The following is a 72,089-nucleotide window of genomic DNA, read 5'->3' as shown; positions in this document are numbered from 1 at the left end:
CTGTAGCCGAGAACAGATCGGTCCTTGATTAGAAACTCAAAAGGGGAAGAGTGATACGTGTTTCCACCTTGGGAAGTACCTCAGCAAGCCCAAGGCATTTATACAAGAATTGTGCAACAAAGTATTGTTAGGTATTTGCAATATTCTCACCTTCCCAGCTCATCACCGTCTGGCATGTATACACCTTGGACACCACTTTTTTTGATGACGGGGCCAGCTAATCAGATGTTTATAGCCCCCCTAAGGTTTGACACATTCACCCCCACCTCCCACCAGCTCGCCTCTGTTGGGAACGTGTGGGTGTCCCCACTCTGCCGGGATATTGTCAAGGTTAGATCACATAATGCCAGCATGCCTAAATCATTGCTCTATGTCTTATTCAGCAACCCTTGATATCTTGATGCAATTGTATTGTTGCTCCAATTGTTGTATTATTGCATGTGCTGTTCAGAAAATAACACAAACAAGGGATAAAAGGAACTAAATAGAGGGTGTCTTGAATTTTCTCCTAGAAGAGAATCACTTTAAAAAGAGGGAAGGTTGTTCTTAAGTCTCTGTTCTCAGCGAACAAATGAAATGATAGAAACTGAAATGGGCAACAGGGGATGGATCAAGTGGTGATTGCCTGTTCTGTTCATTCCCTCTGGGGCACTTGGCATTGGGCACTGTTGGAAGAAAGGATACTGGGCTAGATGGACCTTTGGTCTGACCCAATACAGCCGTTCTTATGTTCTTATAATGGGATTTTGAAGAAATGTTAGCAACAGTTTGTATAATTGCCAAAAAAACCACACCCCACTCTATTTGATTACTGTGCACCATTTCAACCCTGTGGACCACATCCCCCCCAGTGCTTAATTGTTAATGAAAGAGGTGCTGAGGCTCAAGCAAATTTTTTTTTTTACTTTCATAACTGACACGGGAAGCCCAGAGGTGCCAGGGCTATGAACTGCCAAGCCTAGAGCTGTCGGGGCTGATCCCCACTCTGATGCAGGAACAAGGAGGAAGAAGCTTGTGCCTCCTCTATCCAGGAGGCTGCCCTAACTTACACTCCTGCTTCAATTAGCTCTACTGGGTTTTGTAGGAGGACAGGTCTGCTGCCCTGGCCCCAACTCCTCCTTCCCGGATGTGCCTAGAAGGGGTGGTGAAGAGCTGGCAGAGGCCATTCTGCATCTGAGTGGCATTAGGGGTGTCGCGCTTGTCTGTGGCCCCTTTGTGCCGCCCAAGCTAGTGTAAAGGGGCCCCAAGGCAATACTAAATCAAGCCCTCTGGACTAAAGTGGGGCACAGGCCTTGTGGAGATGCTCTGCAAAGTGGTGAATTCACTATCTGTGAAAATTATTCCGTTACCCCAAGTGCCTCTGGGCCCCACATGCATTTCCCCAAACCCAGCGTCATCATTTTTTAAACTGCGACTATCCTGTTTGTAAACAATACCAGCCTGATCATCCTGGAAACTGATGGACTGAGCATATCCACAAGGCAGGTACAGACTGGGCAACAGCCATCCTCATCCTCCCTGACTGAACTAACCTCGTTATCTCTAGACTGCTTCTTTCTTGCATATATATACCTGCCCCTGGAAAATTCCACTACATGCATCCAACGAAATGGGTATTCACCCATGAAAGCTCATGCTCCAAAACGTCCCTTAGTCTATAAGGTGCCACAGGACTCTTTGCTGCTTTTACAGATCCAGACTAATGCAGTTACCCCTCTGATACTTTACTCCTGAAGCAACCAGTCTCCCTGGATAAGTCTTTCACAGTGCTAATCATAATAGATGCAGATCCTGAGTGCGGGGAAGAGAAAGGAACAAATGCATAAGTTTTACTAGCCTATGTCACCATACAGAGGCTTCCTATGAACCTCCTTCCTGCTAGCAATGCATGAAGGTTGCATGTTGGGGATAGAATTTATTTGAGGACTTGCATCTATTTATCAGTTATGTCAATCTGCAGCCAGACTTGAAAAAGATCAATAATGCTCTTTGAAAGCATAACAGCTGCTGCTCCACACACACTCTGGTGCATTATCAGTCAGGCCTACTTCATGTGAACACAACCAACAGAAAATGTTATAGCAGTCATCTTATTATATAACTCAAGGAATTCAGAGCCCAGACGCCTCTTTGACAAGCAGGAATCCAAGGCTGTATCATGTCAATCCAAAAGTAATTTCTTCTAGATTTGTATAAATCCTCCGATTTTACCTGTGATTTGGGCACATGGTATAAGCCAGGGGTTGGCAACCTTTCAGAAGTGGTGTGCCGAGTCTTCATTTATTCACTCTAATTTAAGGTTTCGCGTGCCAGTAATACATTTTAACATTTTTAGAAGGTCTCTTTCTGTAAGTCTATAATATATAACTAAACTATTGTTGTATGTAAAGTAAATAAGGTTTTAAAAATGTTTAAGAAGCTTCATCTAAAATTAAATTAAAGTGCAGAGCCCCCTAGACCAGTGGCCAGGACCCAGGCACTGTGAGTGCCACTGGCACGCGTGCCATAGGTTGCCTACCCCTGGTATAAGCAATCCCTGTGTAGTAACATAGAGACCGGCAAATGTATCATTTCTGTAGCTTTGCTAACTGTTAATACTGGACAAGCATAAACTCATTTAGGTCTTGTTTACACTGGAGAAAATTCATGATATTAGAAAACATGTTAACAAACATGTTCAACAGGATTTTGCCCATAGAGTAGACAAGAACAGTTGTGTTTTAAAATGTTAGCTGGTCATGGTTAACCCTAGGCTTTCCCTAGTAGCAGGATCTTAGAAGAACATGTTCATTTCTGAAATAGAACTTACTAATTTACAGTCAGCATACTAGTTCCATGCACTTGGAATTCTGCTAGCTGTGAATACCACACACACAAACAAATTCTTGTCTGGAGTAGGTGGCTGATCTCTAACTGATGAAGCTGGAGAAGGCCCAGTTCTCTATATGCTGTAGTAAAGCTCATTCTTTTATAGATCTGAACAAACATTTGTCTAGGTGTTAGTCCCCAGGATTTAAGATGGTCCCTTAACAATTTTTTCACTTGTATGGCAGCTTTCGGTTGAGGATCTCAAAGCATTTTCCAAAGCTATCTATGTATTATTGTCCTCATTTTGCATATAGGGAAACTGAGGCACAAAGGGTTTAAGTGACTTGCCCAAAATTGCACAAAAAAGTCATTGGTAGAGCTAGGACTAGAAGCCATGTGTCCTGACTCCTAGCTGCTTGTTCTAGCCACTAGACATCACTGCCTGGTGTCCTGACATTACAGGGTCTGTAACTCCTTGATGATGGAATTTGATTAGTTCAGAATCAAATGGTGGGGCCCAAACAATGTGCAAATATTTTTGTAAAGCTGTTGCTTCTTTGGAGGAGGCAGGAAAGTGTTTTTCAAAAGAAATAGCATGAGAACTACAATGAAATGCTTCCAATTAGCCCATTGGGAAATGCCATTTATCAGTCGCTTACTGGCCAGATTAAAGGCTCCAAACTGCGACTCATTAGCAAGGAATAAGATGATTGAGAAACCCATGAGTTCATATTGATAAACCCATAAGTTTCATTTGTAACCTGAAATGCAAACCCATCCAATGCCCAGTGCACACACTCCTATGCTCTATGATGTGAGGAAGGAGGGTATGGAATCTTGAAAAGATCAGGAAATTTACAGGAGAATATCCTGGGGGCAGGGACTGACTGATGCTGTGCTCCACATTCAACTAGGAAGCACAGCAAACTTGGCCAGATCATTGCCAGATGATTGACCTACCTCAGAGCTAGTTTGCCTTTGGGGGATGGAGCTGTAGTCTTACACCATCTCCCCCAGCCATAAGCAAGATTCAAAGAAACATGCTGTAGCAGTTGAAAGAGGGAGTCCATCTCCAATCAGTCACGTGTTTGTCTATATTAGGCATTCTTAAGGCCCCAATCAACTTGCTTTCTAAGCACCCATGTGAATTAGATAAAGCGCTCGCTCTCTCACCGTGCAGTGCAGAATGAGAACAGACCGAATCATGCTAAAGCCACGGACGAACCTGCAAGACAGAGCCATGTTGAAGGACAATGGTGGTGTGTCCAGGTTGTTTTTGTTTTTTTGTGGTGTAGCTAGGGCCTTTGGAGCATGGCTGGAATATGGTGCTGCTAATGTCTAAGCAGCATGTAAAGTGGTGGAATGCTCACAGCATTTGAGAGGAAATGGTCAGGTGACAAATACTAAAGCAGCCAGAGGTGACGGGGCAGTTAGGCAAAGAGAGAAATGATCATTATGCTAAACAGGGAGACCCAGAATGTGACCGGACACGATGTGATCCTGTCTATGCTACACAGAATATCAGGGTTGGAAGGGACCTCAGGAGGTCATCTAGTCCTAGTCAATACATCTTAGGTTGTGCTAAACAGGAGTGTGTGCTTATTAAGCTGTCTCTTACAACACAGTGGTGCCATTGGTGTGGATGAGGTATAACTGCCCTGTAGTAGTGGTCTATAGTCAGATTCTGCTCTCTGCTCCATCAATGGAACGGTGACAGAATAATTATCTTGAGATAGCTGAATTTGGCCCCCTAAGTCTTTAGAATAGTAGTTATTTTACTTGTAGGCATTTCTATTATGCTTACCTTCCTGTAGCCAGAGTGTGTGAGTGCCTAACACAAGAATGGATGGGGAAGTTGAGGCGCAGAGTGATCAGGTAATTTACACAAGGTCACATAGGAAGACTATGGTAGAGCCAGAATCGAACCTAGGTCTTCTGCATCTCAGGTCAGTGCTTTAACACAAGACCATTTTTCCTCTCATATTTGAAAAATGTCGATCCCTCCTCTCCATCTCTCCAGTACAATCATTTACCTTTTTCTGAACTGTTTGTTATCACTGCTGGAAATGTCATGAGAGCAGGGCTGGGCTATTGCAAAGCTCATTCCTGGGCGAATGGATAAAATATAAGCACAGTTATCCTCTTCCTGCAGTTACATTTCAGCGTGGTCACCATGGGCATTAAAGGGGGCAAAGGGGGCTGTTTTTCAAATGAGCGACTCTTTGCCCAGCGCTCTGCCTCTCTTTCTACCATGTTGGTCCAAAGGGTAGCTAGGCTCTGTGGCAACATAGTTCTACATAAGATGCTGGTCATACCGTTAAAATGGCATTGTGGCATTCTGTTCATCTTCAGATCCAATGTTCTTAGTGTAAGAGTAAAGAAATTTTCTCCCTCGCCCCCCACTGTAATCTCTGTAAACTCCTGCTGGATCTGAGAGCCAAGCTGGGTTATTTCTGCCTCCTGCACCATCACCAGTAAATGAGTCCTTCTCGGGCTCAGAGATGTTATAAGCTGGGTTTACTGGACAGTTCTCTTGATGCATGCGCCAATTCCCTAATCAGCTGTGAGTCTGAGTATACACAAGGAAGGTGCTATTTTCACACAGCCATTTTTCAGACCACTGCCACACTCACCAAAGTCAAGACAGGGCTGCTGAACTCTGTATCGCACTACAGGGCTCAGCTCTTTGATGGGATAGGAGTAACAGAAGCATCCTGGATGTTGTGGATGCACCTGCAGAGCTTAAAACCCAAGCTCTGTTCTGCTCTAGGTGGATGTTAAAACCCCGATAACACTGTCAATGAGAGCAGACAAAGGGCTTGTCTACACACAAAAGATATTCTGCTTTAAGTATGCTGGTATAGTTAAAGAGGTACAACCCCTCTAGTGTGGATGCAATTATACTGGGAAAAGGTGCTTTTGTATTGGCCAGTGGTTCTCACAGTGGTACTGCTGACCCTTTTCACACAGCAAGCATTGGAGTGTGACCCCCCACTTTATAAATTAAAAACACTTTTTTTTGTATTTAACATTATTGTAAATGCTGGAGGGGGAGGCGGGGTTTGGGGATGGAGGCTTACAGCTCATTACCCTCCATGTAGTAACTCGCAACCCCCAGTTTGAGAACCCATAGCTATTCCCATATGGGAAGGGCAATAAGCAGTATGAGTAGGTACATTCATACCAATATAACTGCATCTACACTACATGTCACTATTTGGGTAAAAAAAGTACACCGCTGACCAAAATAGTTATATTGGCACAAAAAACTGCATAGACTAGGCTGAATATTGCAATAGCATGGATTTGCACCAATATCTTTGGTCAGCATTCTCCCTTCCTGCACTATGGTGCAGCAGACAGTTGTGTTCCTCCCCAGAGGTGGCTGCATTTCAATGGTGTTCTATGTATATAATTTAGGAGTTGCTTTAGGATCCTTGGGCTAAAGGTACTGCTATCAAAGAGCAATTACACCCCTTGCACAGCAGATAAGGTTTTGTTCCCAAGAAAACAACAGACTGCTGCTAGTGAAAAGTGTGTCTTATGTGGTGGGGTCTTGTTATCGTAGCCCTGTAAATGAGATTTAGAGTAAATTTTTCAAAATCCCCTAAACGATTTAGTAGCCTAAGTTCCAGTGCCTTTCCATGAGATTTAGGTTCTGAAGTGCCTAAGTCACTTTTGAAAATAGGATTTAGGCTCCTTAGTTACCCATTGGCCTTATCTACATTGGAGTTTTAGCCACCGGTGCGGCTGTAACAATGTATGATTTACACCAGTGGCTAAAACCCCTGCATAGATAAGGTCTAAACTGAAGGCAATGAAAGTGCAACTGACCCTCATAGAACTCACCCTGACACTCTTGTTCACACTGAGATGTATTTATTCTACCAGTAGTTCCAATAGTAAGCTCTTTCATGAGAGTTTGGCAGAATCAGGACACACACGCACACTGAAGAATAAGGGTGTGGTGTGTCAACTCTGAGTTTGTAGCCACATGCTCTCAGGGGAACTGGTGCATTGCTGGGGTCCAGTGGTCCATACATAATAGGGTGGGAGGGGAAGCTGGGCTGCTATAGAACTGTAGGACATGGGGGGTGTTTTTGTTTGTTTGTTTTTAGGACACTGGGGATAAGTTTTGTGCATTCAATAACCTCCCAGCCAGAGACTGTTCTCATCCTCCCATCTTCTGTAGATCGTTCTGAGGCTGGCATCCTCTGATAAACATGGGCTTCATCCTGCAAAGCGATGAGCTTTCTCCAGTCTAGTCCCACACCTGGCAGGAATAGGGCCCAGTACTATGATGTTCCTCCATTTACCTCAGTCTCAAGCATTGAGGCACCAGAATGGCTTCCACACTCCTCAAAATGTGACGAGTAAATCATTGCCTGTGGGGGCTGGTTGTCCTGAGAAGAGAAGACAACTCTATTGACATTCTGCAGCAGTGATAAGGGGAAGGTGTCTGTCTGGTACAATGGCCACAGTATGCCAGAAGCCTTGGCTTCTGATCCCATGTCTGTGACCCTCCACACTGATCAGGGAACCTATTTGACCTTTTCCATGCTCTTATGCAGGCTTTGTATGTAAACTGGGGATTCAGAAGGATGGTCAGATTAATTGTCCCTCCACTATTCAGGTATGTCTACACCAAGGGTCGGCAACTTTTCAGAGGTGGTGTGCCGAGTCTTCATTTATTCACTGTAATTTAAGGTTTCGTGTGCCAGTAATACATTTTAACATTTTTAGAAGGTCTCTTTCTATAAGTCTATATTATATAACTAAACTATTGTTGTATGTAAAGTAAATAAGGTTTTTTAAAATGTTTAAGAAGCTTCATTTAAAAATAAATTAAAATGCAGAGCCCCTTGGACCAGTGGCCGGGACCTGGGCAGTGTGAGTGCCACTGAAAATCAGCTTGCGTGCCGCCTTTGGCACACATGCCATGGGTTGCCTACCCCTGGTCTACACTGTAGTTGGAAACGTACCTCCCAGCCCGAGCAGACAGACTTCTGCTAACAGGGTTCAACTATCATGCTAAAAATAGCATTGTGGACATTATGGCATGGGCAGTGGCTTGGTCTAGTGGCATGAGGCCAAGTGCACCCAATCCCCTGGATCCTAGCTCAGGTGGCTAGCCCGAGCCGCCACCGGTGCAGCAACAGCCACACTGCTATTTTTAGCATCCTACCAGTGCTGCTTTGTGGCTTCACCTCTTCCTGTTTTGTTCTATTCTGTACAGGTTCTCAAACTATCCTAATCACTGTAGTACTTGAGCACCTTCCAATAGCACGTGAAATAACATGGCAAAGGCCATGTCTATCCTAGGAGTACGGTACCAGTATACGACAAGGGCAAGGTGCCCCTAGGGTGGATGCAGCTATAACAGCAAAGCTGCATTTTGTACCTATAGTGAAACCACCCCCTGTGAGCAAAACCAGACAGTTTTGCCAGTATAGCTGCATCTATACTAGGGTCCTCTGCTGGCACAGCTATGTCAGCCAGGGATCACAGCTCATCACATCCATGACCAACATAGTTATGGCAGCAGAAGTCTGTAGTGTAGACCTGGCCTAACATTTGTCAGATGTGGTTCATTCACAACAAAATGAAATTCAACAAAGACAAATGTGAGGAGCTACACTTAGGGAAGAAAAATTGGCGGCAGCAGCACTGCTGAGAAGGATCTGGGAGTTGTGGTGGATCACAACCTCAACATGAGTCAGAAATGTGATGCTGTTGCAAAAAAAGCAAATGCAATTTTAGGTTGCATTAACCGAAGCATAGCATGCAAATCACGGGAGGGGATAGTACCACTCTACTCAGCGCTGGTTAGGCCTCAGCTGGAGAACTGTGTCCAATTTTGGTCACCAGTGTATAGAAGAGATGTGGAGAAACTGGTAAGGATCCAGAGATGAGTGTCAAAGATGATCAAAGGGATGGAACACAAGCTATGCGAGTAAAGGCAGAAGGAACTGGGTATGTTTAGTTTGGAAAAGAGGAGATTGCGGGGGGGGGGGGGGAATATGATAGCAGTCTTCAAATACTTGAAAGGCTGCCATAAAAAAGATGGAGAAAAGTTGTTTTCTCTTGCCACAAAGGGCAAAGCAAGCTGCAGTGGGTTCAAACTACAGCCTAGAAGATTTAGATTAAATCTCTGGGAAAATTTCCTAACTGTAGGAGCAGTAGGACAATGGAACAGGCTACCTAGGGAGATTGTGGAAGCTCCTTTTCTGGAGGTTTTCAAAAGCAGGCTGGATAGCCATTGGTCTTGGATGGTTTAGCAACAGCAAATCCTGCATCTCGGCAAGGGGTTAGACTAGACGACTCTTGCCGTCCCGTCAGACCCTTTGATTCTATGATGCTTTCTAGCTTACAGTCCCCAGGGAGACAATTGTGTGCACAGTGTAGGGTTTTGTTTTAATAGCGTTTTTTAAAAATCTGTGCAGGAGCTGCTAGTTCAGACTGCAGATGTGCTCTGCTGCTCAACGGTAGATGTGTTGCAATGCCATGCTGGGAGGGGTAGCCGAGTTCTCTTAAAGAGGGACATCTGCTGGCCAGTGAAGGGTGGTGTTAATGGAGTAGCGTGCACACACATACAGAAGTGACCACACATCTTTCAAGGGAGGCTCTCAAATCGCTTTGCAAACATTATTTCACTAAATCTCGGAACACCTGTGTGAGATAGGGTGTCATTATCTCCATTTCACAGATGGAGAAACTAGAGAGTACTTGGTGGTTAACTAACTTGCCAAGGCCACTCAATGAGTCAGGAACAGAACTCAGGTGATCTGACTCTTGATTCCCTGCTCTCATCATGCAGCATGTTGTCTCTTTCCACCTTATTGTCAGTTCTCTTTGATGGGCGGGGAGTTATGATCCTTTAAGAAGGAAAAAGTGAGTCTTGTCAAGTGCTTAGTGCCCTTCATTTTTTATTTTTATTTTATTTAATGTTTCCCAGGAATTTATTGGTGTTTATTACTGCAACAACAAAAATAGATGAAAGTTGGTGGGGAAAAACATTCATAATTTTTCTGGGTAAATATCGGGGTTTATTTTGGTGGATGGAAAGACAGGGGGGGAAGTATTAAATAGATTGAATTCCATTCATCAAAGCATTAATGTAGTTTGCTACAGAACTAAAACAGGACTCAAAACACAATGACACCTCTGTGTTTAAAGAAAACAATATATCTCTAATCCCCACATACAACTTTCCATTTGAATAAACAGTTTACTATTGCAGACTTAGAACTATTAGCCTATAAATACTTACATTTAATTATTGGGCCACACCATTTGCACTGCATACACTCAACTCCATCCTTTTCTCCTGTTGTGGTTTTTTTTAAAACTTTTTTGAATATTTCCATGTGTTCTGAAATGTATTCTGATACAGATTTTCATTTTCTTCCCATTTTAGTGTGTCAGATCTTTAAACAGTTATCCACTACACATTTCAAGTTGTGAGGTGGTGGGTGTGAGATTCATCAGTACGTTCAGATATGCACACACTTCAGAGCTTGCGTGCGTGTCTGTTCATTTTTTGTGTGTATCTTCTAGACTAATCCATAGCCTTACTTCAACAGGCAGCTTTTCATATACACACAGACTAATGTATTATCAGAATACATATATCTCATGCAATGTATTGTATTTTCCTAATAAAACAAGTTATTTTTAATATATATTTGAATGATACAAAAGAAGGGTGAAAACTGAAAAAAAAACAAATAATACTTTTTGTAAAACCTGGGATTTTTTCAGTAAAAATTGGTTTAAACTGAAAATGAAAGGACTTACTAATGCTGTAATTGGGGAGGAGGAAGAGGAGGTAAAAAAAGAAATGTTGGTGTCAATTGCCTGATCAGTGTGATGGAACTATCTGGTACTTGACTCATTCAAGTTCTCCTACTGCATTTCCAAAATTTTACTGCTAGCTCCAAGATCTTCTTGTCATGTCCTCATGCTGCTTTCCAGCATGTTTGTGCATATTTAATTGCCCGGTCATTGCATTCCAGCAAGTCACTCAAGCAGCTGGCACTGCAGGAGATTCTCCATCTTTTGAGGCACTTTGCCACAGTCCCAGATATTGGGGCCAATGAAGTAGCCCGCTTGATCATTGCGTCTCTAGACTGTCCAACTCCAGTGTGGAGTCAATTAAAGCAATGCCTTATAGTCCAGGGCTAGTCTGCACCGGTTGGTGGATGCTTGACTGGGAACTGGATCACACAGGCTACAGGGCCTTGTTTGTCATAACTGATCCCTTGTCTGTTTGTGAGACAAATCGAAGGGTTTAACGGTGACAGGAGAACTTTGTCATGACTTCAGTCAACTCAGCATCAATGTTATATCATATAGCGGATGTCTTGGATCTGTGCATTGCCTTATGCGCTCAACTCTATTAGCAACTTCCCAGCATATATCAGGAGGAGCAAGGATAGAGGCTGTTGATGTGGATAGACTTAAGGTGTCCTGTAATATAGCAGCAGGCAGTGGTAAGTACAGAGTCTAGCTTCTTTGTGTGAGGGGATCCTGCCCACACTACACAGGTGTATTCAGCAGAGGAGCAGCAAAGTGCTAATGCTGTTGATTGCAGAGAGAGTGGGCAACCAGTTTACTGAGAGTGTTGTTTTGCATTCTAACCTTAGCTTTCTCAATGTGGGCTCTAAAGGAGAACATGTGGTTGAGAGTAACACCAAGATATTCGGGATTTATGGAGCGAATAAGTTCTGTCCCAGCCCAGCTGATACTGAGTTTGTATTTGGCCTTTGTTTTGGGGCTGGAATGCACTGACTTGTGTATTTGCTGGGTTTGCACGTTGTTGCTTGGCTGCGTAATACCTTTCTAGGATGTTATGTGCATTCACCAGAGTATACTCTCTCTCACATCAAACTCCTTGCGTTGTGTGGTGATGCAGAGATAATGCACCTTGTGCCAGTGTAGCTTGGCTGGTTGTTGGTGTCTATGTTAAATAATGTAGGTGCTAAGACACTATCTTGGGGGAGGCCATCCTTCTGTCATTGTCATCTGCTGTTTTCCACAGAAGTTCATGAAGAATTTTCTATTCTCTAGTGTGGTTTGCATTAGGTTTATGAACTGGTGGTTCTTTGTCACAGTTAGTACCTTGGCAAGAAACTGACAATGATGGACTGAATCATAGGTGGCTGAGAGATCAACAAACACTGCTCCCAATCAACCCAGCTTCAATATGTTGTGTCAAGTTCAGAAGCTGTCCAGTCCATCACTGACCTGGGTGAATGCCAGCCTGTTCACTGATAAGCAGTGGTTCAATAACTTGTGTAAGGTAACATGACCATAACCACTCAGACAATTTTAAAATACGACACAGCAGTGAGATGGGTCAAAAGTTTTTTTGGGCTGGGTGGTTCCATACCAGGCTACAAAAGAGCTGCTAGCTTGGTTTGCCACCAGATTTTCGGTATCTTGAGCTGGATGAGAGAGAGATTGAACATATTTAGGAGCCACTTCCATGTGTGAGGGGTCCACATTTTTGATTTGTTTGGTTTGGATGTCATTTAAGCCTACTTCTTTTCCCATTTTCAGGGAACTGATGCCAGCGTCCAGTTCCTCCATGGTGAAGGGTGCTGTAAGATCTACATTGCTGGATGTATCCGGGGACATTTGCCTAAGTGATGACTAGTTGGTGGTAGTCTGCTTAACCTGCCTATTGAGTAGCATTTGGTGGGCAATCCAACCAGTCGAGATGTTGAAATATCCACCTATCTTTGTATTGTCAGAGAGTCTGTGTGGCTTTTTTGCTGTGTGTGTGGAGTAATGCCGAGAAGCACTTTTATTTCCTGCTGGTGAGAACATGGTCATCTATGGCTGACAAACTACTGTGAGGAGAGCAAAATGTTTAGTAGCTTGACTATGTAAATACAGTAATTGAAGGATAACTAGTTGGGTGAAGCCACTTCTCAGGTTTTGTCTGCACCAATGTTTCTCAACCCGTGATTTGTTTTATAATTATATGGTCAAAATGCGAAAGTAAGCCGTTTGTCAGTAAGGGGGTGCTATGACACCTCTATGTTTTTAAGTTTGATTTTGTAAGCAAGTTGTTTTTAAATGAGGTGCAACCTGGGGGTACACAAAGCAAATCAGCCTCCTGAAAAGGATACAGTAGTCTGGAAAGGTTGAGAACCACTGGTCTGTACTACAGAGCCTTGGCTGGAATAGCTATGTTGGCAGAGCCCCTTAATGGAGATGCAATGTATGTCAACAGAACCACTTTTCTGTCAGCAGAGTTGTCTGCTCTGGGGGTTTTGCCGGCATAGCTATGTCAGCTGTGTCTGTGTGTGTGCGTGTGTCTGTGTGTGTGTGTGTGTGTGTGTATGTGCTTTTTTCACATCCTTCACTGACGTAGCTATGTCGGCAAAACGTTATAGTGTAGAACAGGCCTCAGTTTACAGAGAAGAAACAAAACTAGTGTTGAATGGATGGGAGCCAGGATTGGTTGTACTATCCATCTCCATTGAAAACAACGAGGAGTCCACATGCCCTTGCAGTCATTTTACTGGAAAGGTAAGAGCTGTTAGGTCCCCAGCCAAAGGAGAAGGGGAAGGTTCACTGCAGTAGCTAAGAAATGTTTGCTAATTTTTACTTGCCTGAAAGAGGGGGGTGGGGTGTATAGTATCAAGCACTATAGCCCAACCTCTACCAAGAGAGGGGGTGGGCAGAGGTGAAAGTAAGCCAGTACAGTATGGTACAGCATATCAGCAAGAGCTGGTACACAGCTGACCATACTGGCAGAGGGCAGCCTCGCCAGGCCAGCAATTTAAAAGGGCCCTGGGCACCAGGCAGGAGCAGCTGGAGCCCTGGGCCCTTTAAATTGCCGCCAGAGCCCCACTGCTGGAGCCAGGACTGGTGCTAGGGGTTTGAGCGCCCTAGACGGACAGCAATTTCACCGCCCCGTGCGCTGGTCCCGCGGCTCTGGTGGAGCTGCCGCAGTGGTGCGTGCGGAGGGTCCGGTGCTCCGCGGCTCCAGTGGAGCTGCCGCAGTTGTGCCTGCAGGAGGTCCATCGGAGCCGCGCGAGGAGCTGACCATCTGCCCACAGGCATGACTGTGGCAGCTCCACCGGAGTCGCAGACCAGCGGACCCTCCGCAAGCACCACTGCGGCAGCTCCACCGGAGCCGCCTGCTGCCCCCTCCAGCAAAACGGCGCCCACCAATTATTCTGGCGCCCTAGGCGATTGCCTAGGCTGCCTAAATGGTAGCGCCGGCCCTGGCCGGAGCTCCAGGGTAGTGGTGGTAGCTGGAAGCCCCTGGCCCTTTAAATCGCCACCAGAGCCCTGGCGCTCCTGGCCACCTCCGCAGCTACTGCTACCATGGGGCTCTAGCAGTGATTTAAAGGCCAGGGCTCTGGTGGTGATTTAATGGGCCTGGGGCTGCTGCTTCTGTAGGCGGAACCCTGGGCCCTTTGAATTTTGATTTGAAGGGCTCAGGGATTTAAAGTCTTCTGGCTGAGGCCCCACCTCTTGCTTGGGACCCTAGCCCTGCGTATCTGTAAGTCCTTTAAGGTACTTTCACCCCTGTGGGTGGGGAAGCCACTAAATTATCACTCAGCCATATTACGTACACTTGTATGGTGCTTTGCAGTCAACTATGAAGAAAAAGTCTCTACCCTGCACAGTTTATAATCTGAATTTAATTAAAAAGAAACAGAGTACAGGAGAAAAGAAGAAGCAAGTGCAAAGAAAAGAGTAGGAAAGACATGTTTGAAAGCTGCTGTGTCTGGTACCAGGCGTTGTGTGGAGACCCCAGACGTCAGAGTGAGTAACTAATATCCTGTTGCCATGCAATCTAGGAACGGACCCCAAAGGCTGTGAAACTTTTCAGCCCTGGCCAGCACCAGAGAAGTGGGCATCTCCCAGGAGACTGTGGAAGCCAGGGACCTAATGAAAGAGGAGCTGTCAGCATTTACCATGAAGGAGATTATAGTAGTGTTGTCCCAGCAAAGCCACTTTAGATGTTCTCTTGACAGCCCTTTTCAAATCCTGTTGATGGATGCTGTAAAAACCCTGCCTTGATGGTCCCTCCTCCTCCTCTATGAGCAGAGCCATTTATTCAGATCTTTCAGGGCATAAACATGAAATTCAGGTTAGTCAATGAAAACAAGTGGAGGTGTCACGCCCCTTCTCAAGCTAACCCTGAGCCAGCACAAATGTGTGTCTCAAATCAGCAACTATAGGTGCTAAACACTTCAAGGGTGGAGACCATTTCCCTGGCTATTGATTCACAGAGTTGTTTCTGAGACAGACAGCCAAACTATGTACTTGCGAATAATATTCATGTCAGTACCCGTTACTCCATAAAGTCAACTCTATCAGAGGAGCTCCTTGCCCTATGGGAGTGTCCCAATGTGGTTAAAACATTGTTTGATCTTGTACTTGTTTAGCAAACTTCCTACCAGCACTAGCAACATTAGGCTTGTCTACTTTAAACGTTACAGTGGCACAGCTTCCCCCAGGGGCAGCTCTGTTTTTTGCCGCCCCAAGCATGGCAGTCAGGCGGCCTTTGGCAGCATCCCTGCAGGTGGTCCGCTGGGGACACAGATTCAGCGGCATTTCTGCGGGTGATCTGCCGGTGCTGCGCCTTCAGCGTACCCGCCGCCCTGAGGCCGCAGGACTGGCGGACCTCCAGCAAGCATGCCCCCGAATGCTGCCTGACTGCTGCCCTCACAGTGACTGGCATGCCACCCCAGGCACACTCTTGCTTGCCCACTGCAGCTGTGCCGCTGTAGTAATTCATTGTAAACACTACTACATAACCTGGCAGGAGGGGTTCTTCTGTCAGCATAAGGTAATCTACCTTCCCAACAGATAGTAGCTAGGGTAGACAGAAGAACTTCAGTCAAGCAAGCGCTGCCTCCACAGAGCACAGATCAGGCCATAGGAAAGTTTTACCAAAATGACTATGTCAGTAACAGGTGTGGTTGTTTACTGACTTAGTTATGCCAGCAAAAGCCAGAGTAGAGCTTATTTCACGTGGCCAAAGCAGACTAAACTATACTGGTATAAACAACAAGGAGTACTTGTGGCACCTTAGAGACTAACAAACGTATTTGGGCATAAGCTTTCGCGGGCTAGAATCCACTTCATCGGATGCATGGAGTGGAAAATACAGTAGGCAGGTATATATACACAGTACATGAAAAAATAGACATTTTTCTACTGGTAGAACTGTGTCTACACTAGGGTCCTTTTAAGAAAGGCCTTGGTGTAGACAGTTCTCCAGCTCCAGCTGCTGTGTAAATTTACCCATCTGTCTGTGTTAATGGACGTGATATTGAAAATTGTTGCCAGAGCCTGAAAGTCATCTACATAACAACAGTGATTCTTCTGCACCTTGTGAGACCATTTTCACTAGAGCAAAGCGATAGGGTTACCATATGTCTGTGTTTTCCCAGACATTGCCTCTTCTTTGAGCCTCCATCCAGGCAGATTTTGCAAATAACAGAAAATGTCTTGGATTTTTGCAGAGCAGTCGCTGCAGCTCAGAAAGAGCCCCGCTTGGTCTGCTTCCCGATTAGTCCCTCCCCTGAATTGGCAGCTGATTTGGTCCATTCCCCTGCAGCCACAGCTACTGGATCCCACCCACCTAGGCCCCGGCTCCCAAACCTGGGGAGGGGATCCCACAGGTAGGTGCTGACTGGTGGCTCTCTGTCTGTCACTGCGTCCTGGGCTTGCACTAGCTGCCATGCCCCCATGACAGGGAATGACACTGCCCCCCACCTCCAGTGAGTCCCCTGCTGCAGGTATCCCCTCCAGCTCCTTCACCTATACTCCTCCAGCTCCTCCTCTCCCCTTCAGCCTCCCTCCTCTCATAGTGTCCTCTTTTGGGGAGCCTGAAATATGGTAACCCTAGAAAGTGGATGTAAAATGCTTATCTGGTAGTGCTTTACACTCATTTTGCATTGACCTAAGTGAGTACATGAGCAGGGCAACAGTAGGACTGAACAGTGCTACCACCAAAATAGCTGCACTAGTGGAAATTTTTTGCTTGAATTTCCTCCCTAGAACCCAGAAGGGACTGAACTATGTTTTAATTAGGTTTCTGATCTGTAGTACAGCCTTGCAGACTCCAAAAATGCAGTGTGATACAGAGACACTATTAAAATACTCTTTGATCTCGTGTACAGTGCAAGACTAAACCATGCAAATGAAAAGAAATTAGGGTTGTGCACTTTTTATACTTCTACACAGAAGCTCCTCCCTCTTTTTTTTTTTTTTTCCTCCTCCTGCTGCAGCTTATTTTATACCTTAGTAAAATCAGGATTATTGAATCTGATCTTTCCATGTTTTGCATTAGAACTTGTTGGAGGTTTCAGAGATGTGGATTAGGAATTCTCTCAGCTTTAACTGAGAAGTAAGAGATGCTGCATCTTAACAGACTTATTTTTCTTCCCAAGATTTGTAGGGCTATTGAATTAAATGGGTGTTTATGAAAAACAGAGATTTAAATTCCTCTCAATCAAGTTTCACTTCTTTGGTGCTGTGATGTCATAATCCTAGCAGTTTTCGAGTAGCAGAAATCTTTCTTATGATAGTCTTTCAAAGTGGGGAAATCTAAATTTCTTCTTTAAAAAAGCAGAAAAAAAATACTTAAAACAACCGTTTATACACAATAAAGTAGCTTAGGCACAAACTCAATTCGTCTTTGTTTTGCATCTTTAATAGTCTTGGGAGCCTGCCATATTATAATAGTCAACATTGTTGATTTTACAGTATAGTTGGGATCTATTCCCTGCAGGGAAGGGGCACATAAAATTCAGGTCGATAAAAGATCTAAAATCTTAGGCTCCTCTTCCTAGTCTAGATTGCGCTCACAAAGCATAACCCTCAGGGACAAACAAACTAAACAAAAAAGAAACAAAGAAAAACAGAAATATCCTATAGGAAGAGACAGAACCGTAATGCTCTGGAAGAAGGTAAATTCTGCCACCACTCAAGTGTGAAATGTAGCTGCCAGGCTTAATAGAACTCCCCCCTTTCCTTTAGTTTGAGTTTCTTTCATAATGGGGGAGAGAGGGAAGGGCACTCTGATTGGCCAGGGATGCTCTCATTCAGTTTAATCTCTTGTAATAAAAGGTACTAGTCTAGAGCTTCCTTCTTGCATTACTAGAGCTCAGGCCTGGCATAATTCCAGTGCTGCTAGGAACATTGTGTTCATGGCTGTCCCACTTGCTAAGGCTGGGACAAATGACTGCCATAGCAGCTGAGCATCAGATTTCCTCTGTGAATGACTGACTGACTGACTGACTGCCTCAATCTCTTACTGTTCTGAGCCTGTAGCAGAGGCTGGCTGTTCAGAGATGTACTGTTGAGATAATAAAAATACTTAGGGTTGTCAACTCTGACTGAAGCTATTCCGGGAGATTTTTTTCCCCAACATGACATAATGTCATTTTCTTAAAATATCCTATTAAAATCTCTTGGATTGCTTTCAATAGTCGCTGGGAGATTAATGCCAATTCCAGGAGACTCCAAGCCAATCCTGGAGAGTTGGCAACCCTAAAGATACGTAGTTTGCTCTAGCAGAGCTGACATATTAAATTACAGGAGTACTTCATGTCACTTCTTGTGGGGTAAGAGGAGGTCTAGACCCCTCCTCTGTTAGAAATGGCTGGATGGGTGAAACATAACCCACTTCCTTGTAGGAAGGTACAGACTGGTGGAGGAGCCAGGGTGTTCACTCTGACTGCCTTGGGAGGAGGGGCCTTTTACCTTTAAATACAGGGCTTTCTTCTGCCTTCCCCCAATCCCACTGTTAGGAGAGTCATTTGGTGGAGTGAGGCAGTCTTGTACGAAAGTATTTGATGGGATCTTGGGATGGGGGGGGGCTGGTCCCTTGATATAAAGCACCCAGTGAGCCTTTATCTATTATCTCTGTTTGTATAATTAAATCACTTCTTTTGTGTTACATCTTGTGTTTCCAGGACTGTGCTTTTCTATGGATGCCCCTGCTGTTGCCCCCAGACCTCTCAGAGACTCTGACCTCTTCTGCATTTCTTTTCCTCTCCAGGATCAATGATTACTAGAGCTGAGGGCATAATATATTTGGTGGATATAGCCTTTCTATGCTATTTGTTAATTAGTCACTAATTGCTAATCATTTCCTCAAATGTATAAACTATTTGGAATTATTTTGTCAAATATTTATGGCAAACATTTATTAATTGTAAGTGCTTGGTATATGAAATTTGAGTTGTATTATTTATGGCTGACTGGATACATAGCTCTCCGGGCAGGTTTATATTCCCTGACTGTCTAATGTCACTTAACTATTAGAATTTTGGGGGTTTTTTTAGCAAAAAATGTGCATGTCCACGAATTGAAAAATTCACCTCTGGAGAATATTCTCACCAATTTTCTAGTGCCAGTAGCTTCCTAAACTCTTTCATAATGTGAACCTGCAGCTTAATACCATATTGCATGGACACTTTTCCTTCTCTTTATAATTGGGCAGATCCCCTGGTCACACAGTTGCAATTGCATAACATCAGTGGGGCACCCACAGCAATTGTTCACATGGAAGTGTAATATTAATAATTCCTCAATGTACCTTTACTTTCTTTAATGTAATTTAGCAGCTTGAAACAAAGGGGCATTAACCCAATGTGACCTGTAAACACTCAGTGGCTAGTTGGAGGTTCACAAACTACTAAAAATTGCAGAAAGGAGACAAGGGTGCATCTTCACTAGAAAAAAAGGGTGTCGTCTTCCCTCATGTCAGCTAACCCAAGATAAAATCCTACTCAAAGACAAGGCAGTTTGTACTTTTAATGAGGTAACAGGTCCAAGTAAATTTTAGGCTCTCTTTAGTCTTTACCTTGACCTCCTAATGTGAGAAAACTACAAATCGCTTTGTCTTCACTAGGACTTTATCTTTAACTAAAAGTGAGGTAAGAACACAACTTTTTTTTCCTGATGTAGACAAGGCCAAAATGAGCAAGGAAACAAACTTATCTAAGAATGCAAATAAGTATTTCCTCCCCTTTGAGTAAAACATGGCAAACCTGACAAGTCCAGTCACAAATTCAGTTCCTTTTACACTGAGGATGTGTCGAAGAATAAGGACTTCAAAGTTTCTTACACCAGATGCTTAGCTTAATTTTTAGGATTAAATCATGCAGCTGCTGTATAATAAAATGTGTATGAAACACAAACACCGTGAATCAAGCACAAAACGTGGCAGATCAAAAACCTGAAAACTACATTTTATTACAATAGGGTAGTTCAGCTATTAAATTATCACCAAGAGAAGCTGGCTCTGATGATGACATGTCAAATTTGTAAAGCGCAGTGTACACACGTGTCATCTGCACTTGCAAATAAACGGGGTCCCCCATCAGCTCAATGCGAGCGAGCGCGCGCAGCTCACAGTTCCAAGGTAGAACAGGCAGTAGGGGGTGACAGAGCGCGGACAGAACGTTTGAAAGCTGAGATGAAACGTCATCCGCCTCCACTTCCCCCCAACGTTGTAAACATTTACAGCAGCCCACGCCCCATGGAGCGGGGGGCGGGGCACGGGGAGCCGCTCGCTGGTGCCGGAAGTTCCGGGTCAGAGGGGACCGGAAGTCGGGACGTGGCCGCCCCGCCCCAGCCCAGCCGAGCCGAGCCGAGCCGGAGGGAGGATGGCGGCCGCGGCGGTGGCGGCGCTAAGCTCGGAGCGACTCGAGGTCTCCATTGACGGGCTGACCCTGAGCCCCGACTCCGAGGAGCGGCCCGGGGACGCCCCGCCGGGGCAGCCGGATCCCCGGGCGGGGAACGCGGCGGGGTGGAGCCGGCCGGGCCCCGGGCCCCCGGAGGAGGCAGCGGCGCTGAGTCCAGAGCAGCGCTGGGGGTTCGGCCTGGAAGAGCTGTACGGCCTGGCCCTGCGCTTCTTCAAAGGTGACTGACCCCACCCCCGGCCTGTCCCGCCCGAGTGCCGCCGCCTCCGGCCGGGTTTGCCCCCCTCCCCCGCCCCGGGAGCGGCGAACGAGCTCGCTCCGCGCCCCCACGTGCACTGGAGCCCCCGAGCAGGGCGCACGAGGCGCCGACCGGGTCCTGGTTGGTGGGAGCGGAGCCGCGGCCGCAGCTTGTCTCGGACTCGGAGCCTTTGCTCACAATTTAGCCCACGGATGATCCCTACTCAGCAGCCTTTGGTGCGGGCCGGTGGGGCACTGAGACAGCGAGGAGCCCAGTGCGCGCTCGGGAGGGGGCGGGCAGCAGCAGCAGCTCACAGGGCCGGGCAGCCGTCTGACTTAGCTTGGACTTAAAAGAGACTACCGGTAACAGCATCTGTTGAGTGTTTCTTTGTAAACCCTCTTCCTAGCATCTCAGGTTACCACTGTAAATATTATAACACTAGAGAAGGAAAGAGGTTACGGTATAGCAGTAAATTTATATTAACAAGGATTGTAACAAACTTCTAAAATTGAGGCTTTTTTTACCTTGTTTTGTTTCATGTTTAAAATGAAATTGTAGCAGCAAATTTATCTCTATATTAGGGACAGAAGCAGTACTGGCTCAAGACAACAGGCACTACTGGCTCATATTTAGCGCTCCAGCTCCTGGGGTCATGTGTTGTGTTGGAATTTAAGTTTTAATTTTGTTTCTCATCTGCATGATGCAAAGAGAACCTTGAAAATGTGGACTGAGCATCATGATCTCAGTGATGGCTGCTTGAGTTTGCAGACAGCCGAACTATTGGTCTGAGGGCTATGAACTGCCCCATGCATCTCAAAGGCCCACTACTCTGGGTGCCCTGTGAACATTGTCCCAGGAAATAAAGTATGGCTATGCTACACACTTATCTTCTTGGGTAAGTACTGGGGGACCCTTAATGGCACCTCTGCCTGTCTGGAAGATAGAGATGAGATCCCTGTTGCCATCTTTATTGCTCCCAAGGGCAGAGGTTCTATCTTGGGGAAGGATGTAACTCTGCACAAGTTCTTTACACCATGCTCATCACCATAGTATCTGAGTGCCTTCCAGTAGTGCATTAAGTAATGTGACAAACATCTGTCACATGTTTGTTCTTTCATCCTCTCCCTAGGGGGAGGTGTGTGGAGTGGAGCATTTTGTTTTGTTGTTTTTAATAAAATGTTACTATATGTTAGAGAAGGCAAGGTCAAAGAAGTACTCCTTGCATATCCGGTAGTGAAGTTTGTGGCAGTCCTTAGTTCCTGTGTGAGTTCACGGTCTCATGTTAGCCCCCAAGAAAGCTCTGTCTTCTGGACAGATAAGCTTTAACCTTATTGTACAAGTTCCATTGTGCCAAAGGAATTAAGTTGTTGAATACAGTCTTCATCCTGGAGCTTTATCGCTGATGCCCATGCATCTCTTCTAGGGGCCTGTGTTCTGGGCACCGCGTTGCCTTAGGAGCTGGTCTTCACTAGGGACTTACATCAACTTACTAGGTCTCTTAGGGTGTGAAAAATCCAACCCCCGAATATGTAGCTATGTTGACCTAACCCCATGTGTAGATAGTGCTAGGTACCTGCAGCCACAGGTGAACCTCTCCCGTCAGTGTAGGTAGTGTCTGCTGAACTGAAGCACTGCTGCAGCTGTAGTGTTTTAAGTGTAGACATACCCTCAGTCTGACCTGGGGAAGGAGATGTAGTTCTGCAGTGTTTTTCTTTTTCTTATTAAAACAATAACAAGTAGAGGCATTTCCTTAATTCTTTAAAATATGAGAGGCAGACAGTTTTTATCTAATTGTAAGTTTGCATGAATTGGGAATCAGGACTCCTGGGTTTTCTGTACCTGAGTCTGTCACTGTCACTCTTTGTTGTCTGGGACAAGTCGTGTAATCTCTGCCTTATTCCTACCTGATAAAAAGGATATAATACTTAACAGGGTTCTTGTGTGGCTTGTTGAGCACTTTTTAAAGTACTTTGAAACTTGTGTGGAAGATACCTTATCTTTGCCTTTCATTCTTGGCTATGGTTTTATTACTCTGCGTTTCCCCAGGCTATTTAAAAGACATACTGTAAAAACGTACATTGTGAACAAGCTTACGTTTAAATCACCAAATGTAATGCATCAATTTAAAACTATTTGTCAACTTTTCCACTTGTGCTTCAGTTATTTTTTTGAAGAAAGGTAAATCAACATGCTTTAATGGTTATAACTAAATAGAACTTTTGCGCTAGGTTTGATGCATCTTTTGCTACCTAGGATGGTACACTATAAACATATACATTTAAGCAATTATATAGTTCAGTATTTTCACATTATTAATTGTACATTTTAGTATGTTAGAAAATGGTGAAAGATAATTTACTAGATAATTAACATTTGGCTCATGATTTGTGTCAAGCTGCATTAGGATGGTAACTGCAATTTAATTAAACACACAGAACAGCATATAAAATGTATTTTATTAAACATAACAAGCCCTTGATACAGTACATAGCCTATTGTGTATTGTGCTATATTTATAAAGCTTGACCTCAAAAATTAGATTTTTTTTTTTCCCCTCCACCTGATTCTTTGTATAGAAAAGCTGCATTTAAGTCAGTTATTGATAGAGGCTCCTGGATTCAGCATATTTATTTATTTTATTTAAATTTTTTAAAAGATTATAATAGATTTATGCCTTAACAGTGTCTGCATTACATTTGGATTTAATTTTAAACAGGTTTATTTAGAGAAAAAACACTAGAATCTAAATAACAAAAAACTTGGTTTTTATCCACCCTGTGTTTTACTACTAATGACCTACTGTCTTAAAAGTGATCTCTCTCAGAAAAAGACACTTATTTATGCTCTTAGGTGCTGAATACATTTCTCAGTTTGGACAATGGAAAATTAATTAAGCCAGTATCATTTTTGTGTTTAGTTAGTATCTGGTTTCTTGTGCTGCAGTGTTTGAACTTTCAATATTTTTTAAAAGTGCTTGTTGGCCTTAGGTTTGTAAAAGCTTAATTTTGTAAGGGATAAACTTAGTTCAGTCTAAAGTCATGTATTCTTTTCAACCAGCATTCATTGTTTAGTCTGCACTGTGGGATTTTGTTTTTCTTTAAAAAACCAAAACTAAGTCTAGAGAACCACCTCTGTCTAGGCATAGGGATGAACTTCATGACCTGAGGTTCCTCTTCTCCTCCCCCAACCGCTGATGATTTTCATTCGAAGTCCAAATATTCCCTTCGTCATTACTACTCCTTTTTCTTTGCAAAACATTCACCATAATGTAGCAGTCTGAACATTATCATTTTGTGTATTAGTAATTGGCTACAGAGACTAACGTTCAGGTCAATGATTCAGATATGAAATAGGATAGTGACTATGGAATGACTGAAATGAATTGGTCTCGGTTCCATTCCCAATGGCTTAGGTATCTACATCGTAAAACACATTTTCACATTGGCACCGTTTATTGGTAGTCCCAGAAAAGAGGCTAACAAGTGGATGCACAAGCTGTTGCTCCAGGTCAGAATTGAGGCATGCTGGAAGGCTAATGGTAGGAAGGCTATGTTGCTTGTAATCCCTCTACAAAAGCTATACTATGTTGATTTAGAGAAGACTTAGGTGGTTGGTCTAGCAGTTTTCATGAACATTGAACTCTTAGGGAAAACCTCTTCTATCCCTCTCTGAAGACTTGATAAGACATCGTGGCCCATGTTGCTCACTGTTCAGACACCCAACACAAAGCAGGTAATGGCAACCTTGTGTCATGAATTGCTACTCTTGATGGCACTGATACGGATGTTGGTATGGAGAGGGCATAAGTTGGAAATACCAGGGAAGTTGCCACAGGAGGCCAAAGAATAAGCAACCCTAGAGAATAGGAAATTACTTATCCAAGTGTTGCTCCTGATTATACATTTCTGGTACATGATTAGCTAACCCTGCAGTCTTTGATTCTTCTTTCCATAAAACTTAATTGTGATCAAAAAGCTCTGTGGTACATCTGCACTGCAACTGGAAGGTGTAATTCCCAACTCAGGCTGACATACTTGTGCTAGCACTGATCATGGTAGTTTGCCAAAAATAGCAATGCGGTCGCAGCAGAATGGGTGGTGGCTGTTTGGCTAGCCACCTAAGCACATACCTAATGTCTCAGACAAGATTGTACTCAGGTGGCTGCCCATATTACCATGATCAGACTGCTGTTTTTAGAGCATTCGCTTGATCAGAGCTAGTGTGTTAGGCCAGTTAAAAAGCTGCAACTGATGCAGCTGCGCTGCTGTAATACTTTAATGAAGATGCTCTAAGCTGATGGGGGAGAGCTCTCCTGTCCAACTCCCCGAAAGGCGGTAGCCATGTTGATGGTGGGTTAGGTCGGTATAACTAAGTCATTTGGGGGTGTGGATTTTTTAGATCCCTAAGCAATATAGTTATACCAATATAGGTCTGTAATGTAGACTAGAGCTTAGTCTATCTGAGCTGGGAACTGTAGCTCCCTGCTACAATGCAGATGTACCAATTAGGTAACTACACCTCTACCCCAATATAATGCGACCTGATGTAACACGAATTTGGATATAACATGGTAAAGCAGCTCTCTCAGGGGGCAGGGCTGTGCGCTCTGGCAGATCAAAGCAAGTTCAATATAATGTGGTTTCACCTATAATGCGGTAAGATTTTTTTGCTCCTGAGGACAGAGTTATATTGGGGTAGAGGTGTACTTATCACCATGATTGCCAAGGTTTTTCATTGTTGTGTGTTTATATAGATCAAAAAACTCTACCTTTATTTGTGATGTGATAGTATGTAACTAAGAGTGGTAAGGATTAAAAAATTAAAGGCAATTTTGTTTACTCTTTACCAAAGAGGGACATTAGGGATGGACTAGATATAATCCCTTTTCCATCTCCCCTGTTACTGGCAAAATTGTTCCCTGCTATACTACTGTATATTCTGTTTGTCCAATCTACTTTAAAATTTCTCCAGTGTTAGGGCTTCCATCACTTTCGTTAGGAGAATATTCCATATTCCTAGGCCAGGTCTCCACTCAAAACCTTTGTCAGTATAGCAGTGTCAGTTATGAGTGTGAGAATTTTGAGACACCTCTATTCTGGCAAAAGCCCTAGCATGGTCACCATTATACTAGCATGAAAATGCTTCTGCCGATGTAGCTTATTTCACTTGCTGAACTCCTGTAAGCCATTGGTTCCCAAAGTGGGATCCCTGGATCTCTGCTGATCCATTGTTATGTGGAGATCTATACTTTGAGCCAGGGCCAAAACATTCTGGCACTTTTGCTATATGGATGATGCCATTTTATTCTCAAAATGGCATCCTGCACATAGCGCGACCTCTCATGCACCACATGAGTGGTGGAAGCATTCCAGTAGTACCGCCATTGCCCATTAAGTAAATTACACCCCCTCACGCCTCTTTGAGGGCTTAGAATTACTTTTCCTGCCACAGATGTCAAGACTCAACACTTCTACAAGATAAGAATGTAATAACCCATTTAGGGGAAACAAAAATACAGATCAAGTGAAGTAGGGTTTCAGGACTCTATGGTGGATATGGGAACTGAGCCCAGGGAATCCTGAGACCAGTAAACTCAACTGTGTGTGCGCTTTTGCATTTGTCATAATAAACCTAGCTAATATACATAAGTTTCATGTTGTTGTTTTAGGAAATGAAAGGGATCCAGGATATTTAGGTGCCAAAGGGGACCTTGGTGAAAAAAAGTTTGGAAACCACTGATATAAACTGTATCAGCAAAAGACAAAAGCTCTTTTTTGCCAGTGTAAGCTGTACATATGTTAGGAGGGTTTGCCAGTGTAACTGCACCAGCAAACCTTTCTAATGTAGACGTGGCCTTATGGGATGGAAATCTCTCTGCCTGAAATGTCTATCTTTTCCCCCCAATCTTCAGTATACACCAGTCTGTGAGGAAGAGACTTGTTATCTTTCAGGAAATGATCAGCTGTGCAGCACCATCTATGCATAAAGAAACAATACTCATTTTACTATCAGGAAGCTACAGTGATATCCTAAGGCCTGGTCTGCACTTAAACATTTGATCAACTAGCTGCATTTCTTGGGTGTGAGAAACCCCTTCTGTCACTGTAGGAAGCACCTTCACCGTGGTTTCTGCAGCAGCACAGCTGCAGCCACCGTGATGTAGACGTGGCCCAAATCTGTTTCTTAATGTCTTCTGACCACAGCTGTCTGTTCCCCCTCAAATCATGCTAAAGAAGTTCTGTCTCTTTCTTTAGACACACCCAGAGGCTTCAGGATAAGAAGTATGACCTGGTCTGTTCTGTTGCTTGGTATATAGCAATTGGTTACTAGAAATGGCTGAATTGTCCTGCCAATGAGTTTTGTGGGTACATTCTTGTTCTCTGGAATTTGAAAAGTGTTACCTGCTCTAGAGATCTACAGATGTACCATATATACTTGATCATAAGCTGGTTCGTTTATAAGCCGACTGGCCGAAGATGGATAAGTAAAAATGGAAATTTTTTATGACCCATTCAAAAGCTGACCCTATAATTCAGGGATCGGCAAACTTTGGCTCCCGGGCCATCAGGATAAGCTGCTAGCGGGCTGAGACGGTTTGTTTACCTTGAGCGTCCGCATGCATGGAGGTAAACCTAAGTAAACAAAGTATCCCGGTGCACCAGCTGCTTACCCTGATGGACTGGGACAGCAACTGGTGGGGAAATTTGAGAGGGGGGGAAGAGAAACTGAGGGTCAGGGGAGTAAAAAACGGTTACTCACCTTTGTAACTGTTCTTCAAGATGTGTTGCTCATATCCATTCCAGTTAGGTGTGCACGCGCCACGTGCACTTTTGTCGGAAGATTTTTACCCTAACAACACTCGGTGGGTTGGCTGGGCGCCCCCTGGAGTGGCGCCGCTATGGCGCCGCATATATACCCCTGCTGACCCGACCATCCCTCAGTTCCTTCTTGCCGGCTACTCCGACAGTGGGGAAGGAGAGCGGATTTGGAATGGATATGAGCAACACATCTCGAAGAACAACAGTTACGAAGGTGAGTAACTGTCTTTTCTTCTTCAAGTGCTTGCTCATATCCATTCCAGTTAGGTGATTCCCAAGCCTTACCTAGGCGGTGGGGTCGGAGTGAGATGTTGCGGAATGTAAGACCACTGAGCCAAAGGCTGCATCGTCTCTGGACTGCTGAACCAATGTGTAGTGCGATGCAAAGGTGTAGATGGAAGACCAGGTAGCAGCGCGACATATTTCCTGGATGGGAACATGGGCCAGGAAAGCGGCAGATGAGGCTTGAGCCCGAGTAGAATAGGCAGTGAGATGATTAGCTGAAACGTGAGCTAAGTCATAGCATGTCTGGATATAGGATGTCACCCAAGATGAAATTCGTTGGGAAGAGACCGGCATGCCTTTCATCCGCTCTGCAACAGCTACGAAGAGCTGAGGCGAACGTCGGAAGGGTTTGGTCCTCTCGATATAAAAGGCGAGAGCCCTGCGGACATCCAAAGTATGCAGCTGTTGTTCCCGACGCGACAAGTGCAACTTCGGGAAAAAGACCAGGAGAAAGATGTCTTGATTAACGTGGAAGGCAGACACAACCTTAGGGAGGAATGCCGGGTGAGGTCGCAGTTGTACCTTGTCCTTGTGGAATACTGTATATGGGGAATCCGCTGTCAAAGCTCAAAGTTCCAAGACTCTTCTAGCCGAGCTGATAGCGACGAGAAAGGCTGTCTTCCAGGAAAGATACAGCAGCGAGCACATGGCTAGAGGCTCGAAGGGGGGACCCATAAGCCTAGCTAACACCAGGTTTAGATCCCAGATAGGGGTTGAGCGTTTGACTTGAGGGTACAGTCGCTCCAATCCTTTAAGGAACCTGGAAACTATGGGGTGAGAAAAGATTGAGCTGCCACTTTCCCCCAGGTGGAAGGCGGAAATAGCTGCAAGATGCATCATTAAAGAAGAGACTGCCAGGCCCTGCTCTTTGAGGGTCCATAAATAATCTAAGATAATGGGGACAGATACGCGTCCGGGGGTAAAGTTACGCTAAGCGCACCAGTGGGAGAAGCGCTTCCACTTGGTGAGATATGTCGTCCGCTTGGAAGACTTTCTACTTCCCAACAGCACCTGTTGTACCGGTGCGGAACAACGCAATTCAGACTGGCTCAACCAGACAGCAGCCATGCTGTCAGATGAAGGGATTGCAGGTCCGGGTGGTGAAGCCTGCCCAAGTCCTGTGTTATGAGGTCCAGCCAGAGTGGCAGGGGAATTGGGTCTGCCACCGAGAGGTCGAGCAACAAGGTGTACCAATGCTGTCTCAGCCGTGCTGGAGCGATCAGGATTAGGTGGGCTCTGTCCCTGCGGAGCTTGAGCAGGACTCTGTGGACAAGTGGAAACGGAGGGAAGGCATAAAAGAGGTGTCCTTTCCACAGAATTAGGAATGCGTCCGAAAGGGAGCCCCGGGGAGCGACCTTGCAGGGAGCAGAACACCTGGCATTTCCTGTTCTCTCGGGAGGCAAAGAGGTCTATGTGGGGAAACCCCCACTTCTAGAAGACAGAATGGAGAATGTCCGGACGGATCGACCACTCGTGAGAGAAGGAGGATCTGCTCAGTTGATCTACCAGAGTGTTCCGGGCTCCTGGGAGAAAGGACGCTACCAGGTCTATTGAGTGGGCTATGCAGAAGTCCCATAATTGTATCGCCTCATGACAAAGGGGGGAGGATCGTGTCCCTCCCTGCTTGTTTATGTAATACATGGCTGTTGTGTTGTCTGTAAACACTGAGACACAACGACCTCATAGATGGCGCTGGAACGTCTAGCATGCCAGGCGGACTGCTCTCAGTTCTTGGACATTTATATGTAACACCAACTCCAGAGGCGACCAAAGGCCTTGAGTGTGAAGGTGTCCTAGGTGAGCACCCCAGCCGAGAGATGATGCGTCTGTTGCCAGGGACATGGAGGGCTGTGGTGGATGGAACGGTAGACCTGCACACATCAGGGATGGCGTCAGCCACCAGTCGAGGGAGCCTAGGATGTTCGGAGGAATGGTGACCACCATGTCTATGGCGTCCCTGCCTGGGCGGTAGGCTGAGGCGAGCCAAGTTTGAAGGGGGCGCTTGCGCAGTCTGGTGTGCTTTGTCACGAATTTGCACGCAGCCATGTGACTGAGGAGGCCGAGGCAAGTGTGAGCTGAGGTTATTGGGAAGTTTTGAAGTCTTTGTATAAGTAATACTATTGCCTGAAAATGGTGTAGTGCTAAACTGGCCGTTGCAAGATTGGAGTCCAGAATGGCCCAGATGAACTCTATTCTTTGTGTAGGCACTAGCGTAGATTTCTCCAGATTGATCATCAGGCCTAGTTGCATGAATAGGTCCCTGACGATGCCCACATGACTGGTGACTTGTTCCTCTGAGGTCCTTCGAATGAGCCAGTAGTCGAGGTATGGGAAGACATGTATTCGACGACGGTGGAGGGAGGCGGCAACTACCGCCATGCACTTGGTGAATACCCAAGGGGCTGTAGAGAGGCCAAATGGAAGGACTGTAAACTGAAAGTGTTGATGGTTCACCACAAACCGTAGATACCGTCTGTGCGGAGGGTAAACTGCAGTGTGGAAATACGCGTCCTTCATATCAAGAGCGGCGTACCAATCTCCGGGATCCAAGGAAGGGATGATAGTCCCCAGGGATACCATGCGGAACTTGAACTTTTTCATGATCTTGTTCAGTTCTCGCAGGTCTAGGATAGGCCTGAGGCCTTCTTTTGCTTTGGGGATTAGGAAATATCGGGAATAAAACCCCTTGCCCCTTAATTCCTTCGGTACCTCCTCTATAGCTCCATTGTAAGGAGCTTCTGTACCTCTTGCGGGAGGAATTGCTCGTGAGAGGGGTCCCTGAAGACGGACAAGGAGGAGGGTCGGGAGGGAGGGAGTGAAATAAACTGGAGGTGGTATCCCAACTCCACCATGCGTAGGACCCAATGATCCGAGGTTAATTGGGACCACGCAGAGAGGAACGAGGAAAGGCGGTTGTAAAACAGAAAAGGATCCTGGGAGACAATTGGTACACTGCTCTTGGGCGCACTCTCAAAAGTTTGATTTGGGTCCCGTCGGTGGCTTGGTGGGACCAATATTGTTATCCCCTTGAGGTCCAGAGTGATGCCTGCGGTTGGCACGACCTCACCTTCTGGCAAATTCTTGTCTCGGCCTAGATGGGGGGTAAGGGCGCTGAGGTTGGGTGTGGAAGGACCTTCTTTGAGTCTGTGGCGTATGCATTCCAAGCGAACACATAATCACCCGATTGTCTTTCAGACTCTGTAGCCTAGGGTCCATCTTCTGTGAGAACAGGCCCTGGCCATCGAATGGTAAGTCTTGTATTGTGTGCTGAAGTTCAGGTGTCAGGCCTGACACCTGAAGCCACGATATACGTCGCATGGCGATTCCAGAGGCGACCGTTCTAGCTGCTGAATCGGTGGCCTCTAGCGAGGCCTGTAGAGAGGTCCGCGCCACTTTCTTTCCTTCCTCTAATATGGCCGTAAATTCCTGGCGGGAGTCTTGCGGCACCAGCTCTGTGAATTTCCCTACCGCCTCCCAGGTGTTGTAATTGTACCTACTAAGCAGGGCTTGTTGATTCGCTACCCTGAGTTGGAGGACTCCCGCTGAATAGATTTTACGACCCAACAAATCCATTCGCCTAGCCTCCTTGGATTTTGGGGCAGAGGCTTGCTGGCCATGACGCTCCCGTTCATTGACAGACTGTGCAACCAATGAGCAGGGAGGAAGGTGCACATATAAGTACTCGTACCCCTTGGAGGGTACCATGTATTTCCGTTCAACTACTCTGGCTGTGGGCGGGATAGATGCTGGGGATTGCCAGATGATATCTGCCTTAGCTTGGATCGAACGAATGAATGGTAAGGCCACTCAGGTTGGTGCCTCCGCCCATAATATATCTATCACCGGGTCCTCAACCTCTGGAACCTCCTCTATCAGCAAGTTGATATTCTGGGTGACACTGATGGCTGGTGCCGAGGGGCCTTCACAGTGCCCATGTGCTCTGGTGCAGAAGAGGCACTTCTCCCTGGTGCGGTGTTCGGTGCCGAAGGTGGAGGAGTGAGAGCTGCCTCCATCAGGAGCTGCTTGAGACGAAAGTCCCGCTCCTTTTTCGTCCGGGGCTTGAAGGCCTTGCAGATGCGGCACTTGTCTGCGAGATGGGATTCGCCCAAGCACTTGAGGCAGGAGTCGTGAGGGTCTCCTGTGGGCATCGGCCTATGACAGGCCGAGCACGGTTTGAAGCCCGGTGAACCGGGCATGGACCCCGGTACCAGGTGAAGGGAAGGGGCTAATCCCCGATCCCTCCTAAGTATATACAAGAACTACTTAAAAGGACTAATAAAACTAACTAGAACTATAGAAAATTGAACTATATACACAATAACGATTAGAAACGAGCAAATAGCTAGGGAGGTGGAGATCAGCTAAGCCGCGCTCCACTGTTCCAACGACCGACACGAGCGGTAAGAAGGAACTGAGGGACGGTCAGGTCGGCAGAGGTATATATCCGGCGCCATAGCAGCTCCACTCCAGGGGGTGCCCAGCCAACCCACTGAGTGTTGGCTGGGGTAAAAATCTTCCAACGAAGTGCACGCAGCGCGCTCACATCTAACTGGAATGGATATGAGCAAGCACTCGAACAACCCCTGTGACCACCCCCCACATGACTCCACCCCTAGCCTGGAACCCCACACTTTCTCCCCATCCCATCCCTTCTCACCTTAGCTGGGGAACACCAGGGGCGGTGCCCGGTGGCGTTGCAGCAGCCTGCTCAAGTGGGCGGGGCCAGGCGGTGCAGTGGCAGACTGCCAGCCACAGAGCTGCAGCTGCTTCGGAGTCTGGGGGCAGAGCAGCGTGTCCAGAAGCGGAGAGACTCTGACTCTGCCTCTTCCCTTCTGTCTCTGTGGGCTGTGCTGCTTCCCTTGCCCCCTCTGTTGCGGGGAGGGGCTGTGTCCCATCTCTCCCCCTCTATACCCATTCATAAACCAACCTCCTTCTCTGGTGCTTCCCTTTTTTACTAAAAAAAAATTCGGCTTATGAACAAGTATATACGGTAAGTGGAATGGTGCTCAGCCTTGCTGATAACCTTGATTAACTTTCCCTAACTGGGATTTTTATTTCTGCTTTTCTTGCCTCCTCAACATATTCTGGAAGGGTGAGTGCTAATAACTGTACATAGATTAGACAGTAATTAGGTTTTAAGTCATTCTTGTAATATTGTGGCTTGTCACTTCCAAAAAACACCAACTGAAAAACATATTTTTGAGGCAGTTCTAACAACTCAAAATTAACTGTGTCCCATGGGACTCCTTGCCATAGAATGGATGCAGTAATTGAATAGAAGCCTGAGAGGGAGTGTTATGAGTATCTTGTGCAGTGTTTCTCGGTGAAGAATTTTCAATATTTAAAGTTATAAAATGAAAAGCAATGGTCAGTTGTGATATTTAGCTATATATAAACAATATGCCAATACTCCTTTCTTTAAGCATATTTCATTGCATTCTTTCTTGAGTCTTAATTTGCCAGCATATATTCCATTTTAGATATACTACTTGACAATAATGAAACAGTAAATTAAATTTTCTGTGATTATAAGGGAGACAGTTGTTTCTGTGTGTGTTGCATCTTCAACTGCTTTCCATTTTTAGCTCATTTGAATGGTTTAATCTTTCTCTTAGTTATGCCATACTTGCAGACTAATATTAAACAGTCTTGCATGCATTGTTAATAGGCCTGGCTTTAACTTTAGCCTAGAGCAGGGGTAGGCAACCTATGGCACGCGAGCTGATTTTCAGCGGCCTCACACTGCCAACGTCCTGGCCACCAGTCCGGGAGCCTCTGCATTTTAGTTTAACTTAAAATGAAGTTTCTTAAACATTTTAAAAACCTTATTTACTTTATATACAACAATAGTTTAGTTATAGACTTCTAGAAAGAGACCTTCTAAAAATGTTAACATGTATTACCGGCACATGAAACCTTAAATTAGAGTGAATAAATGAAGACTCGGCACACCACTTCTGAAAGGTTGCCAACTCCTGGCCTAGAAACTAACCTGTTTGAAGAGTTGTCTCAATGGACAACTCATTGAGTGTTCAGTGGATCTCTAGGGTGTTATCACTTAATCAAGATGCTAACACAATAAAGAAAAGCTGTATGGAGGATTGAATGGCTAGGGGATTGATAATGGCCAGTTACACAGAGCTTTTACATCTTAAACATCAGTTAAGTCAAGCCTACATTGTTAGTAACTGAAAGTCACTATGTCTGGCATTTGAGTGGTCTGAGTAATTGTTGGGTCTCTGTTCAGTCTGTAGTGGACAGGAGTAGATAAAGATGACCATATCCTTCTGCCATCGTTGGAGTAGTTTTCCTAGGTCATAGTTGAGGTATATCAATGGAAATGGATGGGGAAGCTTGTAGTGTTGCTGACTTCGGTATGTACCTTCTCTGGATAAATAGGGGAACACATTGTCCAGTGTTGGTCTGGAACCACTCGCAAGCACTAAATATATATTGAAACAAAAGTTTAATTTTACCATGTAGAGCTGTCCAGTAATTATATTCAGGGCTGTCAAAGGTTTGTGACTCATGGATGCTTGACAAACCTGGCACTGAAGAGCCTATTTGGCAAGACTCAGAGGACTGTAGCTCTTTCCATGCACACTGGTGCAGACAGTTTCAGCTGCTCAATTTCATCATCTGATACAGTTTAACTGCTAAGGTTCTAAGGTCTTGTCTACACTGTAGAGTTTTGTCGACAAAAGTTATGTCGCTTTAATTAAAGTGCTCCTTGTATCTGCAGAGTGCATCCACACTATGCTCCTTGCGTCGGTAGAGTGTGTCGACGCAGAGAGAAGTGCACTGTGGGTAGCTATCCCACTGTGCAAATGGCTGCAGGGTGCTTTTGGAAGGGTTTGCAATGCCTCATGGGGCAGGTACAGCATCACGTGTTGCAGGTTTCTCAATCCCATTGTTCCTTGGGCATCCTACTAGATTGCCAGCTGCTTTTCAACTGAAGTGTATGTGGGGGGAGGGAGTGTGTGACAGGGAGCGTGTGTGTTGTAGGAGTATATATGTGAGAGAGACAGTTTGTGTGTCCATTGGGCGAGAGTGTCAGCATGCTGTCTCTAAGTTCAGACAGCAGCCTGAACTACCAAACTTGGGGGAGGGGAACACCCTCCCATATCAGCCCTCCCCAACCCCTCCTTGCACAGCAGAACAGTCTCTCCTCCCCACACCCTGCAGCAGCAGCAGCAGCAGCCTGCTCTGCCTGCCTGCCAATTCCACATTAAAGGTTCTGTGATTCCCTCTGAATTCTCCCACAGCCTTCTCAGCAGCTCTGTGAGCTCTCCAGGCTGAGGAATGTCAACACTTTCTGAAGCTTTGAAAGGGTAGGAGTGCATGCCTGAAGGATAGCAGAGTTCAAAACCATGAGCAGAGCAGTCACAGTGGGCATTGTGGGATACTGGGGGAGGCCAGTTATGTCTACTAATGTAATGAACGGCAGCATCTACACTGGCACTTTGACAACACTTTTGTGCAAGAAGTGCTATGTCTCTTGTTAAAGTGGTTTTATTTTGTCACCAAAAGTGGGATTGCAGTGTGTACGCCTCCACTGTTTTACCTTTTGCCAACAAAACTCTGCAGTATATACATGACCTAAGTGTGATGGGTGGTTAGAGCTTGGAGCACACACGATTAAAACAAGAAACAGGTAGCATGTAATCTAGAAGCTCAGATTCTCTTGACTGACTCAGAAGAATACCATTTGCTAGGTACTTCCATTTATATTATGAACAAGTCACTGAATATTCTCCTCCCCCCATCCTCTTAATCTCTCAGTGGAAAGTTGTCTGATCTTTTTTTTTCATTTAGCTTTTTATTTCTTTCTCCCTTGGGGAACTTTCTTTGTCAATACAGATTTCAGCTTCACTTCATATTTGGAGTTTGGTCATCAGAGGGCTTATCTACATTAGGAAAATGTAGCTCTGTAATTCTCGACTCCTTTTAGAAATAGGCTTTATTAACCGTGCTCTGAGATGGGCTCAGATACTAATTCTAAGGGCAGTGTTAGACAATATATGGTAAAAACACCCACAATCTGTCTATGCTACAGCATTCAACAATGAAGAGTTACAGGTACACAGTTGCCCATTATTAGATTTGCCCATGTGGTTTAGTGGTCTGAAAGTGTACTTTGCATATAAACCTAGACATAATGTTAGCTTAGTGCCCTTGTCCTTATCATGACTAAGGACAGTCATCTCCATTTAGATTAGCTTGGATTTTCTGATAATCGTTGTATGTAAATAGCATTTTCAACCTGAGTATTCACGCTAGAAACCTGTTTTTAAGAGTCAAATTTACTTTATCTATTTTAACATTCAAATACTTGCAATAAAGTGCTCACAAATGATCCATGGACCAAGAGCTATTTTCAGAAATTATCTGGTGGATAATTACAATTAAATTCATATAGCTGGACATAACATTTAACTTCTGTTTTTCCTACAGTGTTGCCTATCACAGTGGTATATCAGCCATGGTTCTTGTTTGTTTATTTAAGAAAAAAATTCACGGTAACTGAACTGATTTGAAACTGTGGGCATGTTTACACTAAATCAACTTAGGTTAGGTCGCCTTACAGCAGGGGAAGGCAAACTACGGCCTGCGGGCCAGATCCAGACAGTCAGCATTTCAGTCTGGCCTGCAGGATTGCCAGGCTCCCAGAAGCAGCCAGCATCACGTCCCTGTAGCCCCTGGGGGGTGGGGGCAGAGGACTCTGTGCGCTGCCCTTGCCTGCAGGCACTGCCCTCTGCAACTCCCATTGGCCGAGAACGTGGAACTGCGGTCAATGGAAGCTTTGGGGGTGGTACCCGCAGGTGAGGGCTCTGTGCGGCAGAGCCACCTGCCCCACCCCACCCCCAGAAGCCACTGCCAGACATGCTGGCCACTTCTAGGAGCAGCGCGAGACCAGGGCAGGCAGGGAGCCTGCCTTAGCCCCCCTGTGCACCGCTGCCACCCCGGATTGCTAGAGGAAAGCGGTGCCAGTCTGGAGCCTGCACCCTGAACCCCTCCAACCCAAACCCCAGCTTCCTTCCCTCAGCCCCTAACCCCCCTGCCACATCTGTCCTGCACCCCAAGCCGCTGACCTGAGCCCCCTCCTGCACTCCAGCCCCCTGCCACACTCCTTCTGCACCCCAACCCCCTGCCCTGAGCCCCCTGCCTTGAGCCCCTTCCTTCACCTCTTGCTCTGAGTCCCTTCCTGCACACCACACCCCATGCTCCCTCCTGCCTCCCAACCCCCTGCCCCAGCCCTACATTCATGACCCTGCATACAATTTCCCCATCCAGCTGTTGCCCTTGGACCAAAAAGTTTGCCTACCCCTGACTTACAACCACTGCAGTAATTACTGTGGTGACTGATGTCCACAGTACCCTCCTGACAGTGGTATGTGTCCTTACCAAGAGTGCTTCCACTGATTAAAGAGGGCCAGTGTGGGAGGCTGAGAGCCAGGGCCCCATGCAGCTCCCCACCAGAAGCTCAGCTTCCTCCCAGCCGGGAGATGGGAGAAGTCACCTGGAGTCCGGTCAGCTGCTATGCTCCTGGTGCAGAAGAGGCACTAAGACACACAGAACAGTGTTTAAAACTCTGTGGAATGTAAAATAAAAATCTTAGTTCTTTTATACAGAAACCCATCCCCATGCCATTATAGGGGACTTGGGAAGCATGCTTGTGAAAAATTCACAATAAGAAGCCTCCTAAATATTTGAATAGTATAGATCCAATTGATTCAGTGTTGGTCTATGTAACTTAAATATTTAGATGTTAATTACCATATTTTTTTGCTAAAGATGCAATCTAGGATACATTATTTAAAACGCTTTATAATTTTGTTGCAATAACTACAGCTGAATATTTCTATTCTGGACAAATTTGCTTAATTTTGACCAAATAATAGGACTTATGACTTGTATTTAACAAGTCAAGGGGCAGATAATTTCCTGTGGGGCAAAAAATTGAGAACACTTAAGGGATAGGTTACCCTATCAGTTCTGTGAGACTTTTTCATACTGGTTGGTGTAAGTTTATCTCTTAATAAATAAATAAATTTTAATACCAAATTGTTCTCTTTGCTTTGGCAGAGAAAGATGGCAAAGCCTTTCATCCAACATACGAAGAAAAACTTAAACTTGTGGCACTACACAAGCAGGTTCTGTTGGGACCCTACAATCCGGACACTTGCCCTGAAGTTGGATTCTTTGATGTGCTGGGAAATGATAGGAGGTAGTTTGTCTCTTTCATTGGCCTATACTTCAAACAGACAGTAAGAGAAATGCAGTTAACATAATCTTGGTTCAACAGTAGCAAAACAAATATATTGTACTGTCTGGAAATGTAAATAAATTGGTGGAAGGGGGAGTTCTTCAGATACATGCACCTGACATCAGAGTTACTAGACAAATATAAGAATAGAATTGTTTAGACTTGAAACCCAGGAATGCTCAGCATCCTCTAATTCTTCATGAATCTAATGAGATTTTGGGGCATTAACTAATCAAAATAGTGACATGGCATAACAGAAATGGCTTAGATAAATTGTATAGATCTAGCCAATTGAAGATAATCAGTCATAACATAGAACAGAAGCAAGAGGGGGATAATACATCAAATGCCTGTTTCCAGTTTATCTGAATTTTGGAATTTTCAAAGTATGATGTGAAGTTATAGTTAGGTTTAATGGTGTGCGTTAGAGACTTGCTTGCAATATTTTAACAAAATCCCTTCATAAATGTTACACTATTAAAAAAAGGGATGAGCAGAAAAAAACCTTGTCGGATAGGGAGGAAAAACAGCTATGAAGTCTTCCGGTTGAAATGTCGTCAATTGTAAGAAGAAAAACTCTGTTTTCTCCAGTTAGTATGAGATAGACACACTTGGTCCCAAGTCTCTTGTGCACCATAGTTTAAAATGTGTCTAATTTCAGCCTTGGTTCCTTTTGTGTTTATTGGATTGGGAATTGACTACTAGCTTGAGAAGATGGTTATATGTTCTCCTAACATTTTATGCTCTTAGGCGTATTATTTTTTGTTTCTCCCAGGAAAGAATGGGCAGCCCTTGGAAACATGTCAAAACAGGAAGCCATGGCAGAATTTGTACAGCTCCTTAATAGGTGTTGTCATCTCTTTTCAACATATGTCACCTCCCATAAAATAGAGAAAGAAGAACAAGAAAAGAAAAGGTGAAGTTGTGTTTTTGGGGGGGTTTTTTGTGTGGAAGGGAGCTGTCTTCCTCTGTGTGCAGGCAAAACTACAGCTAGCTTCAGTTGCAGGCCCTTAGCTTTGTCAGTGATCGACTCCCAAATTGCCTTATACCATTCACACTCCTTAAGCCTTTTTTTACCATTTCAGTGATAAGTGAGTATTTGAAGGAAGGAGGTAAGAAAACTAAACCTCTTAAGAGTGCCTGGCTATTTCTACTGACACTTGTAATATCTTTGTGAGGAACTGAGTCTGTCTAAAAATAACTTTCCAACTCTGACACACTGAACAACTAGAATATAAAGTAATGAGCAAATGCCTAAAATCTCCTATCCTACCATTCTCCAGTGGGCATGGGTGGCAGCTGAAATCCCTCTTTGGGGAGGCTAGTCCCCCGGGCCCACCCCTACCTTGCTCCTTCCACACACACACGCCCCCCCCCCCCCCCCCCCCATGGCCAGGGGATCCCAGGCTGGCCTGAGCCCCACCCTGGACTGCTGGCCTAGGTGTCTGCCTCCTACAGTGGCCAGATGTCCCGATTTTTATAGGGAAAGTCCCGATTTTTGGGTCCTTTTTTTATATAGGCTTCTATTATCCCCCACCCCCTGTCCCGGTTTTTCATACTTGCTGACTGGTCACCCTACTGCCTCCACCCCCTCCCCAGCTGCCAGCTTCCAGGGAGAGGTTGGTGGCGAGGAGGTTATGCAGCATCGTGTGGTTTTGCGAGGGATGAGGGTGGAGGTGAGGAGGGATGCAGCAGGTGGGGGGGGGGGTAGTGTAGGGGAGGAGAGGAGGGACAGACTCACCTGGTCAGTGGGGTCTCGGGGAGGAAAGGGCGGAGCAGGGAGTGGAAGAGGCAGAGCGCAGCAGGGCCTCCTGACCTATTGGACAGCAGGTTTATACAGCAGCTCGTGTGTTGTTAAATAGACTCTGCAGTAGTTTCTAAGTAGTTGGCAAACATAGGGGAGGGAGGAGTGGTTGTGGCTGAGCTCAAGTTTCCTGCCATTTAGCTTCAAGTTCTACCATACTTTTGTCAGCAAACTAACTTAGTGGGTTAGAGTGATCATCAAATTATGATTCTGAATTTTACCTGTGGCAAATCCGGTGACAGCTGAGTAAAGCTCAGACAATAGTCTTTCTTCTCCATATCTTCAGAAGGATGTTACGCCTGTCAGGTTAGAGGGGATGGGGCAATGTGTGAAACACTGAATGCCTTGTCATATATATGAAAAGGAACACTAAGCCATGTATCCCAGTGAGGGCCATGTAGACATAATATTTGACTTTCCCGCAGATGACAAAATGGTAAAAGTAACTAAATTTAGGATTGTGGAGATGCTGAAGTGTCATTGAATGGATGTCACAGGAGGGAAGAGGAGGAACAGAGCCGTCGTGAAGAGGAAGAGCGAGAGCGTTTACAAAAGGAAGAAGAGAGACGTAGACGAGAGGAGGAAGAAAGACTGAGACGGGAAGAAGAAGAGAGGCGGCGAATAGAGGAGGAAAGGCTCCGGATGGAACAGCAGAAGTGAGTTGTTGGAATAGACAAAATTTAAGAAAATTGCTATCCATGCTATTGGAATAGTTGCCTTTCATTCTGTGCTTGCTTTGGTATAGTTATACCATAAACAAATACCAAAAGTTTTGGTCAGGAGCAGTCTGTGTGTGGATCAGATATGGCATATGGAGTTCTACAATGAGAACTGCAGCTACGCATCTTACAGAGGTGCAGATCCCAGCGGGCAGTGCTGCATTTTGAGCAAAATCACTGTTTAGTTTGCCTTAAAAAGAAGATTTGGACTATTAAGCATTTAACCCAATGGTAGATGCCTTACCCTCTTAATTTGACATGATTGCATCAGTGGCTCTACAGAGAGAGTGAAGGGAGAAAGCAGCTGTGAAGAAGGGTGATTCATTCTGGGCTCTGTAGTTTCAGGGGCTGCATTTTTATGCAAATTTGCAGCCCTCTGGTTCTTGGCAAGTTGCTAATGCTACCAACAGTTGAGGAAAGTTTGAGTGTCCCTATGAGAAGGTTCTTGAATTGTGATTTGAAGCCCTGTCTATACTGAGTATTGAACCCAAGTTGTTAACTTTGAAGAGAGTTGTACAGGTCTCTCGCAACTTATGTGCATTTAACATGCGCGATTTCAACTTATGCTGAAAGACCTGGAGTCCCGGAGGGGGCGTGGCTGGGAGTCCCAGGGCCTTTAAGTCACTTTAAATCACTCAGAGGGCTCCCAGCTGCAGAGGTGGCTGGTGTAGCCCCTGGTGTGAATTAAAGGGCCTGAGGCTCCAGCCACCGTGGAGCTTCAGGACCTTTAAATGCCCCCCCGTCCCGCCACTGCAGCTGTGGGCAGGATTTAAAGGGCTCCTCCGGGCTCCCTACCAGGGTGGGAAGCCTGACGGAGCCCTTTAAATCCTGCCTGCAGCTCCGGCGGCGGGACAGGCAGGGGTGGGGGCATTTAAAAGGCTTGGGGGTTCTGACTCTACGTGGTTTTTGTTTTACGTGATAACCGTGGAACGGAACCCCCGCCTGAGATGCGACAGACCTGTATAATCATGTTTCTCAATTTCAGTTCTGCGTACGTGCACCAAAATTTTCAAACCTTGTTGCCTAAAATGGCTGGATTTTCAGAGGTGCTGTGTCTGCAGCTCCCATTTACTTGCATGGAATTTGTCTGCTCAGTACCTCTAAAAATCAGACCACTAAAGAGCTGAAACTTTGTGCCCAAGATTAAAATTTGGTCAAATTCTGTGATGTAAAGATTTAACTTTTTTTAAAAAGCCAATATATTTCATTGTATTTAGCAGTACAAACACATCAAAATCCTGAGAACATGGGATCCATCTATCATATACTCAGGGCATAAGAGAATACTAGTTAATTAAAACTTCTTTCCCTCTCTTTGATTAAAAATGTCTAATTTCGTCATGCCTCCGTGTTCTGTACGAGGTTCTCTGTTTAATATATTTATGACTTGGAAAGGGGAGTGAGTAGTGAGGTAGTAAAATTTGCAGATGTCAGTTATATAGGTTATTCAGGTCCAGAGCAGACTGAGAGGAACTTCAGAAAGATCAAAAAAGCTAGGTGAATGGGCAACATGACAAACAATATTCAGTTTCCATAAATGCAAAGTAATACACATTCCAGAGAGAATTTTTCAAGGCCAGGTCTACGCTACAGGCCTATGTCGATATAAGTACATCGCTCAGCAGTGTGAAAAATCCACACCCTGAGTGACAGTTATACTGACTGTAATTCCTATGTGTAGACAACGCTATGTTGATAGGAGAGCTTCTCCCATAGACATAGCTATCCTCTCTTAGGGAGGTGGATTAATTATGGTGATGAGAGAGCATCTTCAGTTAAGCACTACAGCTTCACAGCTACACCAATGCAGTGTTTTCAGTGTGGACCTGCCATGACACTTTACAGGGTTCTAAAGTAACTGTTAACTCAACCGTTGTATATGAAGACCTCTGCTCCCTGTGCAGCTGTGGTCAAAAAGCAAATGAGATGTTGGGATGCATGAGGAATGGGGTGGTGAATAATAAAGAATATTATTATGCCTTTGTATAAGTCAGTGATACAGCCTCATCGCGTATGCTATGGGCAGTACTGGGCACCTATTTCAAAAAGGATAGTCTAGAAGTAGGAGGATTTAGAGAATGGTGATGAGAATGATCAAAGGCCTGGAAAAATCTTTTGTATGAAGAGACTGAGAAGACTGGGATTGCTCATCTTACAAAGGAGGTAAATAAGAGAGAACATCATAAAAGTGTGTAAAATGATACAGAGAATGTAGATCAGGAGTTTGTTCTCCCTGTCTCATAACCCAAGAATAAGATGACTTTCAGTAAAATGTAAAGTGGGAAATTCAAAACCAGTAAAAGGAAATATTTGGTTACATACCATGTAAATAAACTGTGGAACTCATGGCTTCAGGAAGTTGATGCAAATAATTTTAAGGGGGCGGGGAAAAGGGATTGAATATATATATTGATATCAAGAATATCCAGAGGTGTCAAACATTTTGTGGAAGAGATATTAACCTCATCCTTCAGGGTTTAAGCCAGTCTGTAACTATTAGAGATCAGGATGAGACGTAATGGGTTGGGGCAAATTATCCCATGTCTGCCTACTGCCAGGTTCTTTCACCTTTCTCTTGAAGCATCTGGTGCTGGCCACAGTTGGAGACAGGATATTGGACTAAATGGACCATGTGTCTGATCAAATTCCTATTTAATTCCTGTAGAAAAGGAAGAAAGTACAAATCCACTCAGAACTAACCCATGTAATAAGCCTAAAGTGTTACCAATTAAACCTGCTATTGTCTCAGTGTTCCATCTTGCAGTGTTCTCTATCCTCCCCTGAATCTGGCCAGTCAGTTATACTTTCCCTATCAGGTTGAGTACAGGTTGTCCAGGGAATTTGAGGCAGATCTAGTATCACAATGTATGTTTCCTTTTGTACAGAACTCTTGTCTTCACCACAAAGCATTGACATAGGACTACTTTGGCACTCTGTCCTTGATGCCTTCTGTGTTGGAGGACTGTTGGGATTGTGTGTGTTTACTTGAAGACCAAACCCTTTTTTCTGGCCTCAAAATCTGAAAAATGCAATATTCTGGCTTTTTAGCGCTTCCTTCTGGTTTATCAGACTTCAAATGGTGACTCATGGTGTGCCTTGCAAGGCAGCTATTGATTTAACACTTTAAATGGGGTTTTCAAGCAGTCAGTAGAAACTAACAAGCTGGCCTCTTGCTAATACTTTTCTCAACTGGCATATTTTAGATGGGAGAAATCTCAGTTGCATTATTTCCTAGCTTTGTCCCATCTGTATTAATTAGTTGGCACAAGAAACTGAGTTCACTGTGTTTGAGGCCAGTTAAAAATAGTGAACTTGCTGATACCTCCAGCCATTTGTAATCTTTATACTCTGCTCCCGACAATTTAGGCAACAAATAATGGCAGCACTGAACTCCCAGACTGCTGTTCAGTTCCAGCAATATGCAGCCCAGCAGTATCCAGGCAACTATGAACAGCAGCAGATACTAATTCGCCAGCTTCAAGAACAGCACTATCAACAGTACATGCAGCAGCTGTATCAAGTCCAGCTTGCACAGCAACAGGTATAGTAGAATATCTGAGAGGTACAGGGTCATTGGTATCCCTGATCCAGCCTTTCTATCAGAGGTGCGAATGCACTTTTGTTATCCTGGGTCAAAGAGGTAGTGACTCTGAAAGTTTAAAAAGTGGCCTGTGGTTGGCTGACACTATCCGATTCAAATACCAGAGCTTCTTTGTTAATCTCTTCCTGTAGTTTTCTAAAACAGCCATTGACTAAGAATATTCTAAGTAGACAGTTTAACCTTTGACTTGTCTGAAGTGACTTTGCCAATCACTTAATCCTTGTTAGAGTTCTTGGACATCAAATGTTAAGCACTCTGCAATAATGTGTGTACTTCAATAGTTTAATGTGCCCGTATCAATGTTATCTGGGCTCAGAAGGCAACAAATATACATTAAAATGCAGAAAGTCTGGAAATGTAAGACATTAATTCAGACCCATTCATGGGAAAGTCTTTTAAGGAATTAGAAGTCAGATCACATCTGTTGCTAGCCATCTCTTGTTTTTCTTTGCTTTTCATAAAGGCTGGTACCATATAAATCTGATCCCTTGATGAGCATAAATATAAATACATTTGCTCTTCCCACCAATTCTATAATTGGTTGGGTTTCCAATTTTTCTTCAGGAATAAACCTTTCTTGCTAAATCCAAAAGACTTCCCCACTGGCTAATTCCAAATGTAACTATAAATTATTACATGGTACAATTCGCCCTCTCTTTCGGTGAATTAAATCATTTGCAAAGGGTCCACACACAATCTATGTACCACTTAACGTCCCATTGAGACCTTTTTTGAAGCTGGTAAAGTGCTTATGCTTTGTTCTGTGTGCAAAGCATCCTCAGTCTGTGCCTTGGAATGCCATTTTTCTGGCTTGCTTTCCACAGCTGCTGTCTACTTTAGTTCTGTGGGCTTCTTTTGCTCTTAGTCTCAAATTCACACAGATTTGATATTGTAAACCCATAAACTGGCAGGGGATTTAATATGGCCCTCAAGTACTACTTCTGCTTTTAAAAAGTTGACTTGATTTCAAAAGAGACCCTTTCAACCGGCTAAATATTAAAGGCCGGTAAATGTGATAAATTCTGTGTATGCCTTTTCTAAAAACAATTTTTTTGGTGAGCAGAATTACTATAGTGATTACTAAAAAGAACAGGAGTACTTGTGGCACCTTACAGACTAACACTTTTTTTTGAGCACAAGCTTTTGTGGACTAAAGCCCACTTCATCATTTCTCCAATTAGGTGTGAAAACAAATTACCACTAGCTGCCTCCAGTCAATTTGAAAATGGTCAGTGTTTTCAATTGAAACCTTTTTTCAGCCTCTGGATCCAAATGGCCTGACTCCATGTAACTCTCTGATTGCAATGGGAGCTGTGTATGCTCGGCACATCTAAAAATCAGGCCACTTGATGTAAATGCTTAATTTTAGGTCTCCAGATTGGAAAAATGTTGGTCTACATTCTGAAATGTTAATTGGTTAAGATGTTTTGATAGTGAAGGAAAAACTCCCAAGATGACTACTTTGTTTTTACTGAGCTTAGTGTCTCTAACTGTAGGCAGCCTTACAAAACCAGCAGGAGGCAGCAGCAGCAGGGGCTTCTATGACTACCATGCCAAAGATGAATGCAGCTGCCTCAGGAGAAAGCCCATCTATTAATGGACAAGCCAATGCTAATACAGACAGCCCGGAAAAAGAGTTGGAGCCAGATGCGTTGGAAGAAGCACTAGAGAATGGACCAAAAGGTATGACTAAAACTAGATTCCTTAATTTAAACAAAAAACCAGAGACTTTTTTGTTAGAGCCTAGTTCTTTAAGTGTTGGTCCCTATGTGTATTCCCCTGTGGGTACACGTGTGCTACGTGCACCTGAAGTTGGAGAATTCCTGTAAGCAGCATCCATTGGTCTGCACGTGCACCTTTGCTCTCCTCGTGCCTCAAACTGAGGGTATAAAAGGCAGAGCAGACCAACCGCCTCTCCAGTTCCTTCTTGCCACCGTATAGCCTGGGTCAGAACCTCCCGGGTCCAGAGCTGCTGCTTTGTCATTATTCTTCGATCTGTAAATATTTCAAGTTTGCCTTCAGTGAATTTTGTACATAGGTTTTAATACTTTTAGAAAGTTTATACTTTAAGAGTTTTTCTAGTTTGATATGTTCCCTGCCTTGGGAAAACTTCCCATATATCCCATTACAAGTATTGGACTATTCCCCGAACTCTGGGCTTCAAACACTGTTTCCTGACCATCACGCTGCCTTTACTGCCTTGGCGAGGCACCCATCTTGGCTAGGTGCAATATCTGCCTGTGTCTCTATCTGTACATGTGAGGCGTAGGAGCTCTGCTTAGAAGGCACCTCACAGAGAAGGCCACAATGCATCCCACAATGAGGTCTGATGCTGGTGTTAGGGGATCCATGTCAGCAGGCAGGACTTCCTCTAACTGTGCTTCAGATGACCAGTGCATCTCTGCTTAAATTGAGATTGGAGACCGTTTCTTGATCTTTACAGTCTCCACCACTTTTTTCATAAACTGATATTTCACATGTTCACATTGGCATCAATAATCTCATTCCTGGAAAAGGACATTTGGTTTACAGCTCTTGATATGAATGTTCACCCAACCACAGCCAGTTTCTCAGATTTGTGGTGGGTCCCAACCATTTCCAATATAGGGTGCTCCTATTCAGCCTTGCCTGCACCTCAGGGTCTTTACCAAAGTCAGCTGGAATGTCCTCACCGTCTTCTCTTATCTCAATTATTTGCTTCTTGTTGTGAGGACACAGGAGGCCTCATTAATGCTTCAGCACCTATCCTCTTTAGGAGTCAGTGTAAACTTGGAAAAAATCTATCCTCCCTCTGACATACACCATAGACTTTACAGGGGCGACCCTGGATTCAGTCATGGCAAGAGTTTATCTACCAATGGATAGGTTTTTCTCCATGAGTGACCTGATAGACCAGGTTATGCGCAACTCTTGAGCACCACTCAAAGCTTGTATTTCCCTCCTGGGGCACGTGGCTTCATGCACTTGTTATCCCATTCACCAGACTCTTCTTACATTGCCTACAGGCATGACTCCAAAGAGCATGTTCACCAACCAAACACAATGCAAACATCTTAATGACAGTTCCTTCCAGAATAATGTCATCTCTAAATTGATGGAAGGGATCCCAGTCAAGTATGTGTGGGTGTTCTCTTCCTATACCCCACATTGGAAAAGACCGTCATTAGATGCCTCCCTCTTGAGATAGGAGTGTGGGCCCGTGTGGACAGCCAGGTAGCACAGGGCAGTTGGATGCCCCAAGAAACCAGGAAGTACATCAATCTCTGGATCATCATTCAGTGCAAGAAGTGTGCAAGACCTTTCTGCAACTTATCCAGTCCCAGCATGTCCTCATAATGTCAGATAATATGGCAATTGTCTGTCTTTACATCAGCAAACTAGGAAGGGTAAGATCCATTTCTCGCTGTGTGTAAGCTATCCCCCTATGGAACTGAGGTGTCAGGAATCAAATTACCTTGTTGGCAGCTTACCTTCTGGGAACTCAGAATGTGCTGGCAGACACCCTCCCAGGCATTTTGCCACTGATCACAAGTCGGAGCTGAATGATTCAGTAGAGAACAGTATCTTCACTCAGTAGGGAAGTCCCACCAGGGAACTATTTGCCTCCCAAACCAAATGGAGATGCAACATTTGCTGTTCCAAAGGTGTTCTAGAGCTACACGCTCAGGGCAATCGTCATCTTCTCCTCTGGTCAGGGCATCTGGCTGTGAATTTTCTCCCTTACCACTCCTGTGTTGAGTCCTATGAAAAATTCGACAGGACAGGGCACAAGTCAGCCTCATTGCCCCCATTAGCCCAGACAGTTTGGGTTCCCAAATTTCCTTACATCATCTCACCCTCTGATCAGCATCTTGTCCTTTCCTGTGCTCTTGACCCAGGAGAAGAGCAAGATTAAGCATCCCAACCTATCTGATGGCTTGGATTTTGGATGGGCATCAACCTAGAATGTTCTTGCTCTGAAGCCATGCAAGCCATCCGTAGCAGCAGAAAAAAGTACACTAGGAAATGCTGTTCAGCCAAGGGGAAGTGTTTTTCCCATATGGATACAGATGAAACGCATATCTGAGTCTGCAGATATTCCCCTTATTTTGAGCTATCGTCTCGCTCAAAACTGGGCTCTTGCTCAGTCCTATAAGAGTCTACCTGGCAGCATTCAGTGCATGCCATCCACCCTCAATGGTTACTCAGTTTTCACTCACCCATTGACTAACAGATTCTTGAAAGGCCCAGTCAGAACCTTTCCACCAGTAAGGAAGCCTGTCCTTTGCTGGGACTTGATCCTTGTTTTCAGCACTCTGAAACCACTAGAAACACCCTTCAGACCACTAGGAACATGTTCCATCTATCACCTATCAATAAAAATTATGTTCCTTTTGGCCATCACCTCAGCCAGAAGGGTGGGGGAACTCAGAGCCATAATGGTGGATCCGCCATACTCTATATGTAATAAGGACAAAGTCCTATCAGGACTACATCCGAAGTTCACTGCCAAGGTACTTTCAGAGTTCCCCTTAAGCCAGTCAATCAGCTGTGGTTTTCCATAATCACATACATCTGAGGAGAAGACAGCATTCTGCTGACATTCAACAGGCCTTAACTTTTTACCTACAAAGGACAAAACCAACTGGAAAATCTAAGATTTTCTTTGCTATAGCAGAATGACTTTGAGGCCACGCTGTCTCTTCCCAGCAGATTTCTAAATGAATTTCAGGCTGTATCCTACTCTGCTACCAGCTGTCACTTCTTTCTCTTCCTCCTGAGGTAAGGGCTCATTCTACAAGAGCACAAAGCTACATCAGTGGCAGTGGTTCAGGAAGTGCCTATTCTGGATGTTTGCAAGGCAGCCACATGTAGTTCCAGCCACACATTCATGAGACATTATGCTCTGGTACAGGACTCCTCCACTGATGCATCCTTTGGGAAAGTCTGCTGCCTGCATTCTCTCACCCTCCTCCTACCTGAGTACTGCCTGACAGTCAACAACAGCGGAATGCACATAGGGGCCAGCACTGGAAGAAAAATTACTTACCTTATAGTAACTGGAGGTTCTTTGAGATAGGTGATCCCTATCTGTATTTCACATTCCTCTCTGCTGTGGATCATTCCTGGATTCATAGTAGAGAAGGGACTGGAGAGGCAGTTGGTCTGTTCTGCCCATTATCTCTTGGTCTGAGGCACAAGGAGAGGAAGGGCACATGCACGGACCAACGGACACTGCTTACAAGAATCCTCCAACTCGGGATGCATAGAGTGCATTCGCCCCTACAATGGAATACAGATAGGGACCACACAGCTCAAAGAACTCCCAGTTCTATAAGGTAAGTGACTGATCTGTTGCTTCTCTCTCTCTGGTATTGCGGTTGTGGCTCTGTAGTTAGCACTCCCTACTACCATGTCAGAGCTAGATTTGGTTCTTGGGCGCACTCTCTCCCTTTCCTAGGGCAGAAGGGATTGGGTATAAAGGCAGTGTGCTCAGTTCCTATGAAAAAAGATGAATATGCAGCAACCCGAAAGAGCCCCATCCAGTCCTCTTCAGCTGAAGATAACTGACACACAAGACCGTAGAGGGAAGGAATGTAAGGTCGAAGTTCTGTTGCAGAGCTTCTCTTTGTATAGGATAGATTGCACAAGTGGGTCTTAAGGGGGTAGGGGCCTGTTGGTTGAATGTGCCAGGGGGCATATTCTCATGGACACTAGGACCAAGTATCTAAAGGGAGCGACTCTAAAGGAGTAACTTTTGTGTTCTCCTTTCCGCCTGCCGCCGCTGCTCTCCATGATCCAGATCCATCCACCTTCCAGCCAAACAGACTGCAGCTTCTCACTGTTCCCTGGGCTCACAGGGACAGCCCTGTTGTAAAAGTCTGTGGAGCTGGAGGAGGAAAATCAACTCACTACCAGCTTCCCTCCCCCACACCCCAGTTCTGTCTATCACTATTCCTGGCCTTATCAGTGGCACTTGCCCACCGTCATCCAAAATCCTTGTAAGATTTGGGCAGGCCCTAGCAAGAAACTAGGGGGTGGGTTTTTGGTCCTATATGAAAAATGTGGAGCAGTTCTACTGAGCACGTATCAAATAAAACAGCTTGCATGTTTAGGAGTTACATTTCAAGGATTTGTTTAAAGGGTTTATATAACCGTGTGTAGCTGTCATTGAAGCAGTGCCTTTTACTGAAATAGTAACCCATATTGCTCTGCCCTGAAGTGATGTCTTTGAATGAAATTTTGCCTAAATAAAGCTAGATAGTATTGTTAGTCAGCTTAGATGTGCAGGCAGCTGCAAATTGAATGAAACAGTCAGCCAGACTTAGTTCTAAGGGGCAGATTTGTAATATGTACTGTTACAATGCAGGCTTCATGATGTATTGCATGTTAGTTTGCTAGACCTCTGTTAAAAGGGCTTTGTCCTGTAGTAGCATGAAAGCTCAATTTAGGAAGCAACCTGGAGACTTGTCCTGCAGAGGCTGCATGGTGCCATGTCTTACAGAAGTGACGTGTTATTACATAACGTTAAAATAGCTGTATTTTTAGAGGCAAGTCATTCACCTTCCATGCTTTTTCCCTCCTTTTTAGAATCTGTTCCAGTGATAGCAGCTCCATCCATGTGGACACGACCTCAGATAAAAGACTTCAAAGAGAAGATCCGACAAGATGCAGATTCTGTGATCACAGTAGGCCGAGGAGAAGTGGTTACAGTCAGAGTACCAACTCATGAAGAGGGGTCATATCTCTTCTGGGAGTTTGCTACAGACAATTACGACATTGGTTTTGGGGTATATTTTGAATGGACAGACTCCCCTAACACTGCAGTCAGTGTGCATGTCAGCGAATCCAGTGATGATGAGGATGAAGATGAAGGTATATTTGCTTATTTTATATACGCTTTTAATGGTGTCTGTTGGCCATACTCTAATGTAAGGGTCTTTTTTTGTTTGTGTGTGTGTGCACGCGCGCACTCTGCACAGCTGGTATCCCTCTAAAAATGAAATCTATCCCTTCCAAATCTTAGTTAATAGTTGTTTCAAGTACCACATCTGCCTGGGGCCAGGCTAAGGCAGTCATGGCCCTAGTTGCATCCACATGTGTTGGTCCCCACAACCCCTTGGCAGGGGCCACCCATATGGCTTAGGGAGGAGTCACTATTACTACTTCTTCTGGCAAGATAGAGCCTCCCTCCTGTCCTGACAGCTGCTCCTTAAGCAGGCTGGGAAAATGCCCAGAGGAGAGAGGAATGTTCTTACCCACCCAAGCAAAGAGGTCCTGCCACCAACACCCCAACAGAGCTGCAGTGGGGGCTGACAGCAAGGGTACTACACAATGCTCAGTGTGTAGGGGGTCCTCCCAGAGCAGTAGGGCTTTGAAAGTTAACACCGCATTGGAATAAATGAGGAGGTTAACACTTCTTTAGAATCATTTCTTCAGGCTGTCTGCAGACACCACTGCCGTGGTTACACTTGGCTTACATTTCAAGCTTTTATTTTGCAACCACAAGGTCTGAAATACAACTTTTTAAAGTGAAAACTTCAATTCTGGTGATTGTTTGGCTTCAGGAGCCATGGCTCTGTGCGTGTCTCTCTGTTGTGCTTATGCCTTGGTCCCTGTTGCCAGTTTTTATGGTTCTATTTTACTATCTTGTCCTCTTCTCTTTTGGTGTGAAAGACACACCCAGGGAAACAAATGTTGCTGCTGTTAAATGCTCAACTGATAAGCTGATTTTTTTTTTCCTCTAATCTGGGGGCTGTAAGAGAAGTGATTTAAAAAAAAAAAAAGTTCCTTAAACACTGTAGTGATGCTCATGTAGACTGTTGGAGTTGATATGCTCCATCTTGAACAAGGTGCTCAAACATTGCATGCTGGGGTGGAAGGATGATCTTGGTATTGTGATCAAGGCAAAGGGGAGAGGCCTGGATTTTGTTTCTCATCCTGATACTTTGTCACCTTGAGCAAGTCACTTAACCACTCTCTTGACTTCCTAATCTGTAAAACATACCATCTTGGATATGGCTATTGAGAGGCAAAATTATTTCTGCACTGAGAGTTCTTTGATAGAAGGAGCTGTAAAGTGCAAAGCTTGTAATGCTGGGCTGATGCTGGGACCTGTGGGGCTGCATCTGCACATTGAAGGTTAAGGGAAACCTTTGTTTTAGGACATGACCTTTAGGCTGTTGAATTTCCTAATATATGACTATGTGGTAGGCAAATCTGGACATCCCTGCTTCTGCTAGATATTAACCCAGATAACACTTGGTGCCAACTAGGGTAATAAGATAAGCCACTGCTAAGTGAAACGCTCCTTCATGAAACTTAAAAAAAAAAAAAAAAAAAAAAAAATCTTAAACACAAAAAGTCACAATGCCAAGTGTCAGTTTGAGAAGTAACTACACAGTATGGTGAAAGCATTCTTTGTAATCGATCTTTGGACATTGCTAAAGCTGATGGTTTCCTGCCTTTCCCTATTGGCATTGCAGGCCTTATGTGCAGTGATTTGAAACCTAGAAAAGGAGCCTTTTGTACATGTTCACATAGCAATGGAGGTTGGGTAGAGAGGCCCCTTTGAAAACTTCATCTGTAGATGATATGGCATGATTAAAACAGGTGATAGTGCAAGTGAGTTAAAGTAGCCTGATGTGAGGGAGCATGAGAGATACCACTCTTAAAAGTCAGAGATAGAAAAGATTTACTAGGTTGTGTGTCATTCTCCTGTCTCTGATGTATGAGTATTCTTTACTGTCTAGTCTCCAGTATCAAACGACTCAAGCAATGAAATACCCACTTCCACTATTCTATATGTTAGACCAAAACTCAAGACATGGTGGTGAAAGTCTCTATATATCTTTAATACTTCCCTAAAGGATGCAATTCCTGCCCTGCTGACATATTTTCCAGGAAGGAAATTAACCTCAATATCCTCTCTTCCAAGACCTGATGTTGCAATGACCCGGATGGCCAAAGGCTTGGACCCAGGTCCTGTCCTTCAGCCACCGGGGAGTCTGGCATGCCATTGCAGGAGCTTGTGACCCAACCATCTGTCCTCTGCCACTGAACTGCTAGGCCACCTTCGGGTGTGCTGTATCCTGCCTGCAAAAATTGTGCACAGGGGTTTTCTTGCAGGTACACCACTGCTCTGCATAGACAAGTGAACAAAATGACCTGTGAATACTTTACAACTGAGTGAACCACATCTGGAAATGCCTCAGGCTATGACCTTAATTCAGCCAGCTGTGGTCTAGTCATTAGGTTAGGCCACCTCACTTAATGGGCTGTTCTTCAGCTCACATGAATAACAGGAGGTCAGCCACCCTAACTGTTGTCAGGAGTTCAACAGTTAGCTCAGCTAACCTTTATTTTACTGTGCCAACAGTCCCTGAGTCTTTTCATTATGTTCTATTAGCTCTGATCTTGAGCAAAAGCAGCTCTCAAGAGAGGAGTCTGAAATAACTGGGCTTTGAGATCCTCTGACAAGAAGCTGTAAAATTGCTTATGGTTCAACTCTGAGATGCTGAGCAGCAGTTGTTCTCATTGACTTTAATGGAAGCTGTGTTGGCTCAGGACCTTTGAAAATCAGGCCCTGGCTCTGTTTATCATTTAACATTAGTGGATTCATAAAGTGCATGATTGATGAAGAAACCCATGATCAAACTGAACTAAAAGCTGGTTTTCCCCTTCTTAGCAATGTAATGTCACCACAAAGTACCACTCATTCATTTTTGTAAAATGGATAGAGACTAATTTCCATGCTTCATTTTAGAAATCTTACCTCAGATCTTCCTCATGAATGCTTAGTTCCTCAGTCTCCCTCCTCCCTCCTAAAAAATAAATTAAAAAAAAAAAGTTCCCAAATAGTTAAACATACTTCTTATTTTGTTACTGAAATAACTTTGATTTGTGTCTTCCTGGTCCCTGTTGGGCTAGCAAAACAAAAAACAAGCCAAGAATTTTTTTATTCTTTATTTGCATAAAATCTCCCAGTATATTTAATGACTGATCTTTATTTTTCCACTACAGAAAACAGTGAAGAGAAAGCCAAAAAGAATGCCAGCAAGCCTCAGCTAGATGAAATAGTGCCTGTATACAGACGAGACTGTCATGAAGAAGTGTATGCTGGTAGCCACCAGTACCCAGGGAGAGGAGTTTACCTCCTTAAATTTGACAACTCCTACTCATTATGGAGATCAAAAACAGTTTACTACAGAGTTTATTATACTAGATAAAGATGTTGCCGTGTCGGAGGCTGGGGCTGTGCAGAAGACATCATTTTATTCGGAATTTTCTTCAAACATAATGGATCTTTTGAGTCTGTATTTTACCCTGTCTGGTGTATCTATACGGTTTGTGTGTGAACTTTAACATTAGAAGCTCGGATTTTTCTGCTGCACAATTGTAATGAAGATCACATTGGGCTTAGCACAGGATCTCCCAGCCCTTAATGACATCAAGAGGTTAGCCAATGAAATCACTGGCTGCCAGTGCCTAGACTAAAGTCACACTAGTTGCATATACAAAACCTCCAAACTGTTACTTACACACACAAGCACGTAGTGTCTGAACAGTTGTTGGTATGGTGTTGCCTGGTCTGTGTGCTTTGGGAATTTATGATGATTTGTTATTAGAGGGAGTCTCATCCTTAATGGGCAGAATCAGATACGATTTGCAATGTAGCAAGTCTCTCCCTTAAACTGTATTCAGATGTCAGATTTTTACACCATTAAAACTTGAAACAAGTTGTCTCTCTTCTGTCGTCATGCAAGAGGTAACTTATTCCCTTTCCTAAAACAGTGTAGTGAATAAAAGTGAATGGCATTTGTTTTCAGTGGGGCTGCATAGTCTAGATCAATACAACAGTACTGTAAAAATGGAGCCTCTTGTCTGACTTCAAAATTGGAAGATATACCCTGGATAGCAATTGAAAATAAATGTAACTAGTGACACAAAGCAGAATCTGAGTGCCCCCTCCACCTACTGCTAGCCCTGGTGGGATTCTGGCACTGAACCAGAGGATGAATAAATTCTTATCTTGTTTGCTGATTTGCTGTACGGGTAGACTTCAAAGTGAAATCAGTTTTCTGCACAACTCTCAGCTTTGCTTTGTGTTTTTTGTAAACCTAAATCTGCACATAGTGCATTTAAACAATTATCTGAATCATTTTGGTGAAGTGTAGGGATTAATGTTGCACTAATATTATGGAAATCACTGCCAGGAACAACCCATTTTAGTTTAATCTGGGGGTACTTGTGTGCAAACCCTCCATGCTTTAATTCTAGTTTTGTAATTATGTTTTTCAGGGAAAAGCAGAATGTCCCTGCAGATCCTTAACTAATTTAGCTTTAATCTCTCGTGCCATATTTCATAGATACTGTTGAAGCATTTTCATAGTTTGTGCTCTGAAAACAAATACTGATGGTTAACTGGTGCGTATCTGCAGTAACAGTGCACGTTTCTATGGAGCTTTGCTTTGAAAGAGTGAGAGGGAGTTCAGGTATGCTAAAGGTGAACTGCGCATTCTGCATGGGTAATGCACTTGATTACTGTTGCATCTTTCTCAAATCACTTATTGCAGTAGGATTTCCATTGATTAGTTGCAGCTTGTACAGTTCCATAACCAATAGGGATGGTGGCGTTTGGGGGGGGTGTTGTTTTGAATCTGTGGTTTGTATGTACATGATTCACTTTTTTTCTCATACCAACTGTGGAGAGAGAAGCTATAGAATGCTTAACTTGTCTTGGCATTTGGTTCAGCAACACACTACTAGCTTATAGCTAGCTAGTGCTGCTCCAGCCAAAACACTTGTAAAATGTTCTGCTTGTGTACATACAGTATATAGGCCATGGAGTTAAGAAGTACCTTGCTTTTTAAAAAAACCAACCTGTATTTAAAAATGTACAAAATAAAGGCAGGCACTAATATTTCTTCCAGTTTTTGATTTAGATTTTGTCCTTACAAAAAAGTTTGACTTTTCTCTAAAATATATATATATATATATATATATATATATATATATATATATATATATATATATATATATATATATATAATTGTTCTTGGGAGCGGTGTATGTCGCTTTAAATGGCAGCATTTACTGTTGCGTGTTGGGTGTCAGAACTTTTCAGTTTCCGAACTTTTTTAATTGCCTCTGGCTGTTTAGTACAGTACAAGTGCGATTTAAAATACCTTGGAATAATATATTTAATCTTAATTAAAATACATTTATCTGTAACCCTGTTGGCTTTTTATTAACTTTACCACTGTAGATGGCTGTTCAAGTAGACATGGTGGTGGTTTTTTTTAAATGCCCTTCCTGTCTATAAAGATTCACAGTATACAGTAACCTTTTCTCCCCTCTTCTTCAGTTCTGCTATACTTATACCCTGCCCCGTGCCTGCTAATAGTTATCAATTAAAAACCACAAGGCTGTGTGGACAGTTTGCTTGAGGATGTGCATTGGAGAAGGTTAATGTCCCTCTGGGGTGGAGCTTGTCTGCACATAATGAGTATTTTTATTACCATGTCCTACTGTGCTAGACACTGCACCAACCATTCCTGCCTTGAGGTGTGTAAAGTCGCTAGAGACATGGATCTAACAGAGTAAGCAATGTGATGGTGTCAAGTAGCACGTTTGTGCCATAATGTTTTTTTAAATGTTGAGTGGATTAGGCAAAGGAAGGGAGCACAAAGGGCTCACAGAGTGCGGTTAAGGTGAAGAGAAACCGCTTTGGGAGGAGGGTATAAAACCAAGCCAGAGTGTGTCTCCACTTAAAACTTTTCCCTCCGAGTCCGTGCTCCAGCACCTACTGGGGGTACTGTACCTGCTCTTTGCCGGTTTGTCTGAGCTCTGGCACTGAAGCCTTGCTGGAACTTTTCTTCCCCATAGCCCGCATTATCTTAAGGAAGTAGCACTGCACACATCCTAGTTTGGTTTTGAAACCTTCTGTCCCTTTTAAAAAAAAAAAATACCCCAAGTTTGACTCAGCCCCTCATGATTCAGCAATCGAAGTTAATATTTGTACCCCAACATTAACTTAAAACCTCTCTGAATATGAATTTAGAAGGACTGTTCTAGTATTGAGAAACTTGTCCTAAAATATATATTCCTCCAGCAACTGCTAATACTTCTTTGTAAGTAATTGAACCAAAATTAAAATGGTTTTCTGTAGATTCTGCTACCTGAAGGGATACTTGTGCAAGACACTGCTGTGAATGAGAGGTTAGTTGTTTTTTGTGTTTACTTCCTATGAAACAATGTCAAACATACTGAGGGCTAAAAATATATGTAGCTTTGGGGGGATTAAAATTACATAATGTAAAGCAGAAAACTTCCTCTGTATCTTAGCTGATTGGGTTGATTCCTGCTGTGTACAAACTTGATCACTGCTCTAGCAGGTACCCAAAGAGAGAACCTGCTTGGAACTACTCCTTTTCAATTCTCTTGCATTATGCACCATGATGCAGTGTGATCCTCTAGCTTACCTTGCTTCTGTATACATGCTGAAGCCTGGTCTACACTAGGAATTTACATGGGATAGCTATGTCTCTCAGGGGTGTGAAAAATCCACACCCAAGAGATGAAGCTATACCCACCTAACCCCCAGTAAAGAGAGTGCTACATCAATGATGGAAGAATTCTTCCGTCAGTCTATCTACCACCTCTGCTGGCATAGGTAGTGTCTACACTGAACCAGTGCAGGTGCACTGCTGTAGTGTTTATGTGGACATACCCCTAGTGTATGTGGCTCCAGCCCCATACTTCACACTGAAGCCTAACTTTGTCTTACAGATTTAACATTTCCATGAATAAACAGACTATAGCCAGTTTGTGTTTCACCTTTTATTGATGACAAGTCTGAACCAGTGTCTCCATCATCCTATTAAAACTCAGTTCAGTAGGAAGGAGCACTGTCTGGTAGCTATAATGCAGGAGTCCTAGCTATGCCCAGCCTTAGTGCAGCTTTCATGTATTAGTCATCAGCTTCATAAATGGATTTGGGCATCCACCTCCAAAATTTAGATCCTCAAAACTCTACCATCTAACCCTGTAGGCATCAAAAGTCCCTAGACTCCCAAGGTTCTGCTGGTGAACATACTGTGGCACCTGATCCTGGTAGGTGTCTCAGGTCCCACTTAAGAGCATGCCTTGTGAATTAGGTCCTACACAAAACCTAGCCAGGGGAGATGGAGGAGCCCCACCACTCTCCTCTTTCTGGGCAAGACCCTAGTGCTCACCCAGGACCTAGGAGACCAAGATTCAGATCTCCCCTCTCTGCTCTGGAGCAGGGTCTTGAACCCAGGCCTCCCACCTGCCTGGGTGTCCTTGGGTAATCTCACTGTCTCCTGTTGAAGCTGTTCCAGATGTATGACACAGATTGCTGCTGGGACTGGAGACAGGTTTCCTGGGAGTGTGTGCTAATCGCTAGACTAAAATCCATCCCTCTGTATAAATTAGTCATTGGGCTGAAGTGGAGCAGCTTCAATGAGAGCTTGGGGAATACCCTCTGGCACCATCATTCTTCATGAGAAAGTGCTGAGCTAGCTTAGGTACCTAAATCTGGGACAGGGGTCACAGCTATGATCTCCTCAGCATTTCCTACTGCCTAGCTTAGGCAGCTTCCCAGTCAGCAGGCTGGCTTGTGAATCGCTTTCTTTGGCATGTAATTCTGTCCATGCAGTGTACAGGGAACCTAGGCCCGGGCTGAGGGGTCCACTGGCTGGCAGGGTACGGATGCAGCTCTTGGTAACACTAGCTCCAACTGTAAAATGGGGTCAACAATAGCCACCTCCTAGGTGGCTTGATTGGCTATTTGCTTTGAGCTCGTTGGATGGGAAGCACTATAAAAACACACATTAGTTCTATCTACCTACCTAGTAGATGGACCACCTCCTGTGGCAGATAATTTTACTGAGGTTATGGTTGTATGTGGAAGGACGCTTCATGTTTGCTTAACATTGTAATTATACAGAGGTCCAGCTAATTCAAGAGGCAGGCAATAAACATCGGTGGTTACAATGCACTGTGCAGCATTGTGGCTAAAAATTGAAAGGAAGTGACTGACTCAGAGGTCCCCTCAAAAGTGACCTTTCAGTCCCTCCCCCAAGGGAGCTGAAGAACAGTTCAAGTTGTTTCTACCCAGAAGTTGTTAACAATGGGCTGGCCCATGGATAATGAGTTGGTCTCAAATTCTTAGTACACACACTTGGATCAATTAAATGGCCAATATTATTTTGAATCTATATAGGCTCATCCTTAACTGTGGAGCTGCCACTAGTGCCTCCAGAGTTACAACAGCTGCTTTAAAGAGGATAGAACATTTTGCAGAAGCAGTAAATGCTGACGGCTTAAGCCAGCCTGTAACGGAAAGTTGTTAGTGATTCTTCATCTGAAGCATTTGTTAGTGGCTACCAGCACAGCCAAGATAGTGGACTGGAAATGACCACTGCTCTGATACAGTGGGTCAGTTCTTATGTTCCTCTCTTTAACTGCCCTAGAGAGGACTGAATAGGCCAAGATGTTGAACTATCCTCTCATCCCTTACCTCCCCTGGCTCAGAGTCAGGCATGCTGACAGTTTCTGCCCAGTAAAGCCAATTTTTAAACCCTGCAGGAGGGCCAAGTTACACCCAGGATGTGCTTGGTCCAGCACAGATGGCTACCTGTGTTGATACCATGTCCTTTAACCAAGAATGTGTTTACAAGGGGTGATGATTCATTTAGCATTCATAACTCAGGCAGAAACTGCAGGCAGATGCAATCACTAGATAATTTTCACTATAACCCTGATCCTGTGACAACTGAGGTCAAGGGTACAGGCTCAGACCCTGAGAGCACAAGTCTCAACCCTTCAAGAGGCAGGAGGAGGTTCTCGCTGCTCTGTAGGCTGGCCACATACTAGCCAAAGTCCAAACAGTCCATAAGGTATTTCTAGGGTGCCTATCACTCTAGGTGCCTCATATAGATGAAGTTTGTGCAACACTCCTTTCAAAACCAATCAGAGTTGGAGGGTGAGGTTAAAAACGTAACACTTTAGTTTTAGACTGTGTGAGAGAAAACTAAAGATTGCATCTCAAAGCAGAACAGCCTTTCCTGTGACAGAGACAAATCAAGCTGCTTTCTCCTTGTGCCGTATATTATTAACTCATTGAAGGAGACCTCCTCCCCACCTCAAGCTGTCCCTATCAAAATCCTCTCTGAAATCTGTTAGGGGAGGGACAGTTAAGTCCAGAAATATGAAGAGTAGTTTATGGTAAAAAATACAGATTAGAAAATTACAAATAGACCAGCTTAAAGCCATAAATAAAATGTATAAAAGTCTCTTTTGGCAGAAAGCCTAAAACTGGATTCCAAAATTCAAAACCACAGAGTCTTCTCCCCTGGGGGCAAGAAGCTCAAAGATTAATATCCCAGAGATAAAGATTTAAATAATGTCCCCAAACAGCGGGGGAAGGAATGACCATTCTATGTAACCGTAATAGGGTGAAACTGAAGGAACAACCAAAAAAAAATCTGCACTTATACACAGCTGCATTCAAAGCACTGTATAAACCAACCACCGTTTTTTTTTTAAATACTAGTTGCCTGTACTTATTTGAAGTTATTCAAGGCGAAGGCACTGAAGTACAGATATTCTACTCTTAACATGCTGAACTGTCTCCTGAAAACTGCATGAATGTGCTGCCACCCAGGGATTCCCTTTTGGAAAGGGCCATTCCCTGCTAGCCACTGATGCTGGCTTTCAGGTTCTTACAAGAACCTGTGTATAGTGAGCAAGAATTAGAAATTTCAGCTTGCACCTTCCATCTTTTGTCTGGAACACGTTCTTGTTGGGCACACCACTGAGTACACTACTTAGCCACTTTCGCCTGCTGAGTAACCTACAGCGCTGACCTGGCCCACTTAATTCATGCTACTACCCAGGGCTCTGTGGGTGTTTTGCCAGGGGAAAAGCCTGCTGCAAGCCTGGGCCCTGAAGTTAAGCCAGCTTTCTGGGCGTGGTATAACCCCCACTGTCTGTAGAGTTACACCAGGAATGATTTGGCCACACTAGTGTTTCATTCCTTTTACCCCAACACATTATGTTTGATGCAAGTTAAAGGGGAAGACTGTCCCGTCATACAATCCTATCGTGGAAAGAGGCAGATTTCAGTACTTCTGTTCTTTACAGTTCCTCCAAGAGAGACGGGGGGAGAGGGGAGGAAATATCTTTTAGTGGCCCCACTTCTGCTGGTGACAGAGACATGCTTTTGAGCTTCAGGTCTGATGAAGAGCCCTGTGCGGCTCAGAAGCTTGTCTCTCTTACCAATAGAAGTGGGTCCACCAAAAGATATTACTTCACCTACCTGTCCCTTCATATCCTGGGCCCAATACAGCTACAACTACACCCCAAACTCCTTCAATAGCAAATCCTTAAAAGCCAGCCAGTCACCATTTGTTTGTTTACCTTTTGCCTTTCCCTTTCTGCATGAAAGTCAGCAAGGTCAGTCTCCCTTTTGTTTATCAGGAGTTTGGCTTGCAGGTTCTCAGGGCTATAAAAAATTCTTCATATACTGTCACCAGACTGACCAATCTTGATAACACACATTGCTTTACACCAGGGATTCTTAAACTGGGGGGTCAGGACCCCTCGGGGTTGTGAGGTTATTACATTAAGGGTGGGGGAGGGGTCACGAGCTGTGAGGCTCCACCCCAAGCCCCGCTTTGCCTCCAACATTTATAATGATGTTAAATATATTAAAAAGTGTTTTTAATGTACAAGGGGGTTGCACTTAGAGGCTTGCTGTGTGAAAGGGGTCCCCAGTATAGAAGGCTGAGAACCCTTGCTTTACACCTTCAAGACATTTTACCCATAACTACCTAATCATATCTGTAAGAAGGTAAAGGAGTAGCATTATTCCCCTTTTACAGATGGGAAACAGAAAGGGATTAAGTAATTCGTCGGACGCAAGGGACTGAGCATTTAGATTTGTGAATTCCTGTCTCTGATCAAACCATTTCTCTAAGGTGCACATGACTCAGACATGCCATACAATCCTGCTGCCATTAACTTCAGCCCCAATGTCAGTGCCTGAAGCCCCCACAACCCTGGAGCCCATGTGAGCCTGAATGATGCTCTCTAAAGGCCACATGACCAGCATGGAAATACACTGCTATTCTTGGTAAAGAATTACAGGTGAGCAGTGAGACTTCCCATCGTTCCCAATCCCAGCTGTAACTGATTGGTACTTATCTCTGCTCCTGTCATACTGCAGAGATAGCTTCAGCCGATAACTGAACAAGCGTCAGATATTTATGACACAGGCAGCATTTTGTCTTGTCTAAAGCCAAACATGGAAGGTGTGTGCCTGTGATAGCTGCTTCTAGAAGTCTGCACGCTGCCCTCTCTCCAGCCCTCATTTCTCCCCCTCCCCCACCCCCTGCTATGAACAAGGAGAGGCCTTTCTGGCTTCTCCATCTAGTGAATACCTCCACTGGCTCTGCAGTGTCTGCCCCTTCCTTTGGCTGCAGCTCCAGGCACTCGCACTGTTCCTCTGCTGGAAAGAGCAGGTCAGCAATGCCACTCACAGCTGACAATGCTCTCGGCCATCAGCAGTACAATACCCTCCTCCCCATGGGACCCAGGGAGATCAGAGTCCTCGACCATAAAAATGGCTTGCTTTGTGCCATTGCTGGCACCAGATACCCATGTCTAGACCCAAGCAGCAGCGCAAACTTGTGTTCACTGTACCCTCAAGCTGTTCTCTGCTGAAATTTATTCATTTGCACTTTGAATCCTACTTCTGTTGAAGTCAATAGGGGCAGGATTCAATCCTTCACTTTACCCCTTGTCCATTAGCTTCCAGCCTCCAAAGGTGAGCTAGAAAACAGGTTGGTGACTTTCCTTTCTTCTTGAATTCATAGCTCCCAGCAAAGAGGAACCATTAGATCAACTAGTTCAGTGGTTCTCAACCAGTGGTATGGGTACTTCTCAGGGTAAGCAGAGGTCTTCCAGGGGTTACATCAACTCAGCTAGATATTTGCCTAGTTTTACAACAGGCTACATAAAAAGCACTAGCGAGTCAGTACAAAACAAATATCATATCGACAAATGACCTCTTTATACTGTTCTATGCCCTGAAATGTATGAATACTAGTTATATTCCAATTGATTTATTTTATAATTATATAGTCAAAATAAGAACGTGAGCAATGTTTCAGTAATAGTGCGCTGTCACACTTTCGAATGTTTATGTCTGATTTTGTAAGCAAGTAGTTTTTAAATGAGATGAAACTTGGGGGTATGCAAGATAAATCAGACTCCTGAAACGGGTACAGTTGAAAGGTTGAGAGCCACTGATCTAGTCTGACCTCCTCCCTAACACTCAGTTAGCCCTGTTTTACGCACAATTACTTGTATTTGACGAAAACCACCTGTGTTTGGCTAAAGCATATTTCCAAGAAAGGCATGCAGTCAATTTGGGGACAGCAAGAGACCATCAAGTCCACACTTCACTGGGTAGTTTGTACCACTGGTTAATCACCCTCACTGTTAAGAATTTGTGCCTGGTTTCTCCTCTTTTTTGTCTGACTTTAGCTTCCTGCCATTGGTTCTTGTTATGCCTTCTTCTGAATTAGGGTGTCTACACTGCAATTAAATACCTGCAGTAGGGCTGTTAGCTGACTTGGGCTAAGAGGCTATTTAACTGCAGTGTAGACATTCGGGCTAAGGCTGGAGCCTGAGCTCTGAGACCCCCAACAAGCAGGGAGGGTTCCAGAGCTCAGGTTCCAGCCCAAACCCAAATGTCCAATTAAACAGCCTCTTAGCCTGAGCCTTGTGAGCTCAAGTCAGCTGACACAGGTCAGGCACAGGTGTAATTGCAGTGAAGACAGGCCCTTCAGAGTCAGTATTTTCTCCTTGGGAAGGTACTTACACACTGTAATCAAGTCACCTCAATCTTTTGCCAAACTCACAGACTGAACTCCAAGCCCCTCGCTATAAGGGGTCATCTCCGGCCCTTCAAGCGTTTTGGTGGTTCTTTTTGGTACACACTCCAATATTTTAACATCCTTTCAAAAATGTGGACACCAGAACTGTACACGGTATTCCAGTATTGGTCCCACCTATGTCACACACAGAGGTAAAATCACCTCGCTGCTCCCACTTACCATCCCCATTCATGGACCCAAGGATTGCATTAGCCTTTTTGTCACAGCAGCACACTGGGAGCTCATGTTGAGTTGCTTGTCCGCTAAGGGCTGGGATTCCCAACGGGCACTGTAACACTGAGCACGGCATTGCCTGACTTTTAGGTGCTCTGGGGCCTACTGGACTTCACAACCCGGTTTAGGCACCCTGACTGCCTGTACAGTTTACGGGGAGAATTAGGCCTTTAAGAATAGGATTAAAAAACAACAGCATGCTGAGCAGGGAGCTGCCTAACCTAGCCAATAAGAAATCATGAGGAGAGGGGTGTGGCCTACACCCCACCCCTCAAAGGGAGTTAAGTGCCTACCTCTGGGGGCCAGAGGGAGATGCCTCCTCCACTCAGGATTTGCAGCCTTGAACTGTCTCCTGGAGTGAGTTCCTGTGGGGATCTGGGAATCTGTCAGTGCAGCTTATGAATTCTAAGTGACATTACAAAGTTATTATGGAATTGCTGTATCGTGGAACACCCCAGTCTCAATAAGTATTCACCACTGCTGACAGGGCCTGTAGCAGGTACACACGAACTGGAGGCCAGCGAGGGGAACTTAACTTTAGCAACTGGGTTTTGACTGGATGATAGGTATGCTAAGGGAATTTGCTTGAGCTGGAAGGAGACCTGTCCTTCTCTGTCTGATGGGAGTGGGGAAGTGGAGCAGTGGAAAGTTTCCAAAGCAGGAGAAAAGCAGCAGGTGATGACCGAAGCAAAGGGTTATGAAAGCACTCACAGGACGAAGACTTGGAGACCTGTGCTCAGGAAGTCTGGGCAGGAGGAGGGAAGCAGACAGACTGACCAAGGTCAAAGGAAGCAAGCTGACCTGGAGGAAGAGAAGGCTCCAAGTTTCAGAACATAAGCCATGCACTGGAACAGAAGGATGCTGGACAGGGCGGGCCCAAAGGACTCCAACCCCAGCCTCAGGACTTCCCTGGAGCAGTGAGGAAACTGAGGCAAGGAAATGCATGTAGGGTTTATTATTCTTGCGTAGATCTGTGTATTTCTCATATGATTAAGTAAAGAGCAATAATGTGTTAGACTTCTGTGCAAAGTGTGTGTGTGTCCGTGTGTAAGAAACCAATGGTCTGAAATCTTTGGGTGAAGTTCTGGGAGAAGGCATGTTTAAGCTACAGGGGGAGGCGGAGGAATCAGCACTACTTCCAGAGAGTGAACAGCGGGACTGTGTAGTCACACTCTTAGGAGAGGGTGCTAGATAAGAGGATCTTCTCCCCAAACTTGTGCCTTGGGACAGTGCCCAAGCTCTGTTCTGACTCTGGGGTTTAAAACACCCAGGGATTCAGTGACTTCGTCCCCTCACAGCAATCCGGTGAGCCACAAACAGTGGGAGCCCAGCCAGGTGTGTGACAGGTGACCAAGCCAGGTCATATATCACACACACAAATTATGGAGGAGGAAGTGGGAGGAGTTACAAAGGGATCTCACAAAACAGGGTGACTGGGCAACAAAATGGCAGATGAAATTCAATGCAGGTAAGTGCAAAGTAATGCACACTGGAAAAATAATCCCACCTCTACATATACAATGCTGGGTTTTACATTAATTTTCATTATGCAAGAAAGATCTTGGCATCACTGTGAATAGTTCTCTGAAAACTTCTGCTCAATGTGCAGCAGTGGGCGAAAAGGCTAACAGAATGTTAAGAAAGGGATAGAAAATATCACAATGCCATTATGTTAATACCTGGTGAGCACCTCCCCTTGAATACCGTGTGCAGTTCTAGGCACCCCCTCTCAAAAAGGATATAGTGGAAATGGAAACATTTCAGAGAAGGGCAGCAGAAGTGATAGAGTCTGGAACAGCTACTATAGAGGACAGAGGATAAAGATGAAGGCTGTTCAGCTGAGAAAAGAGACTACCAAGGATGGATAACACTGAGATGTATAAAATCATGACTGGTGTGGAAAAAGTGAATAAAGACATGTTATTGACCCTGTTGCACAATACAAAATCTACGAGTCGCCTGGTGACATTATTAGGCCACAGGTTTGATACAAACAAGAGGAAGTACTTTTCACGCAGTACATAACTAATCAGTGAAGCGCATTGGCACGGGATGTTGTGATGGCCAGAAGTGTAAGTGGGTTCAAAAACAAGACTGGATACGTTCATGGTGGTTAGGTCTATCAATGGCATTTATCCAAGATAGTCAAGGACGCAACCCCATGCTCAGGGCAACCCCCATAATTGTCCTGTTCTGTACACTGCCCCTGAATCTCTGGTACAAGCCACTGTCAGAGACAGGATCCTGGGCAAGATGAAGCATGGTCTGACCCAGTATGGGAGTTCTTATGTTCTTAAGTGCCACTGTTCTTTTACCTAATAGCCTAGTGGTTAAAGTACGTACCTGGCACGTGGGAGACCCAGGTTCAAACATCTGAGAAATTCAGAAGGCTAGAAGCGTGATAATGTTGTGCCCGTATTCCAACAGGGGAAGCAGGATGACCCCCCAGGGCAACCACAGGCCAGTCAATCCCAGGCAAAATAATGAAAAAGGTGATAATGGATTCTATGAATAAAGGATTAAAGGATAGCAATAGAACCAATGCCAGTAGACACGGTTTTATGGAAAATGGGTGTCATCAGATAAACCTGATTTAATTCTTTGAGGAGATTATAAGTTTGGTGGATAAAAGTAACTGCCTAGATGTCATATGTTTACACTTTTTAAGGCCTTTGACTTAAGGAATCATGTTTTAACCCCAATAGACTGAATGTCAGGGGTTTATAATAGAGATGTTAAGCACAATTTGCTCCTCCAGTGTCTAGAAGGTTGATATAGTCCAGTGCACTATTTTTCTCAGCACTTAGAACTTTTGTGGAGTAAATCACATTGCACATAGTGTTTTTCCTATTAATCCATGCCCACTTTCCCCCTTCACTGCATTCTATATGTAAGCGGGGAATGGTCCCGCTATTGTGGGGAACTTTCCTGGCTTCTGCACTACCCCGGTGAAGTGGGCTGGCGAAAAGATGTGAGTCCTCGCTCCCACTTCCTTTACCCAGAGGACTCCCTGCCCTTGAGGATTCCCCTTCCACTTTCCTGTCTGGCAGAGTCCTCATTACCCCAAGAAGGCTGGGCCCAGGATTCCTGGGGGGCTCAACCCCCAACCCTGCTGTGGTCACCCAGGACAGGGGCTAGGGTGTCCCCACTCCGGAGTACTCTCTTTGCACTGCACACCTCCCTGATCATGCAATTTAAAGCAAATACAAGTTATTTAATTAACAATTAATTTAAAAAAAGAATAAGGAAAAATGGAAAAGATTAAAGGAAAACACATCACCCCGCTCTGTGGCAGGAACCATCACAAACAGTGTCTCTGGACATCAGGGCACTTCACAGTCTGTTCCTTGTAGATCCCAGGCCTCCTCCTCAGGCCCTGGCTGTGCTGCAGGGATGCTGCGGGTTGGACACTTGCTCTGGCGGTGGCCACACATGCTCAGGCTCTGGATGGCAGGGACCCTTCTCCCCAGTGTCACCTCCGCTCTGTCAGGGTTATGATTCCCCCTCCAAGTCTGGCCTGCAGAGCCTCTTGGCTGAGGCGTCTCCCTGTGCTGGGTCCACTGCCCAGGGTCTCCCTCACTCTCCCCAGCTACTCACCACACCCAGCTCCGGACTGCTCCAGCCCCAGCTCCACACTGCTTCAGCACGGCGGCTGCTGCTGCTGCTGCTGCTCTGCCTTCAGCTCCCTGGGCTGCTTCTCTGGCCTCTCTGGCTCCAGTTGCTGCAGCTCTGCTCCCAGGGGGCAGGTCTGCTCTGTAGGCTGCTTCTGTGACTCTCTCTCAGCTCTCACCTGCTTCCTGGGCTGCTTGTCTGGCCCCTCTGGCTGTGGTTGCTGCAGCTCTGCTCCCAGGGCAGGTCTGCTCTCTCTGGGCTGTGCTCTGGCTTTTTGGGCTGCAGCTCTCCTCCCAGCAGCTTAGCTTGGGTCCCTACTCTCGCCTTAGCTCGGCCCCACTCCATCTGACTCAGACAATTTCAGCTCACACGGAGGACTGGATCCCCCTGGCCTCCTGACTCCTTGATTAGCCTGCCCACCCTGTCAATCAGGCTGACCTGGAGCATCGGCCTCTCCACATTGTTCCTGGAGACTGTCAGTCTCAGGCTCCAGATTTCCCATCGACCCCTCCCTTTTTAGTGCTGGGAGCTAGCAACCAAACACTCCCACTGACTGTAAGGGGGCAACAGTCCCTTTACATATAGCCACAAAAACTTGTTGCACCAAGAGAGGGGAAAAAAACAACTACTCCTTCCTTCTCATTGGTTCAGATTTAATAGGCTCTGCCTTCCCTTTTATTAAACAATCAGTGGCACAAGGCCAAGAGTTTGTTTTGTCCAAGAAATACTGGGCGGCAGGTTATTCACTTAAGGTCATTTACCACAAAGCCCTGAATCATATCCAGAGTATGATTTGAGGGCCAAACAAGAAACAAATGACATCTATAGTATTAATACCTTACAGCTGGGTAAATTGTTCTCTCTAATTTTTTATGTCCATGTGTGGAATGAATTTTGTTATGTGCACCAATATGGAGGTGATGTGTCACACAGGCCAATTGATTTAGTTAAACCATTGCAACTTCTGTTAGACAAACTTTGCTTCTTCCACCTCTGCTAGGGGAAGTTGCATCTCACTTTTGCTCAATATTCCTTTGCTTCCCCCACAATGTCCAGGAAAGAAAATGTTTTCCTCCTCTGCAATGCTCTATAAACAAAAGCAACTTTCAGTACTGTATTGCCAAAATATTCTGTTATGTTAGCTATGAGCAGCAGAGGGCGCCAGTGTTATTCTTACCTAAGGGACCAGGCAGCGTTCTGTGATAAAAAGTGGGAAAATGAGGGTGAAGTAATACCAGAAGAGTTTGTGTTGGTGGACGTCCTGCAGAGTTATTCCAAGGCTCAAGATGTATAATAAAAGTGTAACATTCGTGGCCACTTAGGAACTTCACAGCTGTCATTATACCACAGACTGTGGCCACCAAAATACAATGGCAGGGCTAGGATTCAGATCACCGTGGTCCTAAAGCACAGACCTCTGCCATTGAAGCTAAGGCAGCTGCTCCATTAGCAGCATCAGTGCTATGGCCCAAAGCCAAGCACATCCAGTTCTAACAGTCCGGCAGTACAGCACATACCACATACCCCCTATCCAGCTTGTCACATACTCTAGGATCTGTACAGCACTTTCATGTTTGTAAAGCACCTATAAAAACTCTAACCAGCTAATCCTCACCACAAGTCTACAGCAACTGATGAAACTCATTTTTAAAGAAAGATGACTTTCCCAAAACTGAGCCCCTTAACCTGGCTTTCTGATCAACTCATATTTCATTGAGCCGTAATGACTTCCCCCTCTTAACTTGTTCACGCTGTCTCTGCACATAGCTCAAACCCTTTACTGTTAGCTACAGAAACAAAACAGTCTCCACCTCCAGGACAAACTTACCATCACCCCATTGTGATTTGACAATGAAACATTATTGTAGTTCCCTAGGACCCTTTTGGGTCCTGCAAGCTTGACCACTATTCCAAAATGGAGAGGATCTCAGAGGCAGAAGAAATGGCACAGCTGGCAATCCAGGTACATTGATAACTGAATATCTTAAAGCAGACTGCAAAATCTTCTAGGGAACTGATCACCATCAATACATTACCTGAGATAGCCCTTGAATGTTAAGATAAGAGGCAATGGCTAGAGGTTGAATAAGGGACTGATACACAAAGCTGCAGTCAGGATTTCTTTACACAAAGGTTGCTGAACAGAGAACCAACTGTCCAAAGCAATCTGTGACAGAAATAAGCAGAAACAAAAGGGAAGCTAAACAGAGGTTTGGAAATAAGGATAAATTAGCCCACTTGGTCTCTGGATGGAGGAACCAAAGGTGGGAGGAATGGGAGAATTAGATTTGTACCTCTCACCAAAAACTGTGTGATGTTTGAGAGACTTCGGTTACCCCCCCTTCCACTCACCCTAGTATTTTAACATTTCTGGACCCTTTGAGTGTCTGGATTTAGTAGAGCTAGAAGCAGAAGTATTGAAATACCACAAATAGGGGAAAATCTCTTTAACAGCCCCACAGTCCCCCTCAGTTTTGCAGAGCTGAGTGGGTTAAAGTTTTCAAACAGTGTATCCCTGGATAGGTCCCACTGGCTTTTATAAATCTGGCATGGCACCTAGCTATACAGAGATAAGCAATGCTTAAATGACCCAGCTGAATTCTATCTATATCTCCAAGCTTTTGTGATGTAGGTAAATATTTCTTGGACCCATACACCAGCCTTGATGGAGCTTAAAGTCATGACCTGGTTCTGGCCCTGCTAGGGATTGTAATTTAACTCGCTCTTTATTGGCACACCTATACCCAATCTTTGGCTTAGACAGCAGCATGGAATATATTAATCTGGCTGATAGTTCAATCGTCAGAAATACACACGAGCATGCTCATGTAGAGAGAGGATTGGGGAAGACCAAGCATTTCCTGGGTACACCTGGGGAATTTCCATTCTTTTGCTCATATAGCAGAACATAGTAGCCATGAGTACGGCAAAGGGAGACGACTCTGCTGCTGCTGGCCACGCATGTCTTTTTGCCCCCTGAGAAAAGGACACATACTGGATCTTTACATGGCAAGGGGAGTATTATAACTGAAAAAATCCCAGCACACATTATGGGTCCTGAGTGTCTACCATGATTTCGGAGAAGGATGGAGGTAAGCTAGGAAGTGCTCTTGCTGTGGGAGAAGTCTTTTTGAAATGTAATTAAAAAGTAAGGATATTTTCGGACCATATGATATATAAAAATGGCACTATTGAACTCAGCATATCTGCTGCCTGTGGATCTGTGACATGTAGCTAGACATCAAGTGGATAATCAGTTCAAATTCTTTTAGGCTGGAAGATCTTCTGGGAAGGGACTTTATATAGTTGATGTTTGAACAGGGCCAAATAGTCACCATATAATTAGTATCTAACTCACTTTGCTAACACAAACTAGAATTAACCACTGTTAGCCCACTAGGTACCATGCAGCTATGGGGGAACAAGGAGCTCTGTTCAAGCATTCACAGTCCACAACATTCCAGTTAAGTTCTGATAGCTGAACTTTGGAACTAGGGAAGAAATCTGTGGTGCTGGAAGCTAGAAAGTCAGGCTTTCACTTAATACAGCGATACAGTGAGTGTCTTGCTCTAGTCATTTTTCTAGTTACTTTTCTGACATAGGCCTCTGTTCAGCAAGATACTCTCAGCACATGCTTGACTTAGGCTTCATTGAAACGGCTCATGGGCATGAAGATGGGCATGTACTTGAGCACCTTGCTGAAATCAGGGTTCATATTTCTGCTTTAAAACATTATTATAGACCCATATTTATCAGAGATGGAGAACTGCACAAGCACCAAGCCTTGCCTACTCACACAAGTTGTACCAATGTGACTAACTCGGTTTAAAAACTAGTTAAATCAGCGTAGTCCACTTGTGTGGACGCTATGAAATGGGATCACTTTCTAAAGCTATTTTGTTAAATTGGTACGTGGATGTGTCAGTGAACACATTTGCAGGGCTTGTCTAGACCAGGATAAAAGTGCATTTCTGAAACATGTTAGTTAAAAGGCATTAGCTAACTTGTCTTCATACATACTCTTACAGAACAGCAAGTTATAGTTTAAAACATCTCTGCTGGTGGAGGTG

The 72,089-nt window shown here is 44.7% G+C and overlaps 1 protein-coding gene across 1 annotated transcript; it reads left to right on the top strand.

The window, feature by feature from the left end:
• Nucleotides 1–20,422: 20,422 nt before the first annotated feature.
• Nucleotides 20,423–56,440, top strand: ACBD3 (acyl-CoA binding domain containing 3). Its single transcript, XM_050948565.1, has 8 exons — nucleotides 20,423–20,715; nucleotides 37,923–38,064; nucleotides 38,879–39,019; nucleotides 40,405–40,563; nucleotides 43,993–44,167; nucleotides 45,724–45,910; nucleotides 50,798–51,082; nucleotides 54,230–56,440. Exons 1-8 carry the CDS (start codon nucleotides 20,460–20,462, stop codon nucleotides 54,433–54,435), a joined length of 1,551 nt encoding a protein of 516 aa, XP_050804522.1. The 5' UTR covers nucleotides 20,423–20,459; the 3' UTR covers nucleotides 54,436–56,440.
• The last annotated feature ends 15,649 nt before the right edge of the window (nucleotides 56,441–72,089 follow it).

Source organism: Gopherus flavomarginatus, chromosome 4 (genome assembly GCF_025201925.1).
Source record: "Gopherus flavomarginatus isolate rGopFla2 chromosome 4, rGopFla2.mat.asm, whole genome shotgun sequence".
Classification (NCBI taxonomy): domain Eukaryota; kingdom Metazoa; phylum Chordata; order Testudines; family Testudinidae; genus Gopherus; species Gopherus flavomarginatus.
This window is presented reverse-complemented; position numbering and strand designations above follow the sequence as displayed.

Excerpts from the sequence above, each read along its gene's own strand:
- ACBD3 (XM_050948565.1), top strand. The coding sequence starts at position 20,460 with ATGGCGGCCGCGGCGGTGGCGGCGCTAAGCTCGGAGCGACTCGAGGTC. Across the intron at positions 40,564-43,992 it reads CTCCGGATGGAACAGCAGAA|GCAACAAATAATGGCAGCAC; the intron begins GTGAGTTGTTGG and ends CCGACAATTTAG. Across the intron at positions 51,083-54,229 it reads TGATGAGGATGAAGATGAAG|AAAACAGTGAAGAGAAAGCC; the intron begins GTATATTTGCTT and ends TTTCCACTACAG.